We start from the raw sequence: 72,089 nt of genomic DNA on the forward strand, positions 1-72,089 counted from the left end.
CTTAAGAAAAAAAAAAAATACCTAACCCTAAACCCTATATGGGGCACAAGAGATACTTGCCAAATGAACATCTGTGGCGGATGAACAGAAGAACATTTGACGGTACTAAAGAATTTGACAGCGCGCCAAATGTACCATGCGGAGACGAGATCCTCCAACAGTTAGACGGAGTTGCGTTTGGGGATGAAAACGCGGGTAAGAAGAAGAAACAGAAGAAGCAGAAGAAGGGTGCAGGGAGTTCCAATGATGTTATGTGGAAGAAGAAAAGTATTTTTTTCAGATTGCCGTATTGGAAAGACAATTTGCTTCGGCACAATCTTGATGTTATGCACATAGAAAAAAATGTCATGGATAATATACTTGGCACTATTTTGGATATCAAAGAGAAAACAAAGGACAACCTGGCAGCTTGGCTGGACTTGCAGGAAATGGGGTTGAGACCTAAGTTGCATCCGTTCACAGCCGCAAATGGTAAGACGTATATTCCCGCTGCCTGTCACACAATGTCTAGGGAGGACAAAGAAAATTTTCTGAAGGTTCTTCGAAATGTGAGGGTCCCGGACGGATACGCCTCGAACATTTCACGGTGTGTTCGGCTCAAGGACCGTACAATTTCTGGGTTGAAGAGCCATGATAACCACATACTGATGCAACAACTTCTCCCAATTGCATTGCGTCAGTCATTGCCAGATAAAGTTGTTAGACCTCTTGTGGAGATTTCTGCATATTTTAGAGGCATATGCTCAACCAAGCTATCGCAAAAAGAGATGGACCAACTGCAGGGTGACGTCTGTATCACTTTGTGCAAGCTATAACAGGTATTTCCACCAGGGTTTTTTACCAGCATGGTCCACTTGGTCGTGCATCTTGTGCGCAAGTGTAGACTCGGCGGACCCATGCAGTATAGGTGGATGTACCCGGCAAAGAGGTAAAATTTCGCGTAATATATACATATATATTTTGATTTAATTGGTTCCCTAATTGACGACAATAAAAATGTCGTGTATGTGTGTACACCAGGAGTCTTGGAAATTTCAAGTCTAATGTGCGCAATAAAGCGGCTCCTGAGGGGTGCATTGCAGAGGGGTACATAGCGACCAAGCTGGTAACGTTCTGTTCAAGGTATCTGGATAACGCACCAACATTCTACAACAGACCTCAGAGAAATCCTAATGGATCCAAGGGGGCGGGCACACAAGTTACCCTGAACCGGTTGATAATGCACCAGATTCATCGTTATATTGTGTTCAACTCAGAAGAATTTCACAATTTGCAGATGTAAGTATTGTCTATATATTTAACAGAATTCGAATAAAATTATTAATAACAATTATTACATAATAGTATACGCTGAATGTAGGATGCACAAAGACGCGCTTAGATGATCATGCATTAGGGGTCGCATTACGAAGGCTCTTATTGAAGCACAACATCATGAGCAGTTCTGCGAATGGTACCGTGCATATGTAAGGAAATAGTGGTAATTTTGAAATTGGCAAAATTTATGCGTGTTCAGTGTAATTAACCAATGTGATATTTAATAATTGTAATTATTAAATAGGTCAATGGCCTAGACGATCAACGTAGGGAGGAATTGGGCCACAAATTGGTTTTGCGTTGTAGAGGCTAAAGGAGACAGCAGTCAAGTACAACAGGTATGTGGTAAATGGGAAATTGTTCCACACGCTTGCCCATGATGTGGGAAGGAGGACTCAGAACAGCGGCGTATGTGTTCCAACCGTTGAAGGCGAAACGTACTACGGGCAGTTAACCGATATAGTTGAGGTCGAGTACTATGACAGGACTACTTACGTCCTATTTAAGTGCAATTGGGTAGACTCCACGATGGACAGAGGATTCAGAATAGACGAGTATGGCCTAGTGTTTGTCAACTTTAATCACCTCGTCCACAAAGGAGAACTGATTAAGGACGAGCCGTACGTGCTTACATCTCAGGTAGATCAAGTATTCTACGTCGAAGATGGAAGGAACCCAAATTGGGTAGTGCAGTTAGGACCAAACCGCGCAATGTGTACGACGTTGGGCAGGGGGAAGGGAGTAATGAGGTAGATACAACCTATCATGAGTGCGTACCGCTCGTACTAGCCACTGATGACCTACCCGATACGAATGATGAATTCGAGTACGACAAGCCAAACATTGATCCAATTGAAGTTCCCGTGATACAATGATTGATATATTTATTGTTGGTACAATTTGCTTAAACCCAATACACTTTTTTTTTATTTGCATAAATTTCATTGTATAATTTGCATATTCATTAATAATATATAAAATACAAATTTTAATTAATTTGTCTACATTTGTTCGCAGGTATCAATGGACCATAGACCCCCTCCTTATGCATATCGGGCACCCCGCCCACCCGTGCCCCCCATGACCACGCCCACAGATTCGACGGCATTATATACTGCGGCGTGGCCACACCACCCAGATGCTGCTTATAGACCATTGTTGCCGAGTACGGTGGTCGTGCCCTCATCAGATCACGGGCAGACCAGCACAGCTGGATGTTCTAGTTCTCCATATTCGGAGCCGCCGACATTATCTCAGATAGGGTTCACCCCACCAGGTAACGTGGCTCGATGGTGGGTGCGAGAGGGGATGGGGCCACATGGTTATGCGTCGTACTATCCGTTCACATATATTGGACCTATGCCATGTGGATCTGATATTGAGACACAGGATGATAGGTTTCCTCTGCCACAGACCGGGGAGATGTAGATGTCGTTTGTTGGGTTGGGACAGATGCCAGCACAGGCAGCGATGCAGGGCCAGATTATGGGGTCGAGACAAATGCCAGCATCGACAGCGAGTCAGGGCCTGGGGCCTGGAAAGAGCCAGGTGCCTTTATCTGGGGAGAGCCAGGGGCCGATATCTGGAGAGAGCCAGGTACCACTTTCCGGTGAAAGTCAGATGCCAGATCTGGGGGGGAGCCAGATTCTCTATAAGGGGGACGTTGCGATGTTGGGTACCGATCAGTTGGCCCCCGATAGCCCCCAGGATATGCTTTCAGATGATGATCAGTAGCCTCCACCAGCGGGAGGGGTTGGCGAGGAGGTCACAGGCGACCCAGCGACCCAGCACATACAAATTGACCAGATTCGGTTGATGGGTAAGTACATATTTAGACATCCTTAAAACTCATAATATGTTACCAAAAATAAATATTAAGTTTGAAAGAAAAATAAATTGAATTTACAATTTGTTGATATAATTATGTTTTTTAGTGTTAACCAATTAAATGTTGTTTATTTTTTTTCATTAGGGTACAACCCAGACGGAACCATATATTATGAGGTGATTAGGGACCCAGAGAGAAATTGGGTGCTCCCAAGGGGGAAGAAGGTTGTGTTGCAGTACAATGCTGCTCTACAACCTGTAGGACGAGCCTGCAATCGTTTTAGGTGGGTTGAGGGCATGCTTATCAGGAGTGGGTCCTACATACATATCCGGGACGAATGGGCGAAGGTAGATAAGCAGATTAAGCAGGCTATGTGGGATGCGCTGATGGTATGTTTATGAATATAATTTATTTATTTATTTGAATTAAACTTAAGATTAAGTTTTTCTTGAAGTTTTTAAACCTATAATGCTTAAATTGAATGTGCAGGAGGAGTTCTATCTACCTGTATCAATAGACAAGCGCAAGGCACAACAGGAAGCGTGGAATGATATTGTCCGTAAGCACCGCTCGTGGAAGTCGAGGTTCAAAACCAAGCTAGATATTCGAGACGGTGACACGCCCGAGATTATACGTGCGAGAGTGCCGAACAATGTTTTTGCGAAGTATGATGCAGAAGATGTAGAGTTCCTGTTGAGCGATTGGTGCACTAAGCAAAAAAGGGTATGTAGGTCTTTTATTGTATGACAAAAAAATGTTGTGGTTTTTTAATAACAGTTCATTTAATTTTATTACTACTTTAAGTATGTCAATGCTTACATTTTTATCTTCATGTTCAATGTGTAGGCGACCTCTGAACGGATGAAGAGGCTGCGGGAGCAGAATGACCTTCCCCATTGTACGAGATCCAAAAGTTATGCCAGATTTAATCACGATGAGGTATGAACAAATATATGTTTATGTTTTTAATATTTGTTGCTAATTGTTTTTCTTTTTCTTTACACTATTTTCTCGCTCTCTATTTGTTATATATTTCAACTGGATGACGACAGACATGTACATCTGGCACGCCCCCCACTCGCGCCGCGTCGTTCGTGAAGACCCACACAAGGAAGGACGGCACTTACTTGAATGAACGTACATAAGTCCTATGCGTATGCTACTGAACTATTTTACTAATATTTCTAAATTATGTGTGTGATATGTCATTATTCAGTATATGAGTATTCCATGTTGACGACGTACAGGAGAGGATGACGCAGAGTTTATCCAATGATCCAGCCGCCACGCAGAGCGTCTTGCGTTGGGCACCGAACGACGCGTACGAACAGGCAGTTGGAAGGCATGAATACGCGGGGAGGGTTCGGCAGGTTGGGCCGAACGTTAAACCTGTTCGGGGGACATGTTTCTCATACAGGCCTCGCTCACAGGGGGGACCATCTGAGGGCACATCTTGGGATTGGGCCGAACACGCCCGGAAGATGGAAGAAATCCAAGCGGAGCTACAGGCTGAGCGAGAGAGGAATGACGCGTTGGAGAAGTGCATGCAACAGTTCGACGCCATGGAGCAGCGCATGCGACAGTTCAAGGTCTTCATGTTCTCAATGGGAGTATCACAACCATGTCTTGGTACTCGGTCTTCACCTGCAAACGTAGGTAGTACGTCGTCAGTTAGTAGTGCATCTGCAGGTATGATTTATATTGTGTATAGGACAAAATTAATTTCAATTTGTTTTCATTACCCCTTTAATTTTGCAAGTAATATTATATACTTTTAATTGTCTATATTACTTGCAGTTAATGCGACAACGATTAGTACGTTGTCGCCTATTGGACGACGGCTGAGCCAGCACTCCCCTGTCGCTACACCTTCGCCCGCTACACCATCCCTTGCGCAGCAATCGCCGGTTGGCGAGAATACGCCTGGGACGGTACCTCGTGCTTCGCAGGGACGCCCTTTGGATTTGTAGATATTTTTTGTTTGTAAAGATTTGCATAGTTAACAAATACGTTATTAATTATTGGTTTGTGTAATTTGATTTTGTGATATTTTTGGGTAAAATAAATATTGCGTTATTTGTGGTCGGAAATAAGAAAATTTTTTAAAAAAAAAAAAAAAAAAAAGAAGAAGAAGAAAATTAATTAACCCAAACAAATTTAAAAAAACAATAACAAAACTAAATTGAAAAAAAATTCCAAATTGTATTTTTTATTTTATTTAATTTTTTATTTAATTCTTTAATTGTATTTTTAATTTAATTTAAAAATACAATTAAAGAATTAAATTAAAAATTGAATTAAATAAAAAAAACAATTAAAATTTTTTTTTTAAAAAAACACAAAATAGACACGTGTCTAAGTAGACACGAGTATTGAAATACACGTGTCTGACTGTCAGACACGTGTATTTAATACACGTATCCAAATACGTGTCCAACTGTCAGACACGTGTATTTTAATACTCGTGTCTAATCTGATACATGTATTAAGATACACGTGTCAAAATGTGCAGTTAGTGAGTTCCAAATCTAACACGAGTCGCACGCGTGGCTATTTACATGTGGCAACCTGATCGATACGTATACAGTGTCCGTACACGTGCCAAAATGCACATGGCAAATTTCAGCAATTTTTGTAGTGCTATATAAGATATGAATAAATTAATCGAGCATCTCATAAACAAGTTGAGTTTTTTTAAAAAAATAAACGAAATGACTATGAACAAATTATCAACTAACTTGGTGATAAGTTCAAGCTCGACTCATGTATGAGATAAAATTAAACAAACTAATTTGTGCATTTAATACTCGGTTCGACCCAGTTTGAGTACTGCCTAAAGCCAAGTGAATATAGTCTACAAAGAACATCATTCATATTGGCTTTCCAAAACCACGACATGATTTAATAAAGCCAAATGGTCTCATACCCCCCTAACTTCGTCACTCTGATGTAACTATTGATGAAGAGTTCATTATCCTCTTAGCAGCCTATCAAGATCATCTTGGTAACACGCAAACATCTAGACCTATAAAAGCACCCCAATGGACTCTCTGCCATCGATGAAGTTGAAGATACGACAATAACAATTACAAAAGCAAGCATACTGGGGATGCATAACATCATCCTTGATGGAGACTTCAAGCTATCCAAAATCTGATCCGACCAACAAACTGAAAATTCGACCTATTATAATAGAAATTCAAAATATTCTATCTGATTTTAGCTTCTGCATTGTGAGATTTGTAAATACAGTAGGGCACAACCTTGCCCAATGGACTTCTACTCGAAATTTAAAAGTTCTTGCCGTCTTATCTTTCTTTCCCCCATTGTTCTATAAATAGCAGAGAAGATTCAACCTCACCCCAATCCCTTGATATGCTCAACTCACCACTTTGCTTAGAGAAAAAAAATAATAATATTGCATTGTATCAATAAATAACAGAAAAGATCCAGACCCATCCTAACCCAGTAACCCTTTGACATGTTCAATATTCCTTTCCTCAAAATAAAAAATAAAAAATCATTTTAGGTAAAAATTTTAAGGGCGGAATTTCATGTTTGCGTCTTAAAGTATGGATACAAGACTATATAGATCAACCATAACCTGACCCATTTAATTAAATGTGTCAAACTTCTTAATTTTAACCCTCTAATTTTTTATTGGGTTCGTGTCAGATTAGGTATAAAACTATATAAGTCAACCATAATCGAACTTATTTAATTAAATGGGTAAATTCTAATCCGACTTATAAGACTATATAGGTCAACCCTAACCCTTTAATTTCTTGTTAAGTACGTTTCGAATTCGTGAATCATGTAAAAAATTGTCCGCCCTAGTAAAAAGCAATATCGCCCTCATCTTCTTTTTTTTTTTTTTTTTTTTTTAGAACAAATAGCATGTGCTATTAAAACAACTGGATGCCCAAAGGCTACAACGAGAAATGAGGGACATACCCCCACACTCTTAAGTCAGAAGGATCTGACTTAAAATAAAATTTAATTTTAATTTTAGTAAAATTTGAGATTCGCCCTCATCTTCTTTTCTTAACGTTTTATTTGCATTTTAATTTCCTTCTGTATATTTATGCTTGAAAGCCCCAGCTTGATTCCGTGCCAACCATGGCTAGACATTTGGAATCAATTTAAGAATTCAGATATAATCATATAAGCAAGCTGCACCACACGATGCACATTCAACGTTTACTGGCCAAAATGGCAGAATAAACGAAACTTGGCACCACACCCAAATATTTTACTCGAACAGTCATTGTATTTCCTCCTAAAGTAATTTTATATATATACACAATAAACTGCAAATTTACACAATAAACTGTTCTTTTCACAAATTTGCGTGTGGTTGGTGGCAATTGCGCTGTGGAAGACACCTTGTTGCCTTTTTAGGTCGATTAATAATTTTGACGGGTCTTTCTTAGTAAAAAAACTTTTTTAAAAAGTGATGGTGATCACTTTAAATATTCATACTGCATGGGCCTTTCAAAAAAAAACAAAAATTATAATTAAGTTCTCCCAATTCCCATGCATAATAAGAAGCTAGAATGGACTTCGAGAGTTAAACACTAAAAGAAAACAGTAGACAGTAGACAGTAGACAGTAGAGAATCGTCCTTTTTGCACTTTGAAGTATGAATGTCCATCATCATAATGCAGGCAACTATGCTGATGTCAACAGTCACCACCAAAAGAATCAAGCTCAACAAACAAGTTGTCGTCTTTTTTCTCTACAGTCAGTGGCGGACTGGCGGTGGTTTAGTGACCTAGAAAAAATTTCTAAGTTATTTAACATGTACTAAGATAAGAGTTTCGACTTTTAAAATAAATTTTTTAATGTTATTCATATTAATCGCAAGTCTTATTGATGTCTTGATGGGACTTTATCAAGTTATGACTTAGTCAAATTTAAAGGAGCGTTTGTGATTTTCACCATTTAGGCCTCTCTTGTGTAGAAGTGTACAAGCAGTTACGTTTAGTGATTATTGAGTAAAGGTGACACGTGGGCAAAAGTGATTAGAAATTGTGTCTTAGTGTGATAATGTATTATATCTCTAAGCAGTTAGTAGTTGCAGAGCTCGCGCACAGTTATAGCCGTCCCGTTTGTACAGGCTTACTCTTGTGTGTCTCCCATCGGATATGTGTTACTATAATTATCAGGTTATGCCCTGCACATAATAGCTATAGTTAGTCTCTAATAAATAAATAAAAAGAAAAAGAAAAGAAAAAATGTTAATTTCTTCGCTTTGCTTTTTTCCTTTAAAAAAAAAAAAAAAGTTAAAACATCAATAAATAACTTTTTTCACAAAAAAAAAAAAAAAAAAAAAAAAAAAAAAAAAATCCTAAAAAGGTTATAACAGTACCACCAAAAGCTCTTCCAACTTCTTGCTTTTAATTTCTTTGACCTTTTCTATTTATTGAGGAGTTGCAGACGTTTCACATCTAGAGAAGTAAAGCATGATCGATTTCTAACAATTCTATCATTAATAGACACATTATGACCCATTTAAAAAAATGAATAAAGAGAAAAGGTGAAATTATTTTCGCCTCTTCATACGATCATTGATTCATTATAATTACCTTCAAACCCTTTCTCTTCCGAATGCCAGCTCCCATGCTTTACTAATTAAGTTGGATGGTATCTTTGTTAGCATATATATAAAATGCGAAAATTATCTCTTATTGCACAATAAAACGTTCATAAATAGTATGTATTTTAATAAATAAATATTACTTTGAATTTTTAAGATGGACTGCTCTTTTCATAAATAATATGTATTTATATTTCAAGTTTAATATAAATAGTAACTCAAAATATCAAATTAATGAATATTTTTATTTTTACAACCTTATATATATTTTGAGACAATCTATCTGAAAAGAAAAACTATTACGAGACAAGAGTGACGCAATGGAAAACTAACATAGGGTAACAAGAGTTATGCACAATAACTCCAAAGATAATTGAAATTGCTTAGGAAAATCATTAGAATCCACAAGGAAAATATAGAAACTCTCTTTAAAAGAATTTATTTAATCAACTATAATGAATCCAAGTCCATAGCATGTCTTATTATAAGCATTCCTAATCCTAAGATTACTACTAAAAATCTTAAAACAGGTTAAATATTAAGGATTCTTAATCCTTAAATGATAATAATTCCTAATTATTACAAATAAATAATTCTAATTCCTAATAAACAAGAATTCCTTAAAACACTCTAAACCAACGAAAACTCAAAATAAATCATAAATAAAGAAAAACCTAATTTTGCTTGCTGCCGCCGCGCGCCCACTTTCAAAATTTTCTTATCTGATCCATCCTTGTGAATCACTCATGAAAGAGGCTCCTGATGAACAGAACTACATCAGTTCCTCTGCTTGCTTCAGGAAGACTCATCCTGGAGTTTTGATTGAACTTTATCTTGAGATACCTTCTTAAATTTAGAGCGGAAACAATACATATGAAATAGAAAAATGTTTGCTTTCATTTGTTTATACATCTCTCATCCATCTCTATACAAAAGATGTGCAAATTCACCATTGAATCTATGAAACTTTATCTTGTGCCAAACTGGCCGGAATCTGGTCACTAGAATCCAAAGACGGTGGCCGGACGTCACTGGATTCTGGCGATTGGATACCAAAATTCGAGGACCTTCGGCGATAGATTCGGGCTACCAACAGACTCCAATGCCCAGCGGTGGCGGATTCTCATAAACGTGTCTGTAAGAATGAAAAGTTTAAATCCAGAAAAAGATTTATGGTTTTTAAAACCGTAAATCGTTTTCCAAAAATTAACGAGGCTTTTATGGCCAAACTAAAAATGACATCATTTTCGGTTGCACCAAACACCGAAAAATACATAAAATATTTTTCAGAAAATATTTTACGCCCAAACAAACGAAGCATTATGTTGTCCTGAAATAGTAATTGAATGATCTCAGAGCATGTGATAGTACGTAGGAACTTAAAGTCGAAGGTGTAAGGAAATTCAGTAGAAATGAGATAATCTCGAACAGGGAAGATCGAGGAAACGAATATGGAAATAATAAACTTAAAATAATGATTTTGAGGTGAAAATTATGAATTTTGGGGCCGAAAATGGCGCTCAGCGAGTGTAGTCAGGCTTGTCCACGTTGTGCGCGTTCAAAAACGCTTTTCGGATTTTGATTATATATGCGATTTTAATACTCGTAGGAAAAGTTATGTCTGATGTTGCCTCAATTAGGCATTTGATCAAATAGGAATAGAAATCTAAGTTTAAAACTTAAAAAAAAAAAATTAAAAAAAAAAAAAATTCAATCAAATCTAGAACACCCGTTCAAACGAGTGATGGTCCCGATTAAATGAATCAGGGTACCACATGTCAATTGGATGCACATGTGAGAAAATGAATAGGCAGGATCAAATCTTGGATAACAGTGTCCGAACGATGTAACGTGCAAATGAACGAAACAACATCTCCATGTGTCAACCATTGTGCAGGTTAGGTGAAGCACGGTGCGATTCAACGTATATTAAATGCGTTAGACATGTGTCATTCGAAAGTTTTAACATAATGTTGATCGTATAACATGTCGAACGGAACAACATATCCACATGTCAACCATTGTGAGCGTTAGGTTAAATACGATTCGATTCGACGGGTATTAAATGCATTTCAAGTGTGTTGTTCGGAAGGAAAAATATCTCCACTTGTCAACCATTGTGTGGGTTAGTGAGGCGTGGCATGATTCGATGCATATTAAATGTGTCTAACATGTGTCATTCGAACGAAGTTATATCCTATTTGAACACAAGTGTAAAGTGTTCGAAAAACTTGTTTATTTAAACGACCCAAATCGAAGCCAAATTTCACAAGTTTCCTTCCTTCCTTCATCCCTTAGGGAGTGATTTTGAGAGTGTTCTTGAGAGATTTTAAGAGAGAGAAAGTAAGGGATGTGAGAGAAGGGCTTGACGAAGGAGAAGGATCTTAAAGAGAAGCTCCAAGGTTAAGATTCTACACACACACACACACACACACACACACACACACACACACACACACACACACACACACACACACACACACACACACACACACACACACACACACACACACACACACACACACACACACACACACACACACACACACACACACACACACACACACACACACACACACACACACACACACACACACACACACACACACACACACATATATATATATATATATATATATATATATATATATATATATATATATATATATATATTCAAGGTTGATAATGTGTTTATTGATTTAGATACTAATTTTGTTGTTATTTGGAGGTTCTATGGGGTTATTGTCATTTTGAGAACGAGTTTGAGGTTTCAAAATTTAAGAATGAGAGAATAGGATTTGTTGAAGTGTTGTTGCATTGAAAATGTTAAGATTAGGAGTTGTCATGTTGGTTGAATGGAAGTGATGTAGATGTTGTTGTGTTGTATGTGATATGTTGGAGAAAATGAAAAAAGTGTGAAAGTTAGGGTGTTGGAAAAATGATAGATTTTTATATTGTTTAGTGAGTGTTGGGTGTTGCATGTGGAGTTATTTTGGTATGAAGAAATTATTTTTGGTGGATGGGATTCGAATTTTAATTAGTCTTAAATGGGGAATAATCAGAACTAGGGGAAATCTCGTTCGAACATAGTAGTATCTAAGAACTTCAATCACAGCTACAATCGAACCTTGTTCTAATGAGCTAATTCCAGAGAGTCACGTTCGCAACTACAATCACAATACGTTTGAACAGGACTATCCAAAACAGAAAAGTTTGGGGTTTTCACAAGGGATAAAAGGTTGCTTAAAGTCTAGTGGAGTTTTAAGGCTTCCATAAAAAGGTAATTCTAATTAGAAAACATAATATATTGCAAACGAACATGTGTCACTACCTAACGTATAAGCATGGAACGTAAGCAAAAGTTGTTAGTGAAGCTTCCACAAATATCACAACTTAATTTATTATGAACTGCTTTTACCATGTATATGTATAATTTTACTTGTGTTTATGAGCCTTGCATTTAAGTATTTTGCGTATACCATTATATGGTTACATTGTGCATGATTTGCATTATTCACAAAAAAAAAAATAAAAAATAAAAAAAATAAAAAAAATTAATTAATTAATTAATTAATTAATTAATTAATTAATTAATTAATTAAAAATTTAAAGAAATGTTTTGAAGGAAAGTATAAGCATTTGAAAAAAAAAAAAAAAACACTAATATTCAAATAATAAGTTTTATAAAAAAGAATGCTTTAAGTAAAAACGCAATTAATATTAAGTAGAGGAATACACTTAATGATCCAACATTAAGTGAGGGAGTATTTATAAAGACTTAATGTTAGGTGGGTGTGGACGCCTAACGACCAAATGTTAAGTGGGAGAGTACACTTAATGACTCAGTTTCAAGTGTGTGAGTACACTCGACAACTCAGTATTAAGTGGATTAAGCGACCCAGTTTTATGTGGAGGAATATTCTTAATGTACAAAATTATAAATTGAACAAGTAAAAGATCAAATTATGAATATGTGTTGAACCACGAGTATGCTTTAATTTGATTTTAATAAAGTTTCTCATTATTTTCTGCTAGCAAATGAATTGAAATGTATGTGCATATCATGATTTGATGAGATAATGGAAAAGAAAATGCTAAGGATTTCCAGATTTTAGAATCTACTATGAAAGGAAATGATCTCTCTCTCTCTCTCTCTCCTTTTGATTATTAAAAAATGAGTTTTACACTGACGTTTTGGCAAAGACTTGTAATTGTCGCAATAATTTTTTAAAAGTAGTGCATGTGTTATAAAAAGGTTTACCTTTATTTTGAGAACCAAGTTGTATTTCATATGAATTTGACAAAAAAAAAAAAAAAGAGAAAGAAATTTTTAAAGCAAAGACGAGCTCACGTTACAAACACAATATTGGTTGGATGGTTGTGCTATTGAGTCATAAACTCACGGTTTCACATGTAAAACATTGTTTTATGAAATTAATCATATTGAGGCAGAGGATGAGTGCCCAGGGGATCAATAGACTAAAGCCTCCAGGGTATTTGAATTTGGATTTTTTTTTTTGCATCCTAAGATTTGCACTCTGATATAACTAATGTTGAAGTTGATAGAATATAATGTAAATTAAAGTCGTAAGTTGAAAGACATATGCAACTACATGACTATGAATGTGTGTAGTATGCGTATGTCTAGTGCTCTCGTAATCATGGTCCCTGTGATGTTATAGATATAGAAAAATAATAATAATAATAATAATAATATAGCTATTTTCACTGCACGTTATATGACAACAAAAAGTTGTAATGTCGGCCACATGATAATTATTATATTGCATAAAATTACTTTAAGGCATTCCATAGTGGTATCGAAGTAAATCAGGTATGAGGATCCTTAGGAAGCGGTCTTATTAGGAAAATGATTTAGGATTGATATCTATACCAGAGCATATGCTATGATCATTTAGAAAAGGGATGGGTTCAATAGGAGAATTTAGCTATAAGATATTGGCCATGAGCGATACTCTAAGAAAGTTTCCTTAGTAAGAGACTAACGTCCGCTTTATGTCAAGGGGATATAAGACACCCAAAACAAGGCAACAAGGAAAGTAAGGATGGCGAAGGGCTTTTCCTGCCAAACAAGTTGACAAGAAACTTTTTGGATGCTACCTAGGCATTGGAGATAGTAGCGAATCAATTAGTGGGAGCGGTGACCAACATCCAAGGAGGAGGAACTCAGGGCGAGAAAAGGGGTTGCTCCTTCAAGGAATTCAACGAGCACCCTTACCCTACATACGACGGGAACCTGAGATCAATAGGAGTACAGAGTTGGCTTATGAACATCGAGGAGCTGCTCACGGTTACGGATTTCACAACAAAGCAAAAGGTCAAGTATGTCACTTGCGAATTGAGAGCAAATGTGAGACTTTGGTGATGCACCTAGAGGGACTCGTTGACTGTGGAGTTAGGAAGTGAGGAGTGCATTACTTGGGCCCATTTTGAGGAAAAGTTCTGCTTACAATATGCGATGAAATCGAGGGGGAGCTGTTACCCCAAGAAGCATAAACCGGGAGAGACTAAAAGTCCAAGAGGAAGCAAATAACTTGGTGCCATAAAGTGTGGCATGTTTCATTAAGGGCAATGCAGGCGAAGTATTTGCATACGTTATCGATGTGGCAAGGAGGGCCACTTCTCCCTGAACTGCAGTTACCTGATTAATGACACTGCAGATCAACGAAGGACAAGGCAGGTGCCATAGGTGTCACAAGACTCGCAACTAAAGAAAAATTAGGGACCCACCAAGAGATGACCCAACTTTTTTTATTTTTTATATCACATCAATAATTTTTTATTATTATTTAAATAAAAAAATTCACTACAATACAATTTTTTTTTTACTTTTTCATATAAATTCTTTCTACTTTATATCACATCAATCACTTTTAACTTTTACTCAACAAAATAAATTCTAGCTCCATAAGGGAAGGGGAGGGGGATTACTAAACGGGGCCAATTAACTTAACTTTGTAGATTGGAATGTGTAATTTGACTTTGCAGACTTTAAATGTACTCTACTTATGTAAATTATGATTTTCCTTTTTTATGAGCTTATGTAAATTATGGTTATTATACTGATATTATGACTTAGAGTTCCACTAATATTTTTGCATGCTTATGAAAAGGGGATTTTTCCTAACCCCTCAAAATCGTTCGGTGAATGCAAATGTAGGATAAAGAGTAATTTTCTATAGTTCTAATGCATCCAATGTACCTTAAAAGATTTAGAAAGCCAATACTTGGTGTGCCGGTGGTTGAGAAGTAACTAAGATAGGTTATGATCAAGTATGGTAAATCGGAAAGCTATGAACGACCCGTAGAACATCGAACACATGGATTAAAGAGAGTTTGGGAGTTTAAAGACGTAGCAGATTAGGAGCTCGATTTTCAGAAAGGATTCATTTCTTAGAAATGGGTGATAGAATTCCAATAACAAGTTGGTGGAGCTAACAAGGATAGGACGAAGTGCCTATGTGAGGTTTCAGCCTGAGGTAGGATACGAGGTTGTGGGCATACAATTTCTTTTCTCATACGCACATTGATTTGTTAGAAAATTTGTAACAAACCCATTTCACTAATATATATATATATATATATATATATATATATATATATATATATATATATATAAACTAAATCTAGGACCCAAAACTAATCAAAATAGTAAAACACACACACACACACACATATATAATGGAACCAACAAAACATATAAGAGAAATAGAAATTACACTGAAATTGAAGCAAGTAGGTTTGTAAGCATGTAAATGAACATAACTACTCTTGAACATATTCAGAATCGGCTCAAGCTCAATTCGATTATTAAACAGGATGTTCGTGAACATGAGATTAGGCTCAATTATTAAACTATATATAATCGCATGAACTCGGCTCGACTCAGTTAACGTTCGTGAACAAGCTCTTATCAAGCTCGACTCGTATATGTGTGTGTGTGTTTGCGCGTGTTATAGTGTTATATACTTATATGTTATAAGTTATAAGTATAGGCTATAATGCTATATTTTATAATTTGAGAGTATTTTAAAAATTGTATGTTATATGTTATATGTTATATGTTATATGTATATGCTATAATGCTATAAGTTATAATTCATAATAATATTCAATAATTTATGATATATGTTATATAATATTGTAATTGATGTAATAAGTATACTAATATTTATATAAGTATGTAAATAATTAAATATAATATATTACATATGAGAATATATATTATAATTATATGGATAATATTTCTCTTGACAGAGGAAGAAAAACAAAGAAGCTAGACTAAGTAAAAACATCGAAAACTGTTTCGGAAACATGCATGTATAAGTTGTTTTCAAATTTTTGTTTTTTGATATTTTTATTTTCCCTTGTTTTGATTTCTAAAATGGTTTGCCAAACACATATCAACCATACAGAAACGCGCCCTGGGTTTCCACATGCCAAAAGAACCATTTCAAAATCTAGGATGCGAAAATTTCTTCAACATGTTATGTTTGGAAACTGTCAGAAATTTACCCAAAGAATAATTGTAGAATCTCTTTTCTCCTTAGGCTGGACAATAAAAATGTGAAATAATAGAAGGATAATTTATAGCTAGTGGTTTTTTTCGCTAAAAACAAAAACAAAAATAAAAACTATTAACTAACAATTCAAAACATAAAATATTTAAAACTATTTTTCTCTTTATGTCACATCATAACTAAAAATAAATAGAAAAAAAAAAACCTTATAAAAATCATTAAGCAGTGGCAAACAAACCCTAAGCTCTAAGTCACAAATATAACCTAATATTTAGAGAGAGAGAGAGAGAAAGAATGAGCACTCAAGTAAAGCAAACCACAGACTAAAAAACATAGAGGCAAGACGGAATGTCCTATGCAAAGTGCAAGTTGAAGGCTGGAAGCTTAGAATAGGAGTTGTATCTCCTTTCTTTGCAAGGAGGATACAAGTAGTAGTATATTGACACAGGATCAGATTAAAAGAAGTGGAAGTTAGCAAAACGGAAAAATAATGTAGTAGCTAGGAGTGTGAGGGCTGAGTAGTGGGACTGTGACAGTGACTGTGACTGTGACTGTGACTGTGAGAGTGGTGGGTTCAGTGTCAGACACCCAGGTGGCTCTTTCTCTAGCACTGCGATTCTGGCTGGTGGTGGGGGCTGACACGGGGGGCCCTCCATTCTGAAGAGGGCGCGCGAAAACAGCGCGGGAGCTGTTTGCATTGCATCAAACATCTGTCCGGTACCCTACCCCCCACTCCCCATCAACTCTTCTCTCTTTCTTTCTCTAGTTTTCTCGGTGACATGACAGGAACAGCTCATTCACATGATGATGATGAGAAATGGTGATGTGATTGGGAAAAGGCAAACCCCAATAATAGACACATGAACTGTAGAGGAAACTGAGCTCAACCGCATGGTATTAGGATGAGAACTTGCCACGGTATATGATTAGGTGAGGAACAAATCACTTTTACATTACTGATTGACATGCATTTTCTTTGTTTTTCTTTTTCTTTTTTCTTTTCTTACATTTTCTTTCATTTAAAAAAGCAGGAAATGTTGGAAGAGTTCCGTGGTCAAGTGGCCATGCTCCATTGCTGGCAGGCAGAGGTGAAAGCCTTTTCCATTATGTAGTGCTCATAAAGAAGGGTAATGCTAATCAAATGCGATAAATAGCTGCTCCGCGCCCAATGATGCAGACATAATGACTAACGATGTTGAAATGTTCCTTAACAATAAATAGAAAAATGAATCCTAATTGATTGCTATTGCTTACACCTTTTCTATCTTTTCTTTTATTTAAAAAGTCCAAATTTTAATTAACAACTTTTCTCACAAAACATTCATCCTCTCCTTTCTCATTTCTCATTTCTCATTTTTATCTTAAAAAGTTGCGACATTAACAAACAATTATCTTACTTTTCAATCAAAAAAAAAACTCAAAGTAGTTTCTTCTTTAATTCTCATCAACACATTTTTTCCATCAAAACACAAAAAACCCTTTTTTATTTATCAAATCTTATTTTTATGTAACGTCAAAACATTTTTACAATTAAAACATTTCTTAAGAAATGTTATCAAACACGGTTATATATAAATATATATATCTCGTAAGATATGTTTTCTAACCCTTTTTTTTTCTAAAATAAATTTGGGTACCTTTAGATGTGTGATTTTTTGCATTGTTTTTTACAGTTAAATATTCACCGGTACCTGTGATAAAGCCCAAAATAAAAAAGTTGCATCGGTTTCAAACTGTTACAAGTAATATTTGTCATTAATGAAAAAATTCAGTTGGTATTTCTGTTTAGGTTCTGTTCATTTTTTTAATGGCCATCCACGTTATTCTCTTAAAATGGTAACAACTGTCTCAATTGCCCGATATTTCTACCAATTCAAATTATCATTTTACGTGGCCACGTATCACATGTAATACTTATGTATTTAATACCAAATAAAATAAGAAAAAAAAATACATTAATATTTTTTGAAAAAATAAAATAAAAATAAATAAAATATTAAGAGTGGCTGGCTACCCATTTTGACTCCCTTGTGGCAAGCGAAAGACTCATCTTGGTCCTGTTTAGTAATCTCCCTCCCCTCCCCTCTCCTTCCATTAGAGAAGAATTTTTTTTTTCGAGCGTGAGTAAAAAGTGATTGATGTGATATAAAGTAGAAAAAATTTGTATGGAAAAATAAAATTTTTTTGTTTTGAAGTGAATTTTTTTTATTTAAATAATAATAAAAAATTATTGATGTGATATAAAAAGTAAAAAATATTAAAAATGTTTTGAATTGATTTTTTTGAGAAAAATAAAAATAAGGTAAAGGAGGAGGAGAGGAAGTTAGTAAACGGAGCCCTCGCTTATCTCTACAGACTCTACGTCGTACATTAAAATATTTAATTTTTATGTGATATTAAAATATTTTATTAAACAAGAAAAAAAAAAAACTTTCTTGTATACAGACATGGCTTTGTATGGCTGTATTGTCTTTGAATGCAAATAGAAGCCAAAGACTGCATGGGGAAGAGGCGAAGAGCACTGACCGGTGACTGCAGTGAATGACAATTGAAGTGGGTGGGGGGCAGGGGTACCTGAGCAGTACCCACTCTGCGTGTGTGTAATGGAAACGTCCAATCCCTTCAGCAAAAGAAAAGAGAAAAAACAAAAACAAAAGCAGAGACGACCAGTGCAAGTAGCGCGGGAGTCTCGGGGGTTACCGCCAGTGGGTCTCTCTCTCTGGCCCTCTGGGAATGGTGGTCGTCGTCGCCGCCAGCTATACCTCGTTGCAGAGCCACGAGGCCACGCCACTGTGTCTTATATATGTACACACGTGGTTTTCCTGCGACTGGTCATCACAAACAGTACAACATGCTCACTCTGCCATCACATCCTTTTCACTGTTTACCGTTGAAATTTCGTACCACATTCATACATACGGACTTTTTCCTCCTAAATAACTTCCTAACTCACCACCACGTTACACAGTGATGTCATAACCTCGAGAGACCTGCCACGCTATCTTACAGGACCCCCAAAGGTACACTAGTATTTAATAGTACCCACAATTTTTCAATACAAAATTAACTATTTAAGATTAAATGTTTTAATTCGTTTAATTAAATCAATCATGATATAATTGATATATATAATTTTATATTTATGTTTCGATAAAATCTGAACCCAACACACAAACACAAATTATTATCCTTAGTATCAAATTAAATGAGACATTCTCATTTTTTTAATCTTATTTTTAGGGTAAATGTTATTTAATAGATTGTTATATAAGACATATCTATACAACTGGAATAATGTATTAATAATAATTAGTCATTTTTTTTAAAAAAAAAAATATATTTTAAAGCCTAATTTTTACTGCTACGTTATTAAATTGTAAAATAGTCTTTTGACAATCTATTGAATAATATAATAATAATTATTATTATTATTTTAGGACAAATCGGGATGCCAAACTAATTTTTTAATAGAGATTATTGAATTTATTCGAAGCTTTTACCTAGAAATACTTTTCTATTTTTCATAGTAAGAAAAAGAATACAGTACTCAATTATAATATTTGTAAGAACAAATAATCTAACAAACATATGAGAATAAGAAAGAGAGACATATAATTAAGGTAGTTCAGTCTATGACTTATATTCACATGTCAAAGCCTTTTTGTTGGCTATATCTTTCATGTTATTTATTTGATTGTATACAAGACACTATTTTATAGAAAAATAGTCTAAACATTACAAGTCTATTCTACTTCTATATCAACAACAATAAATCTAATTTATCATCTTATAATTCTTATAAATATTGTCTCTTGAGTGCTTGTAACTCTTATCTCCATACGTTCCCACAAACCCAACGATAAATCGCAGACGTTGAGGTTTGATCTTGAACATCAAAGGGTTAAAAAAAAAAAATGGCTACTATAGCCTGGATTGGAACATCGACTTCTATGACCGAAACTTGGACTGCGAAGAATTTGGCCAGCATCAGTTACTATTACTAGGACTTGGACATCAATGACTTGGCCGGCATCGGCTACTATAGCCGTAATTTGAACATCGACAACTTTGGCCAGAAGTCGCTATTATGGCTAGAGTTGGGCTAACTATGGGCACGAAACCTCTCTTTGGACAAATTTTTTTTTTTTTTTTTCAACAACAAAGAATTGTGTGGGTAGTATTTGCTGGTGGATGAAACAATGGCAGTTCGACATGTCATCTTAACAAAGAGAGACTCACGTAGATGTTGAAAGAGAAATAGCTCGAGCACAAGATAAAAAAAAATGTGGAAGGATGAGAAAATCTAAGGAAAAAAAATTGGCACATCATAGATATTTGTAGGCGCGCATTTTGATTTTGATTATGATTGAAGATGTAAAAAGATGAGTAAATAAAAAAATGGCACATGATTGAATATTGATGTTAGCTTATAGTTATGATTCCATGTATATAAACATAATCTAGCAAAGAGATGAAAATAAGAAAGAGAGATACACAATTAATGTGGTTTGGCCTATAACCTACATCCATAATACTTCAAAGCCTTTTTGTTGACTACATCTTTCATGTTATTTATTTGATTATATGCAAAACACTATTTATAGAGAAATAGTCTAAACGTTACAAGTTTCTTCTATTTCTATATTAACAACAATAAATCTAATTTATCATTTTGTAACTCTTGTAACTATTATCTTTTGAGAGTTTGTAACTCTTGTTTTAATATATAATATTATACATATTTTAAAAATTATTCTTAAGGATACTCTTTCTATAGAACATCAAAATAATTATTATTTTTAAAACAAATCAATCCATAAAAGCATATGCTTTTAAGTTCTTATTCTCTAAAAACAATTTTTTTAAAAATTATTTATAAGAACATGCCAACAAACTAAGTAATAGCCTTCTTTCTTTCTCTTTTTTTCTTTTTTTTTTTTTTTTTTTTAATTGTACCGTTGGTCCCTGTGGTATGTCATAATTATTTTTCATTCCCTATGGTTTAAAAAGTTCATGAGAGATCCCTGTGGTATGCAATAATTACGTTTTACTCCCTGGGTCGATTTTCCGTCCACCATTTTGACGAAATCTGCTAGCTCTACACGTTAGCGCCACATATCGCCAATAAGATGGCGACACGTGTCCGTCTTAATAAAAAAAATGAATTTATTAAAAAATAAATAAATAAACTTTTTTTTTAAAAAAAAAAAAATTCTTTTTTTTTTGTTTTTTTTTTTTAAAAAAATAAGTTTATTTATTTATTTTTTAATAAATTTATATATTTTTTTTAAGATGGATACGTGTCGTCATCTTATTGGTAACACGTGGAGCTGACGTGTAGGGCTAACAGATTCCGTTAAAATGGTGGGCGGAAAATCGACCCAGGGAGTAAAACGTAATTATTGTATACCACAAGGACCTCCCATGAACTTTTTAAACTATAAGAAGTGAAAAATAATTATGGCATACTACAGGGACCAACATTTTTTTTTTTTTTTTTTTTTTTTGTATTTTACTATTTTTGGCAATTATATGCTAGGGAACAGCACAGTCCAAATGAAAGACAGGAGTGACCTATTACTGCCTGCATTGCAGTAGGAGCCAAGTACAAACCAAACGTCGTTCCATCTATATACTGTTGAGTAGTACTGTCAAAAAAAAGAAAAAAACCGTTCAAAAGTAGAACATCTTGGGGATTGATTTGGTTGAGGTGTTATAACCAAAATAAAATAAGTATGTATGTTGTAGTTTTATTAATGATTTAGATTTAATTTCAATTTTTTTTTTTTTTTTTTTTTTTTTGTGAAAAAATATAGAAAGTAAAATTAAATCTACATCATTGAGTAAAATTACAGTATGTGTGTATTATAATTGTTTAACGGCACTTAAAGCAAATCTGAGTTTTAGATACAGTGCATGGTGTGTTTATATATATTTATAGAGAAATAATTTTTGTACAATTTTCATATAATTTTAACAATTTTTTTTTTTTATGATTAACTATTAGATCTGTTTTGTTACATGTGGGTTCTAAATATCAAATGATTAATCTTAAAAAAAGTTATTAGAGTTGTATAAAAGTTGTGCAAGAAACAGTACTCTTATATATTAGGTGATTTAGTTGGGGTTGAGGATAGCTGAATCATCCAAAATCATTTAAACCATTTTTTTCTACTATTGGAAAGAAAAAAATAAAACAAAATTGTATTGCACTAGTGTAATACCCTTGATCCAAATCCCATTTCTGAAGCTAATTAAACTAGATTATGGTACCGAATCAAAATTCCATTTTCAAATCTAGAGTGGTTGCACAAAAAAAAAAAAAAAGAGAGAAAAAAAAGAAGCAAATTCTGGACGGTTGAAATGCAGAAAAACCATTTGAAATCAATTCCAGACGGTTTAAAACCGTCCAGTAATAATGTTGCTAAATGAATTTTTGGACGGTTTGGGTAAAACCGTCTGGAATTCCAGATAGTTTGGCCCAAATCTTCCAGAAACAGTTCTAGATGGTTTGGAAAAAACCGTCCAGACTAATTTTTTTTTTCCTGTTTCAATTATTTTTTATATTAATTAGTTTTTTGATGGCCTAATACCTTTCAAAAAAAAAAAAAGAAGGTCTGAACAGTTCATATGCCGGCCGGTGACAGAGAGGGAGAGAGGAGGAGAGATCTAGACGGTGACGGAGAAAGAGAGAGAGGAAGAGAGAACGGGTCGGAATACATGGTATTCCGGCCGGATCTCTCTCTGTATTCGGCCAGAGAGAAAGATGCCGAGTGTGGGTTTCGGCCGGAAACCCAGATGACCTCGCCAGATTCGGCCGAAACTGCGTGGGCTTCATAGATCTAGCACTCTCTCCCATCGTCCTGATCCCGCCGTTCCGTCGAGATCCCGTCGCCCGTGTGAATCAACAAACCCAAAAAGAAAAGACCTTTTTGATCCAAAACAAATACAAAAGTTAATTAATAGCATTTTCCTTCACTGAAAACCCTTAGGGCTGTCATTCAGCCAGCCAGGGTTCATGAGAGGCTGGGGTTCACATTTGCAATGGGGGGCTTCAGAGGGACTGTACGCCTTCTTTGCTTGGGAAATATGCGATGTGGGGTTCAGATCCGCGTCATTTTGCTATGCTTATCAATCCGCGTCATTTTCTTTAGATGCGTTTAAGCCGTCGATAGTGTTCCAATCTATGGCTGAGGGTGTGAAGCTGCGTCATTTGACTACTTATGAATTTCCAGACGGTTTAAAACAAACCGTCCGGAAATGTAAATGGAACAAACCGTCTATAAATTTATAGACGGTTTGGGCAAAACCGTCTGAAAATTTACATTTCTGGACGGTTTTTTTCAAACCGTTCATAATTAATAATTTTTTTTTTTAATCCATGCAATTTTTGTCACTGTTTTTTTTTTAAAAAAAAAAAAAAAATCAATAATTCCAGACGGTTTGAAAAAAACTGTCAGGAAATGTAAATTTCCAACGGTCTGATCAAAACCATTTGGAAATTTACATTTCCGAATGGTTTTTTTAAAACCGTCTGTACATTTATGTAAACCGTCCATATTTATTTATTTAGAGACGGTTGTTTAAAAACCGTTTGTAAAATTTTAATTTTAGACAGTTTTAGAAACCATCTGAAAAAATACCGTCCATAATTGTCCTTATTTTTGTAGTAAATTGCTTGATTTTATTCTCTGAGTTCTACAAAATCCACTGCATTAGGGCAATTTTAAATGCTCCGTTCCCCAAAAATATAAATAAACAAATAAATAAAAGGATTAGTCAAACAGCACTAACAAGGTAGTTTTTTTTTTTTTTTTTTGGGTTAATTACAAAAAAAGCTCATCAAATTACTAATCGTTTTTAAAGTAGTCCCCTGAACTATTAAGTATAACACTCTGACCCTCAAATTACCAAAGAGTGCCAAAAAGACCTATTTTGTCAAAATATTAATATAATACCATTGCTACGTGTCATATATTCAATTAAAAAAAAACTAAAAAAAATAAAATGAAGGGGTGGCTCGAGCCATCCCTTTGGGCAAAATTTTGGCCAATGAGAGTGGTTGACTACCTCTATTTTGGCCAATGGAGGTGGCTGAGCCATCTCCAGACCGGCCGATCGGGGGGCCAAACTCATCCCCCAGCCAAACGGGGTGGCCAAGCCACCCTAAGGCTCATGTGAAACCCCCATTTTGCTCTTTTATGGGTGGCCGGCCACCCCTATTTGTCAAAATTTGGTCCCCTTCATTTTTTTTTTTTTAATATTTTAATATTTCTTTGATTTTTAAATTCATTTATTTTTTAATTGAATATATGACAAGTGGCAAGGGTATTATAGGAATATTTTAAGAAAATAGATCTTTTGGGCACTTTTGGATAATTTAGAGGTCATAGTGCTTCACTTAATAGTTCAAAGGACTACTTTAAAAATAGCGAGTAATTTTTATTTTTTGAGTGATAACAAGGCAGTTGGGAATAGGATCCTGGATCCAATTCCAGGCAGATGAGAGAAGGTAATTGTGCTTTTTAGAAAGGTATTACTATTTCCAAAGCTTACATTGGTAAAGAAGTTTTAAACATTTAAGTAATAAATATATAATCATATTGCATACTTACCTTCTAAAGCATCAACTCACTTTCGACAATCACATTATTTTCTTCTCAATTATAAGCATTATACTCCAATACTCAAGAGCTTACCCAAAATAATCTGTATACTTGCCTACAATAAGTACAATAAAACCAAGAAAAGTTTCAAATGATAAAAAAAAAATGTCCGGAGGCACATCAATAAACCCTGCAAAAAGAACTTTGTTAACATGTTTGTGTAATGGAGAACAAAGATATGAAAGATAGGACTATAGCAGAAAAATAATATTTATTCCTTAGTTACATTGTATGTATGTTGAGAGTTAATTAGCAATAATGGAAAACGTTTTGATCCATATTATGCTTAACATATGTTGGCATATTCCATAGATTAAAAAATAGGTCCGAATTAAATTTAGAGTGCACTACAAAAAAAACCTCAATTATTGACGGTTTTTGTTTAAACCGGCTCTAAAAATTTTTTTACAGACGATTTTTTGAAAACTGGCCCTAAAAACATAAATTGCGACGGTTTTAATAAAAACGTATGTAGACGGCTTCAATGAAACTGTCTGATTTTTTTTTTTTTTTTTTTTTTTTTTTTTTTTTTTTTTTTAAATAAAACGAAAGGCCTTGATCAATCTAGCTCTTGAAATTTTCATGTCTAGCTGGACGGTTTTAATCAAACCGTCTGGGAAAAATTTCAAACACAGACCTAATGTCGCCCAAATTATTAGGTGCCACGGATTGCTATCTGTGTCACTCTCCTCAAAACAATCATAGCCGTACATAACATCGCCCAATCGACACTCCAAATTCACTCTCCCAAATTATTTCTTTTCCCCCAAATTATTCAATATCGAAACAAACACAGCTAGACCTAACAGACGTAGATAACATCTCTCTCTCTCTCTGTCTTTGTCTCTCTTTCTGGCCGGTGACTGAAGATAGGCGACGGGATCTGGACGGTCGGCGGGATCGGGATGACGGTATCTCGTGACTGGAGAGAGTGGGTTTTTGGTCAGATTTGTCAAACCTTTGCCGGTGTGCGCGGGTTTGACAAATCCGGCAGGATCCGGCCGAAACCCAAGCTCACCAGATCTTTGGCCAGAATACAAAGAGAGATCCGGTCAGATCCTTTTTTTTTTTTTGTTGGATAAGTGAAATTCTTAGGTTTGATTTATATTTTGTGTTTGTTTTGGGTTTGGATTATGATAATTCACAGCTGAAAGAAGAGGTTGTGAAAATTTTTGGATTTGATTTATGAAGGATTTGTGAAAATTTTTGGGTTTGTGAGGTGGGTTTATAAAGGATTTGTGCAGAAGGCTCAGTGTGGGAATGCTATTTCCGTCCTATTCATCGTCGACCCGGCGACACTGTTGAAGAAAATGAATCGAGACAGAAAAGAAAATTTTTGGAAAAGAAATAAATAATTTTTTTTTTTTTAAAAAAGAAATATTAATTAATGATATATATATATATATATATATATAAAAGGAAATAAATCGAGACCAAAAAAAAAAAAAAATTCTAAATGGTTTGCCCAAACCGTCCATAACCTGAATTCCCGACCCATATATCTGGATGGTTTTAAACCGTCTGGACTTTGTTCCAGACGATTTTTTACCATTTCTGGACGGTTTGAAACCGTTCAGAAATCTTGAATTTTTTGTAGTTGTGTCGTGTTATGCGTTAATAAAGACACATTGCATGCACTTTAAAGACACCATCACAATTTGTAGACATCTCAATTATATACGACAGCAAGTGAATTATGTTAACACAGTGGCCGCACACTGCCTATTCAGGGTCGAGTTGCAAGAAAGAAGAAAGGTTAGAGAGTGGCTGGTGGTAGACCCGGCAGAACCTCTATGATGCTGAAGTTAGTGTTTGAAAGATAGGGAAAAATTGAGGCTGAGTAAGGAAGTTTTAAAAAAGGCATACCTGAGTGAGTGCCCTCTAGGTCTCTTTTATATGTTGAAGCTTAGGTTGATACCAGATGACCTCTTTGCCATCGAAAGGGTCAAGGACTTTCTTGAGTGGTCAATCTTAGTTTGAAAAATTCGCGAATCCTGATTTTTGTTTGTTTGTTTGTTTGTGTGTGGTGCATGTTCGTGGAGTGTATGGTGAGAAGATCAACAAATGGAGAAGTGGGATCAAGGGGTTATCGATGGTGAAAAACAATAGTTCAATACTTCTATTAATACTTAGAAGGAGGATTGAATAGATGTATATTCATATAATGTTGAATTTAAAATTAGCAACCACACAAAAGTTCACCAAATATAATGAAAGCAATAAATCAATCAACACAAGTAATTTGGTAACGAAGTGAAAACATTCTGAAAAACTTTTTAAATGTAAAACCATTTCGGAGCAGTCAAACCAAATAAATCAATCCGTTAAAAAAGAAGAAAGAGATTACAATTTTTTCACATTCACAAAACTCTTATAGTTGACACACATTTGTACTAGACAAGTGACCCAGTTGCACTCTACTACAATAGCTCATTTCCATTAACTCCGACAGACTTTAGTTGTTGATGAATGACTGTGTTTTACAAAAAGACTCTAAGAAATGAGCAATTGAAGGTACAAAACCTAAATTCTATCTTTTAACACATGACAAAAAAAGACTCGTTCTCTGGAAATATTGCCTCAAATCTCTTAAAAAATTGTGCTCTTAAATAGGCTTTGAAAAGTATATACCCCTAAAATCTGAAAGTCGGTTTATGAAATTATGCATATTTCCAGTGCTCATTCGGACGGGAATACAGCTTGTTCGTATGAGCCTAGGTTAACTTATAAAAACATGGATTCCCGATGCTACACGTCCGTATGAGGTTGTTGACGAGGCATTATGTGAAAACCTCATTCGTTGTTATTGCAAACGTGATTGTAGACGAGCTTTTCGGCTAGTATTCAAGAGCACCTTGCGATCTGTACCCATTGCATACGAGATTGCAAACGAGCCTTTCTATCCATATTTCTAGTCTTCTCTTCATAGCCCATTTTGATCCATTAAAAATTATAATGAAAACTTTTCATGAAATATAAAGTTGTAGAATTGTGAGTTAGCTTTCCAATGTTACCAAATTGTATTTAATTAGATCTCTAGGCCAAAGAATAATATTTGTTTATAGAAGGATAGAATGACACTGAAGCAAGTTTAATTTGAAATCTATGTTCTTAGAATCAAAAAAAAAAGATGAAGAAATCGTGTAATTTGCAAATGATCACCTGCGTCTTTTAAGATTAGTGATGGTTCAAATAGTTTAAGATGCTCTAGCATAATATACCCATCAATCAAAAGAAAGGCATATTCTAACTGTACAATTAACTCCGAGCATATGGTCCATTCCACAATTTCAAATCAATCGATTCTTATTTTTCTCTTAAAAAAAAAATTAAACTTCTTTCTTCCCACTACTAAATTTTCTTCACATTTCTATTACAAAAAAAAAAAAAATTCAAAACTCTTTTCACATTTATATTATAACAATCAATTCTTATCAGTGTTTCAAAAACATAAAATCAGAACGAATTGTTAAACACAACCGATTATGAATTAACACATCAGTTTATAATTGAATTATAATAAAAACTGTAGTTCCACAAACTTTTTTATTTCTGGTTTTTTGATGAACCACATATTTAGAAAGTTGTAATTGGAAACAAAAGGTACAAAATTCATTGGAATGCATGATTTGGTAAAACTTTTTATAAGGTTCTTTTTTAGTTTTGGCTGTGATATGATATAATGGTAAAAATAATTTTTTATTATTTTGTAAGTATTTTGTGTTTTAAATTGTTTATTAATATTTTTATTTTTTTGGTTAAAGAACAAAAATTGTTGTAAAAAGTGTTGCTAAACTAGCCATTAAGTTTTTCATTCTTCATGCCCCAAACACAACAACTACCATACAATCTAGGACTTATCATTTTTTGTATGACCCGCGAACCTGCACTGACACAAAGTGAAAGGATTAGGATTGAGGAGTATGACCCGTTTAATTAAATGGATTGGGTTAGGATTGACCTATATAGTCTTATACTTCTGCTTCAACACGACCCAGAGTCGATAAGAGACATAATATTAGATGATTTTTGATATGACCATTGAACTCGATACGAACCCAATACAAAATTAGAGGGTTATAGTTGAGAAATTTAACCTGTTTAATTAAATGGGTCAGATTACGGTTGACCTATATAATTTTATACCATACCTCGCCATGATTTGAACTCGACACGTGGATACAAATTGCCACCCTTACCATACACGTCACCACCATATCATATTACCCTTAATCATAGCAAAGACACCACCAAGCAGCGTTGAATCCCAAACAACAAATTGTAACACATCCAAGACTATTATTACTATACATCATTATGGTTGTAAGTGAGCAGATCTACCTGTGAACATGCTCGGGTTTGGCTTAGATTAGTTTGGCTTGGTATCGGTTCGTTTATTAAACGAACATAGCTTGAATCAAAAATTCAAGGTTGTATAAATTTAGGCTTAGCTCGTATAAATTCGGCTTGACTCGTATAGGCTTGTGTAAGTTCGTATAATTCCATTTTTATTATTTTTATAATATTATTTTTAAATTTGTAATGAGAACCTGTTAAGTATTTCAAAAAAAGAAAAGTTCTTCGGAATGTAATAAATATAAATTGAATTATTGTAATTATGATTATGAATATAGATATAAGTGCATTTGTGTGTATATGAGGGTGTATATGAATGTGTGTGTGTATGTGTCTATATATATATATTATAAAATAAACATATAAAAGTGAGATTAGATTATTTAAATAACTAGTATTAATTTTTTTAAAAAATTAAACAATCGCGACATTTACTTTATATATGGAGTGACTAAATTAATCGAGTAGCTTGTAAACAAGTTCAAGTTCATTAAAAAAATAAATGAACAGAATATCTGGTTCGGTGATCAATTTGAGTTCGGCTCATGTTAAAAATAAAAATTTAAACGAATTGAACTTGAACATTCAATACTCAATTCGGCTCGATTCCATTACGTCTAATCAACTATGTAACATCACTTTTGTTGACACACAAAAATAATAATAATAATAATAAAATAAATTATAAACCTCGGGAACTGTGTGTGCATGGTGCCCTCAGCGGCCTCCTTGCAATGGACTCTAATTTTGGATAATTGCCTTCATATATCTCGAGTATAAAACCTTGGATAGAGGCAGAGGGAATAAGGCACGTGTCATGGATCTTAAGGTTTCTGTTGCGTGTGGAGGAGAGCTCCGGCTCGATCTTGGAGCTCTACTTGTGGATCATGATTCATGGCCATGGTGTCTAGTGTTTCCATAAATCTCGTCCTTGTACTTGATTGAGGAGATGATTCGCTAATTAATAGCCATGTAAAAGTGAGCAATCAGCTTCTCTTTCTCCATCAGGACTGTGATATATTTTCCATCAACTACACCATGTCCTTTTTAGCAAAAAACTCCAAGCTATATATTCATTACAGCTCGGGTTCCACTCAAATAAACAGTTCGAATTCCACTAGAATAAACTTATCTTAGTTTGATTTGATTAGTATTGGTGCAAAGGTCTACACTGATTTTAAGATTGTTTTTAAAGGTAGAGCTCCGCAAGAGAAACTGAGAATGAAAGGATTAAAAGGATTTGTCGGTAGAATCCGGCCAGTAAGGTCACTTCGATGTCTAAGTCATTAAGTATATAAAGAAAGATATTTAAGTAAAGTTTTAATTAAGAATTAGATTTCATACCTGTGAGGCTCATATGGATTCTTTACATACGTAGGTCAACACCCTTCTAAAGTTTGAGAGACTCCTGCTAAGAGGTTTTTTTACCTAGCGTGGATATTTTCTCCTTCAATCTGTTAGGAGTGACAGTATAGCGTGAGTATTTAGTTAGCTGAACTGGTAGAGGGAGAATCTTCTATTTGAAGACATCTATTTGGTGAAGATGAACTCAGATTCTGATAGTTGGCTAGGCTTATTAGCTGTTGAACCCTCTGCGACTTACATTCTTTTGTATTGCTAAAAGTTGATTGGGCTTTTTGATAGACGGGGCTCTCTTAGGACCCGTCGGTATCCAGACCCTAGAATTATTTACTAAACTAATTAAGTTTGAAAAAAAAGTGTTTAAATTCATATAAACTCCTATAATTTTATTTTCATTATTTTTATAAAAATAAGTTTTTTAATTTTATAATGAAGATACTTAAATATTTTAAAATATGAAAAAAAAAACATCTTTTTAATATAATAGATAAAGCTTGAACTCTTGTAAACATGAATCTTGATGTATAAGTGTACATGCATATTTGTGTGCTTCTGTGTACGAATGCGTGTGCGTGAAATGTGTAATGTATCCATAAAAATGCTTTTTATGTGCCGGAGATTTGATAGTTTAAACTTTTAGACAAGGTAATAAATAATAATATTAATAATTTAATTTTTGATAAAAATTATGTATAATTGTTTATAAATAGAATATTGATTAATTTAATTTTTATAAGCTAATAAAAAAGTTAAGTTATCTAATTAACCCTAAAGAATTATTTTAGCATTAATTAAATAACTAATAATTATCATAAATTTACCTAAAAGGCATAATATTTCATTGATGACGACGAGTTTTACTTTTATACAAAGAAAAGTGCAATTCTATATATGATATTTTATCTTATAAGTACTACTCTATGATGCGAATGTGATAGTCTCAATAATAAAATTATTTTATTATTATTATTATTTTGTAACAATGAATTACTTAAGAGTTGGTTATGACATAGGATTGACGTATGAGTATTGTATAATAGTTGTAAGATAGAAATGTAATTTATAACATTATTCTAATCAACCAATTTTTGAATAAGTTTAAGTTTGTTTAAAAAATAAATAAATTAGCTTTAAACATAGAGATACTTAAAATAAAATAAGCCAAATTTAAATTTTTACCGCTCGACTATGTTCAACTCTATTACGGTTCTACCCCTTTATCGCCTCACTAGGAACGTAGGATGAGTCCACTTTTTGTATTTTGTATAAAAAAAAAAAATATATTAATAAATAACACAAAACATAAAATACTTATAAAATATTAAAAATTATTTTTACATTAACATCACATCAAAACACTTTTGAAAACAATATAATGAATTTAAAAAGTTTTACCCACAGACCCATATCTTTCCGTTCAAATTGGTTGCCAGTACCCACAAAACAAGTAAAAAAGTAGAGTATTATTAATGTCAATTAAAAGCTCTTTTTAGTCAGTACTATTAATTAAAAATTATCTAAAGCGCAGAAAAAAAAAATGAAGAAAATAAAAACGTACGTCCCGTGAAACAAAAGGGTAGTATATAATAATAACAAATGAAAAAAAGGAGGAAGGTAGCTAGCTAGGAAGGAAGAAAAATCTACAATCCCATAGTTGCCTAGCTTATCTCCTGGCCTAGCTTATTTGCTTTTTGTAATTTTCAAATATTTCTTTTTCTTTCATGAAAAGAAAGTCTTGTCAGTCACCCAAGTAACGGAGCCGCTGCCGGTTCCGGCATAGCAACCTCTCTTTCCTTCTTCCTCATATCGAGCCCTTCTGATTTGCTCTTTCTGCTTCCCTATCATGCCCAAATCCTGGTGCAACTTTACTTCAAGGCCTCCCTGAGCCAACTCTTGCAGCTAATTTTCTTCCTAATTCTCCACAGTCCCGACCCTTTTCTTTTGTGGGTAAACAACAAAACAATAGAAACTCAGTCGTGGTTGTAAGCTACCGGCTGTCTCCATCATCTAGGGCTTTTGGTTCTTCCTCTACCTAACTATTTCAATTCTTGCTTTTTAGGGTTTTAGAATTCTTTTCTTTCCTCGTAATTTTTTTTTTTAAAGTGGTTTCTGTCATCTGGGATTGTCGAGGAATGGAGGAATACAATAATCACCTTAACGAGAATTCAGCTCCGAGGGGGAATTTCCTGTACGCGTCACCGGTGCTTGCAGTGAATTCTTCTGGTTATGGGAGGACGAGCAGTGGGTCAAACGTGGGAAATCAGCAAACCCAGATGCCCATCAACTCCTTTCCTCTTCAATCCGGCGGAGAGTGTTTTCAATCGGAATCACACCCAATCGTGAAGACCGAAGCCACCACTTCGCAACATGTTCAGAAATTTCATTACCCTTTGATGAGAGTTCAGCAACAGCATCAACAACAACAAGGGAATGAGAACTCCGGTGATGTTGAAGATATCAAAGCCAAGATCATGGCTCATCCTCAGTATTCCAACCTCTTGGAAGCTTACATGGATTGCCAAAAGGTATATATATATATATATATATATGTCTATATATATATATTCACCGACCACACAGTCTACATTAGAACATTAAAGTTGGATGAATACACATAGAAGGGAACCAAAGGGGATCACTCGAGTACTTAGAATATTGGTCCTGATGTCTCTTGAGGTATCAGGTCCGACGCCCGACTTTATCCTATTAATATGGAGGGAGCGCTTTGAACGGTATATCGGGATCTAATAATCCCGAACTCTCGGTTATAAAAAAAAAAAAGAAAAAAGAAAATTATGTATATATATATATATACACATAGAAGGTTGATCAAGCCTCTTTATCTTTCTTTTGGTGTAACAAAAACAGGTGGGTGCTCCGGCTGAAGTGGTGGCTCGGCTCTCAGCCGCCCGCCAGGAGTATGAGGCGCGGCAACGATCGTCGGTGACTTCAAGAGAGACTTCGAAGGACCCAGAACTCGATCAGTTCATGGTGATTAATTCCGCCACTCTTCCCCATAACTTGATGATTTTAATTAAGCTGTCAATTTTGGAAAAAAAAACAAGCATCTTTATTATCTTAACGAAATTTGGGATGGCAAATCAGGAAGCCTATTATGACATGCTAGTGAAATATCGGGATGAACTAGCGAGGCCTATGCAAGAGGCAATGGATTTCATGCGTAGAATCGAAACTCAGCTCAATATGCTTAGCAATGGTCCCGTTCGAATCTTCTCCTCTGGTATTCCTCTTTCCATTTTTATATCTATCTACCTTACCTATATTAACATATGCCTATTTTTATTTTATTTATTTTTATTTTTATTTTTATTTAATTTCTCTTGGCAACTGAAGATACGTATTTTATTTCACTTCTTAACGTTTTCAATGAGTGAAACTTTGAACCCGATAACGCCTTCCACTAGTGAAGGAGAAATAGATCGTCTATCTGTGTCAGGAGTGGCTTAGCGAAACCCTAATGACGAGACCGGCCAATTTATATTGGATTTTTTTTTTATTATTATTATTTAAAAAATCCCATAAAGTGACGAAGACTAAGCGCACTTGTATGGTTGTAGAAACAACAATGATGAAACACACACGTTCGCTTCTGTAATGGGTTGGCTTTTACAGTTTTACACGGTCTGAGGATTCTGACAAATCATTCTTATTAGGGTTTCTTACCGAAAATCAAGGCTGTTATCTTTTTCTCATCGGCTAAGTAAATCACTGACTCTTATTCTATAGCTTTCCGTGATAAAATCTGACTCTGATTGTTGTCATTTCCCTGATTGTCTTAGACCAAAATTGGACCCTCTCTCTTTACTAGCTAAAAAAAAGTAAAAGTAAAAAATAAAAAAAAATAAAATATATATATAGGCATAGGATGCTGTTCAGCTCATTTGGTAGTGTACCCCTTGCATATAGCTTGCACGGTCTTGTCAGAAAATATAAATCTTTATTAATGTCCATGTTATTATATATATATATACGGGTTTTGTTTTCTTTTTCGCCCCATTCGTAAATCCAGAGTTGTATTTCTGGTCAACCATATTAAACATGAACAAGGAGAATTTTTTTTTTATTTTTTATTTTTTATTTTTATTCTTTTTGCTATTTTAATGCTGGTTCCATTTTCCTTTCTTTTTCTTTTTCTTTTTCTTTTCTTTTTTTTTAATTTTTATTTTAAAGCAAGATACCATAGAAAAAAAATTAAAAATAAACTGTGATAAAAAAATGGTAGAGACCCAACAAACACCCCAATATTTAGCAAAACAATGCAAGAAATGAAAACTAAAACTAAAACTCAATGGATCCAACAAGATCGGGTCCAATAATTCCTTGACCAAAGACTGAGAAGAGGGTGGCCATGGTGGCGGTATGATGTAATCCGATAGTAGTACAGCTGAAAATAAATGTGACTGAAGATGATTGCGTTGAGGTTGCTGCTGAAAATTTAATTATTATTATAGTGTGGTAGTGTGCTTGGTTGAACGTAGTTTGTGGGAAAACATCGATCTTACATAAATGTATTCTTGATTGTATTTTTTGCATGTACTTAAGCTAAATAAATAATTAAACTGTTTACGAATATATATATATATACACACATAACTCAATGTTTTGAGTTCAATTCATTTATTTATTGAACTCTAACCTAAATTTAGGCTCGTTTATTGAATGAATCAAACTCATATAAACTTGTTTTTGCATGTTTAGGTTTTATAAACCAATATAACTTAATTTTTCTTATTTTATTAAAAGAAACATGATTTCTTTCGTTAATTTGTACAAAATTGATAAGTGATCGACTCTGATGCGTTCTCTGTCTCTCATTTTTAATTTATGTTATTTGATGTTGAAAATGCAATGAGGGAGTTGTTGTTTGGCAAGATTTCCTGGTTGGTTGAAGCCAGTGAACTTTTGTTCTGGTCTCAAGATCATATACAGCTGTTGCCGAATTAGTTCTAAACATTTTACGTGGCTTGTTGGCTTGAATTTAATGGATTTTACGATTATGCGTTAGGTATATCGTGCTACTATTTTTTATTTTTGTTAGCTCAATCAGATATATATCATTGTTTAGCAAAGTAGAACATGGATGGCTTAATCATTTCTCATATCAAAAGAAAAGTGCTTCCTCACCCTATGGCTTCTTCCTCCTATCTGCTGTCTCCAATTTAGTCGAATTTTTGCAATATAGAAAATGATATATTTTATAATTCTTCATGAACTCATGCTAACGGAACTTCTTACTTGGAAAAATCAATATAGCAATGTTGGGCCTTAATTCGAGCCACAATTTCTGGCATGTTAGGTTGCATATATTGCACATTGTCTCAAATCAGTTATAAATGTGTGTATCTGTATTATTGGCCTCTATATATAGGTCTTTTCTGTACAATACTATGCATGATTTAATATACAATCTTATTTTTAACATGGTATCAGAGTAACTTTTATGTGGCCTTAACCAAATGACATTGGCGTTTTCCTAGTGTCTCCTTCTTGGCGTACTCGCTGAGCACCTCACAGTTTTTTCACATCCTTCATGCGCCTCCACGAGCCTCGGTATGTGCTGTCAGTGTCTTCTTAGCCTTCCTCGAACCAAATTTTGAAAATCTAAAACCAAATACAGGTTTGTAAGGTATAGATCTATCGATATGTGGAAGACTCATCTTCACTGACCTTTGCACACTAGGGGTGAAAAGGCGGACAGTTAATAATTGCATACTAACTGCCTAACTACTAACCGCCTACCCCAATATATATAGAACAAAATTGCTTCATATGGGGTTTTAAATGACACCATACATTTGGTAAAAAAAAAAAAAAAAAAAAAAAAAAAAAAAAAAAAAAAAAAATCTTAAATAAACCCAAAAAAGAGGTCCAATGAAGGCCTAACACCTAAAAATAAGTCTAAAATGCCAAAATATAATAGTAGTTATGTGGTGTAGTTATAGTTGGTAACCACCTAAGTTGTGGCGGTTACAGTTATAAAAATAGAATAAAGGCGATTACGGTTAGCAGTTAGCGGTTAGCAGTTAGAGGCAATAACTGCTAACCGTAATTGATTTTTCACCCATATTGCACGCACCTCCACATGGTATCGGCAGTAAGTAAATGAGCCTCACACGCCGCCACCATACCTATTTTCAGCAAAATAACCACCAAAAGTGATTTTTCAGCCCCAGATCGATGGATATGTGCAGTTTCAGCCATTCTCGCTATTGCACACACCCGAACGCGTCAACTAACTTTGTTGCTGGCTCTCCCATGCGCAACCACCTGTCTGTGACATACCTCACATGCTAACACGTGTTGGCGACCAGAGTACATGCACTAGAAGACACATTGGTCCGTCATCTTCATGCGCACCACGCGTGCTTCACTGATCCAGGTGACCTGGTCAACCTATGTCAGGTCCGTTTAGCCCAATCCATCTACCGGGTTCGATTCGGTCTGTTGGGATTCAAGCCAAACCAGCCCAACCATCAACCTAGTCTATCAGGTTGAGGTCCGTTCATCAGGGTTTAGCTCATATCGACCCGACCATCAACCTGGTCCACAGGGTTTAGGTCGTTTGGACCCACTATCAACCCAGTGCAACGCATTTTGGGCCAAATCGACCCGGCCACTCTCAGCAGGCTTCACTCATTTGTTGCTCTTTACGCCACTTCGCTTGAGTCTCCAAATTCTGTTCAATCTAGGTATCCTGCAAATACTCCACTACATGACTTTTGCTGATCCATCTGAGTAAGATTTCTCCCATCCCATCTTGAGGATTGTCATTGCTTTCATGCTTTAGCTGCTTTGCATGAACTTCACTTCTATCATGAGGCATCCGCTAACCCTTTTTAGTAAGCTGTTATGAAAGGGGAACTTGGTGCTATATACAAGAATCGTACTTGGGGATCTAGTTGACTTGCCTCCATAAAAGTTTGTTGTCGAGTGTAAATGGGTCTGCAAAATTAAGACTTGTTCAAATTGTGCTATTGCCAAGTACAATGGCCAAAGGTTTTACTTAGAAGTATAGTGTAGATTATGAATAGACCTTTGCTCCTGTTACTTGCCTCTCTTTTGTTTATGCTTTTCTAGCTGTTGTTGCCTCTCGCCATTGGTCTATTTTTAACATGGTTATAAAAAATGCATTCCTTAATGGTGATCTGAGCAAAGAAGTCTATATGCATCCACTTCTTAGACTTTCCCATCCTCCAAACAAGTTTTGTCATCTCCGTCGAGCTCTATATAGACATAAGCAAGCTCCTCGATCTTTGTTTGCTAAATTTAGTACCACTGTCTCTAGTCTTGGATACTTTATCATCTCCTATGATTCAACCTTGTTTCTTCATTGCATAGATTAAGGCACCATTCTTCTATTGTATGTTGAAGACATGATTATCAATAGAGACGACCTAGTTGGTATTCAGGTGCTAAAACAGTTTCTTAGTCTGCATTTTCAGATTAAGGATCTTGGCCCTTTCAACTATTTTCTTAGTCTTGAGATTTCCTCTTCTTCTAATGTTACTATTTGACACAGGTCAAATACATCTCTAATCTGCTATCATAGGCCAATCTTATAAATAGTTTGATCGCCGACACGGCGATTGAGCTTAATGCTCGTCTCAATCCTCATGATGGCGAACTTTTTTGTGATTATACTTTGTATCGGCATTTGGTTTGCAGTCTTGTTTGTCTTACTATCACTCGGCTTGATATCTCATGTGTTGTCTATTTGGTGAGTCAGTTCATGGATGCTTCACGCTCAACTCATTTTGCGGGCGTGCTTCATATCTTCGGTACCTCAAGGGGACATTATTTCATGGTCTCCATTTCTCCTCTCAGTCCATTCTTCAGTTGCGTGCTTATACTAATGCTGATTGGGCAGGTGATCCTACAGATCGCCTCCCTACTACTGGTTACTGGTTACTGTTTCCTATTTGGCACATATCTTATTTCTTGGCAATGTAAGAAATAGATTGTTGTTGCTCGATCTAGTACTGAGGCATAATATCATTCTCTAGCTAACACCACCTCGGAGCTTCTTTGGCTATAATGGCTATTACAGGATATGCGTTTCTCTCTCTCCTTTGCTACTCTTATATGTTGCGACAATAGGAATGCTATTTAAATTGTCCATAATGATGTTTTTCATGAACGGGCCAAAAATATTGAGATTGATTGTCATTTCGTCCGTCATCATCTTCTTCTGGGCTCACTGTAGCTTCATTCTATTACATCTCATGATCAGCTAGTGAATCTCCTCACAAGGTTACATCTTGTTTCGCGATCTTGTCTCCAAACTCAAGTTGGTCTCTTGCATTCAACCTTGAGTTCAAGGGGGGCTATTAAGTTAGATATATTGTATATAGTCCCACAATGGCTATTGGTGTATGTATGTATTATTGACCTCTATATATAGACCCCTCATGTACAATACTATGTGTGATTCAATATACAATCTTATTCTCAACATGGCAAAAATATAAAACTTGTCAATCATACACTACCAACTAGCTTGGTACATGTTAACATTAATTTTTTTGATTATTACCGTCTACTATTAGCGGCCACTTTTGTGTCGCCGCTAAAAAGTTGGACGCTAATGAAGCAAATTCTTGTAGTGGTTGCAATTCTAGTTTCTACCATTGGCCTCATCGTTACTAGAACTTGTCAATCATACGCTAATAGTCTCTAATAATAATTTTAAGGGTTGACTCTCTTGGTCAGATCTTCATCTCTCTTCTGGTTGTTGCTAAAATCTCATGTATAAAAGTTGTTGACATGATTACTTCTGCTGTTATTCTAGATGTAGAGAATGCTTTATAATATATACATTAACTTGTTCAATTCAACTAAGCTTTAGTTCCAATTAAATTGGGGTTGTTGTTAATCGGAGACAGCTACATGTATTTTGTTTCTACGACTCTGTGTCATATTTAAGGCAAAGTCTCTATCGCCTGGTTATTTAACATGTTGGTTTGGAATTCGTCAGTTTTATGTGCAGAAATAATCTGAAGTCTGAGGAATGTGATTTCATTTTTTGTCCCATTGAGGTTGAGGCTATATCGTCTTCTAAACGGATTTTGTTTTTCTTATATAGAGCATCATTAATGTAAATCATAGTTCTCTTAACCCAAATTAATTTTAATTTTAAGCAACATTTGTTAATTCATTTTCTCAAGTTCATGCGGTTTTTGCATAGTGGCTGGCCATCCTTTCTGTCATAGTTGGTCAGCCACATGAGGCAATATATCTAAAAATACAATTGTTGTTTAAGTATGGATGTTGACAGACATTATTGAGAAGGAAGAAAGGGAATTTAAAATTATTGCAAAGTGGGAAAATGGCGTTTAAAAGGAATGGTTTAATAGGATTTATGATCTGGATATATAAGCCAATATCCAATCAATGATTGAAATATGGACATACATTTCTTACAAATTAACTTTTAAAAGTGATATATGTCCTTATAATATTATGTTTAGCAGATGAAAGACTCAAAATGACTCTTTGTATTAGTGAGAGTTTAATGGGTTTGCTTTAGCTCAATGGAACTTCCACCACCCTTAAACAAGGGTTGGTGGGAGAGAGATCATGTGTTCTTATCCCAGTGGGTGCAAGAGTTAATTTATTGAATCAAAATGAAAAAAAAAAAAAAGAGAGCTAGAGCGTAAAAGATTCATGAGGTATAGCCCATAAAATTGAAAAGGGGTTTATCACGAAACAAAATCCACTCGGACTTTTTATCGTAACCTTTTTCCTTACAAAGATTTTCAATGTCGGATAGTTGTAGTTGTTTTGCATGGCAATATCATTAAGATTTTTCATCATTATTTGTCATGAACATACATTGTGTTGAATGTTTAATGTGATCACATTCAGTTAAGTTAGCTGAATGGTCCCTCTCAATCATGACGTAGAAAATTTAAATGTTGACTTTTTTATTTGAAATGTCATTTCATTTGTTTATAACATGTGGGATTTTGTAAGGTAAACCTCGTCAAGTTTAGAGAATGCGAAATGCTAGATAATATATTTCTATCCAACATTTATTAAATAAGGTTGACGCGGCAATCCCCAACTAACTATTGTATTAATCATTATTAAATAATAAAAAAATCCCATAGTTGATTTGAAGTGTTACCTTAACATTGTTAGATAATTGTAGGATATAAGTATAATATCTAGCATTATTCTTAAAAAATATGGAGATAAAATGCATGATAACCGTCCAGGAGTAACTGGTGTATACTATGCTGTAATATCATTTTTATCAAATTGGTCATAACCATCCAGTTTTTGCGTTCCCATTTGAGTAAATGAGCAGATCATGAGAAGTGTGAAGGTGTTGGTTCGTCTGAAGAGGATCAAGACAACAGCGCTGGGGAAACAGAATTGCCTGAGATTGATCCACGTGCTGAAGACCGTGAACTGAAAAACCACCTATTGAGGAAGTATAGTGGTTACCTAAGCAGCCTCAAGCAAGAGCTTTCCAAGAAGAAGAAGAAAGGCAAGCTGCCCAAAGATGCCAGACAAAAGCTACTTAGTTGGTGGGAATTGCACTACAAATGGCCTTATCCTTCGGTATGTGTAACCCACCCCCCCCCCCCCCTTCAAACTGAACTATAACGTCTTTCACAAATTGCCTATTAATTTGTGTTAAATACACAGGAGACCGAAAAGGTGGCATTAGCTGAATCAACAGGTTTAGACCAGAAACAAATAAATAATTGGTTCATCAACCAAAGAAAACGGCACTGGAAACCTTCTGAAGACATGCAGTTTATGGTGATGGATGGACTGCATCCACAGAATGCGACTATCTACATGGATGGCCATTACATGGGTGATGGTCATTACCGTTTGGGACCTTGAGCAACGATTCTCTTCCATCCATGGTTGTTATTTAAGTTGTAATGGTTTTATATAAATCAAATATAACGGAGAATTGTGTAGTAGTAAGGCCTCGTGAATTCAGTCATCGATCGGTATGATTTAGTGAAAGCTAGCTTTTTTTACAAGCAATGCCACCAGTATAAATTAGGTGAAAGCTAGTGATCCGTTGCTGGTGGTGATCATTCAAGATGGAGTACTACAGTAGTAATTGTGCCATTTACATCAATTTGGGATGCTTTTATTTGTTTCCAGTGTGGTAGAGGATCCGGAGCCCCAGTGTGTTACTTTGCTGTATGTGATTTGAATTATGTAAGGAGGTAATAGGGCAGAGACATTTTAATTTGGAGCATTTGTACTGTAAACCCTTATGCATATCTGTAAAGGCAACTGTTAGCCGGTAAGTGTATATAGTGAGAAGAAACTGAATATGAAGTTAATGAGGGTGCAATATTATTAGTCCATCTCTTTTGGGTCTTTTTTTGTTTTTCTTTAGCTTGTGCTTCAAATCTGCAGGCAGATTGTTAGAAATATAAGGTTTCTTGCCATATCAAGAGTGGTGACTTCCATGCTCATTTGTGGTTGGATTATTAGCCTGAGGATGTCCTTGCTCCCTGTCCAAGAAGGGGGCTAGACCATCATGTGAGAGTTTATAGAATATTTTTCATATTATAATGTATTTTTTTAGGTATTTATCTCAGCAATCTATAAGTAATCGATCAAATTTCCAATATTTGGTTATCTTTACTATTTCACATCACCTACAATATATTTTCTTTATATATAGACTCCTCTCTCTAAGACAATTGTATTCAAGCCATTCAATAACATTGGAGTCGTATCCGTGTCTTCCTCATGGTTGATGTGAAGAAACTCAAAGGAAGGTTGAAGACAAGTGTTTTGGAAGGATAATCCCTTTGGAGTAGAAATCTAGGAGGAAAACAAAGAGAATAGATTGTCAGAAAAAATGAATGAATTGAAATTCGTTCTTCAGAACCCCCTTAATTTATAGACCACAATGCAACTCTTAATGAAGAGTTGCATTGTTTTTCCTCTAACCTTCAAGGAGGTCTTCACCTCCCATGGAAACAAGGTGCAAGGATGACAACATTTGTTAGTGTGATTATGTGATACCCCGAACTTTTAGTAAGGGTTAAAAGTGCTTAAAATATAACTTAAGGATGCTAGGGTTGATTCTCAATTGGTAAAGTATTGTGAGATGTTAGAGTTTTTAAGAATTTCCTGTCTAGCTGAACGTTCGAATGGGATCTCAAATGCTCGATGCTAAACGTTCGAGTTGGATCTCGAACACTCTAGTGGGATTCCGAAAGTTCAACGTTTGACTTCGAACATTTGATGGGAGGCCTTTATAAGCATCCTTAAGTTCCTTCCACCCATTTTTGACGCCCCATTGCTTTAGAAACCCTAGAGAGAGAGAGAGTGGATTCTTGTAGTTTTACCTTCAAAGGAAGTAACCCCTTGCCTTAATCTTGTTTTTGTTATTGTTGTTGTTAGTCAATTAGCATATGATATCTTAATGGTTAAACAATTGTATGAGAGTTTAAATGTTTACCCTTGAATTGTTTTAGAAGATTTGTGGTAGATCTAGAGATGAGTTGAATATTTAATGCTTAGGACAAACTTAGATGTGCTTGAAGGCTATATTTCTGGATAGGACTGTTTGAGGAATAGTGTTGGAACCACTGATATTGTTAGATTAAGGTTTGGTTAGAGATTTGGAATTAGATGATTTTTTCGCCTGTGACCGAACGTTCGACAACTGCTGAACGATCGATGCCGATTGTTCGACGTAGATACCGAATGTTTGATACTATGACATAATGCTTATTTTAATCGGTTTAGGGTTTTTAGATGCATAATTAATGTTTCATTAGGGTTTTAGTATGTGGTTAGTTTCATATTAGAGTGTGACTTGCAAAATCATGAAGTTGAGCTTTAAGATGTCTGGACTTAGAGGATAGGCGTGATGGTAAGTAAACTGACTGTGGAATTATAAATAAACTTTCTTGCATGATGTTGCAAATGAGAATTGAAGATATTCTTACTACATGAAATGATATAATTTGTTGACATGTTGTGAGCCCATCGTATCAAATGCTAAATTATGTTTTACGTACCAAGCATGTTTTAACTATGAAAGATAATGAAACGATATGGTTATGAGATATGGAATGAGTTATGATTACTCTGAGAAGGGAGTCGGTATGCGGTATAGATTATTCAGTAAGGGATTCCGATCTGAGTACGGATACTTTGTAATAGGGTGTAAGTATGCATTACGATTACTTAATGACAGGTCTCCGATACGAGTTATGGTTACCTTGTAATAGGGTGCCGGTACGACGGCATAGCCAATATATTTACGGTCCCTTGTGGTAATGGAACCGATACGATACGGATTACCTATAAGGGATCTTGTACGTCGTATACCGGTATAAAAAGGGACGGAAATGCTTAATAAGGTGACCTCAACCGTATGAGGGTAAGATACATGTATGATGATGTTGAAGAAAGAAGAAATGATGTGATGAGATAAAGTTATAGTTTTAAAGTAAGTGAAATGTGCAAAGATGTTATGTTTTAAACTCTAATATATATATATATATATATATATATATATATATATATATATATATATATATATATATATATATATATATATATATATATATATATATATATATATATTAAATACTTTAAAGTGAAATTGTCATGAAACCACGCCTCGCTTTACGAATTTATTACATTATATTTTCAATCATATATTTTCTTAAACACATGTAAAAACCTTCTAAAAGTGTATGGTATTATGAAAAGTCATTTTGAGTCTATCAAGGGCTTATTTCATGGTTTGTTTTATGTGATGTTTACTTATTAAGTTGTAGACTTATGCAGTTCATGTTGTTTTCTACATATGAAACACTTCAGAGTTTTGCAGTTTAGCAGGTTCTAGATCGATTTGGAGCTTAGAGTCTTTCACCAGGGTTGGATATGGAGCGAGAACCGTAAGTGTTTGATTGTATTTCGGTATGTGTGGATCTCGGTATTGTATTTTGTAATAGTTAGCTGGTGTTATCTTTTATGGATTTTGGGTTGTAATTGTTAAGAGATGTTTTTGAGGTATTAATTGTAGTTCAAATAAATGTTTTATGCTTTACGCGATTTTATTCACATTGAGTGATATGATATAATTAATGATGGCTATCTCATAGCTTAAGTGACTTAGACTTCCGTTATTTGCCCTCTCCTGATGGTTCTAGTTATCATTTCGTCTTATAAAATACTTCATTTCTACTTTGAATTGTGTTTAGCATACTTTATGTATATAATAACAATATAGTATATAAAGAGAATAATAATAATAATAATCTTGTAACTACATTTTAGTTGGGCCCTTAAAATAAATTATTGGCTTTATCATGCAATATATGTATCACACTTTCATCCTAGCTTTACCAACCTAAATTATCATACTTCTAAAGCATCAGCAGGTAAGCAGTTTTTGGTGATGTTAGTTACCGGCTTTGATTTTAGTCTTTTACGTCTCGTTTGATTTGCAAAATGAGTATTCCATTGAGAAATGAAATAGTTATTACCAAGAATAAAAGAGAGTAGAGTTGAATGGTTATTTCTAATCTTTAGTTTGGTAACAACTCATATATTTTAATTGGAATCAAACCAAAATTACTAAAAAAAATCTCCCACATTATTATTATTTTTTTTTAAAAAAAAAACACAAATTTAAAAAAAAAAAAAACAAAAAAAAAAAAAACCAAACAAACAAAATTGAAAACTAGTGGGTGGCCGGCCACCCCCGATGAGAATTGGCGGTGGCCTGTGCTAGCTCCAAATGCTCTGGGGGTGGCCGCATATGGGTGGTCGGCCAGCCACTGTAAAGGGGGGTTGGGGTTTCGATTTTTTTTTTTAGAAAATGTAATATTTTTCTATTGGAATAGCTATTCCTCTATTTTTTTTTTTTTAGCGGATAATTATTCTAATAGGAATAACTATTCTAAGGAATAGACTCTTACCAAACAAACATTCGAGGGGTCTATTATGCGAATCAAATGAGACCTTATTTTCTTTTCTTTAAGTAAAATACATTAATAAACAACTAAAAACACAAAATACTCTTAAAAACGCTCTCACACACACACAAAAAGTTTTCACTTTTATTTCTTCCAAATAAAAAAGAAAAATCAAAAAAATTGGCGCATCATATATGTATAGCTTCTTTTCTTTATTTTTTTATTTTTGTGTGTAATTTAAAAAAGACCAAATTTGATTAGACATCAATTTATTTTATTTCGAGAGTTTGGGTTGAGTTGGTATCCAGTTCATTGGGATTGCAAAAATAATATTGGATTTGTGTAACTTGGAGATCGAGTAGCAGAAAGAATATTAGCTAGATAGTAAGTTTTTGTATTGGAGCCGGTAAGTTTTTGTGGTGGACAGGTTACTTTCAGTCATTTTCAAGTTAATGGACAAGTTTATCTACTTACCTCTTTACGAAGTCACTAATGATGTTACCAAAAAGAGTCATGAATAATCTTGTCATGCATGCCCTTCGTACAACAAAAAAACAAAGTTGGTTTGCGCTGGTGGAGCATATATATATATATGATCTGTCTCAGTTGTTTGTTTTTTTCTTTTCGATCACATTGGAATTTCTAACCTAGATTTCACCCGCACCTAACCTTCCGACCCACCAAGCATTATATATAATAGGTAGGAAATGGGTTAAACAAATAATTCGGTTATTTCAAGGGATTGCTTAAGGCGGTTATATAAGCAAAAATGGACACCGACGAGCCTATTTGAACCTTCCCTTGAAACCAACAACCATCACTATATATATATTTGTGACGCTATTGTGTGGGGAATTGTATCCCCTGCAAATTCTGCAATGGCAGTCTCTACGCATGCGTTCATGGCATAAGCCATGTCATGCCTCTCAAAGAAAATATATATTCTGCTGTGAGTTTTACCTAGTTAGCCCACCGGTGTAGTTTTTATTTTATTTTTTTGAATAAAGATAAAAGAGAAAGTGAATATTACATTAAAAAAAAAAAAAAAAAAAAAAAAAAGGTGGACAATCCAACAATAGCGAACGGTGGAAAAGAACAACTTAAAAATGATTGAAAATGTTGAAATAAATGGCACAACCCATTGTGACAAGTTAAAACTATTGGGAATGTTCAAATAAGTGGCACAACCCATTGGATTGGCTGCCAGAAATGGTGGTTTGAAGTGACAAAGCAATATCAAAATTGCTTACACTACACCAATTGTAGCAATCGTATAAAAATTAAACCACGTACAGTAAGAAAAACACTTTTGAAGGTTGGATCAAATCGATCGGTGGAAGAGAAGCATGCGTTATTATGTCAGGTGAAAGAGGTACGTACTCGGCTAAGAAAGATCATAGCCCACCAGTTAATTAATTACAATAAAATATGACCTAGAAAATTTAAATCCTAGGGATCGGAGAGTAAGGAAAGAGTCCAAGTGTCATTGTGCTCTTCATTATACAATATATATTAGGGTATGAACATTTGGATGTTTGTTTCGTTATCCTTTTTAATTTGTAATTGTGCTTTTTATGATACAATATTAATTAGAATATGAACATGATTTGGATAGTTTTTCCATATTCTTGCTTTTTGAATTATGTCACGGTATCATAAACCTATTTGTCAGACCCAAAAGAAAGAATAAAAAATCATCAACCCGTTTGAGTCAAAAGTCGAAATAATCACATGGAAATAACAACCAACATGCAACTAGACATCTTGGTGGCGATTCATCTGGCCTAGAAAATCAGATTTTCATGATATATATATATATATATATATATATGTTGTTAGTGTTGGCTAATCGACACAGTACGTAGCATGTCTGAAGCGTGGCTGTGATATTCTACAATATTTACGAGATCTTACGTGTATCGATCCTTTTCTTGTGTTAGCATTATTATTTGCTTTTGTTCAACTTTTTAGGGTAAATTAATGTGTATTAATATTCTAACGGGGAAAAGTTTCCTCATTCATGTAGTCATCAACCACACAAACCTCTAAATCCCCGACCTCTTTAATTTTGCACCTAATAATAAAACAAATTAAACCGATAAAAGAATTCTTAATTAATTGAACCTTTATGCATTGGGGCGGCCTAAATTCTGCCTACAACCTACAATTATAAACAATTGAAATGACAATGATCACAACTAATTAATGGTGAGATTTAATTGGTTAATATATATGATCACGACAGCAGTGACCATCGATGATATATATCTACGACCACATTTGGTGCGCCATCGATTAAGGACTTCCCCAGATAGTTCGCTTTAATTTGTGTGATTGAGCTGCTAAAAGCTACCTCACCATCTTTCACTTTATAGAGTGAATTTTATTAGGGCCGATAATTTTTGATATGATTTGAAAATTTAACATGAAATTAAAGAATTAGGGTCGATGAGTTTGACTCGTTTATTAAATGGGTTCAGTTAGAGTATGTTGACTTATATATATAGTCTTATACATTTGCTTCGACACGACTCAAACCCAACACGTGACATAATAACAAAAAGATTTTGACATGATCGGCGAACCCAATAACAAATTAGAAAGTGAGGGTTAAAAATATATGTTGATCTGTTTAATTAGATAGATCAAGTTAGAGGTTGACCCATATATATAATCTTACGTCTATACTTCAACACTACTCAAATCCAACATTCAAGCATGAACAGCGAGCCAAAATTTCACATCCCTCTTTATCTCTAGCATTACAAGTTGATTTCACTTTTGTTTCAATAAAAAAAAGCTTTTTAACGATCTACCTCTTTTTTTGTTTTTTGTTTTTTCCCTTCGTGAAGTCAAAGCTAAATTGGTATTGGAAATTAATTTTATTTATTTTCCAATTCTAAAAGATCAACTAGATGATCGCATGCCACCATTAAATTAATTGGTGAAAATATCTATCTGCATTTGCCATGCGCCCTCAACACCCTGCAGGTGTAATGGATTTTGTGATAGGCACCAACGCAACAGAGCTTACGAGTGATGGGATGAGTGCCAGGTAGCATGGTCCCTCTTTGATACATTTTTGGTTTTTTTTTTTTTTTTTTTTTTTTTTTTTTTTTTTTTTTAAAAAAAATAGAGTGAAAAAGGTGAAAAGGGGAATTACACAAAAATAAAATACAAAGGCGACAGGGCCTTCATAAGAATAGTCGGGAATCGACTTATATATATATATATTTGAAAATGAATAGAAAGGGACACTAGTGTTAGAGAATATATTCTCTATATAATTGTGATTGGATATGGTAGTAGAATATATGAGATTGTACGATTTGATATAATATTCTTTCATACCTTTTTGTATCCTAGCCTCCTTACATCCCTATAAATATGAATCATTTGTATTGTAAATTCATCAAGCAATAAGAGCATAATATAACTCTTTATATATATTTTATCATGTGGACGCACGTCATAGACCGAATTACGTAAAATCTCTTGCCTCTAACAACTAGTTGGAGATGAGAATATGACCCACCACATCTCTGAAAGGATACACTCATAATTGACTCTGTTTTTTTTCGTTTTTTCTTTTTTCCAATTACCAAAAAAGCAAGACAATTTTATAGATTATCAAATGGATTTTTTTTTATTTTTTTATTTTTTTTTTATTTTTTAAGTATTGTTTGTAAGATCATGACGGGCATCCTTCTGTATCTAGGTCTTTGGAGGAATTTCCCAGAAATCTCCAATGAGTTTTATCACAGCTGATGTACAGGTTTCTTCATCAGCAAAACTACTTCGATCACAAGAAACTTCCACATTTAGTTTGTTTCTTTTAAGATTCATGCTTAACTGCCAAAATTTTACCTATCAACAAAACTGGTTTAGTCGCTGATCTAACCCCACCTTATTTGTGTTAGAAAAAATACTCACCCTCTCCCTCGTAAAAGCTATCTGTTTTGAGTGAACTATGAACTCCTAAAAATACAGAAGACTGTGTTTGACTTAATAATATTCAATATACTTTATTCATCAACAAACTTGAATAGGTCACTATATCTACTACGTACTTTTGCGAGTCCTACTGTAATACTATCATTATACTCTTATCAAATAGATAAGAGTCTTATTCCAATCCTACTGCTACTACCTTATCTAGATAGTATCCCTAAATAATATGAATACATCATTCCATTGCCCTAACAACTTTCTTGTCCTCAAGAAAGAATTATGAAAACTAAAATACTGACAATAAAAACCAATTAACACTTCTAAAACTATCACTTAACAACTGTTAAAATAACAAATATTAAAAATGACTAACATCAAGGCGCTCCACTATTGCCCCACTGTACGTTACACATGTCAGACAATCAAATGACCACTTACCTTTCAATCACATGACCTTTTTCTTTTTGATTTCTTTTTTCTCTTGCCTTCTTCTAAGAAGCACATCTTATGCTTTTTCTTTTTTCTTCTTATTAGTTTGACTTGTTGACCAAAACTTTCTTTCCTTTTTCGTTTTTTGCACCAAACAAAGGAAATGTATCTCTTTTTCTTCTTTCTCATGAGCCACATATCCAATGAACTAATGTGCGGAGATGACCCAAATGGCACGACTTTGCAAGGGGTTTGTGAGACCAGTGAGATCGGCAGCGTTGGGAGGTGGCGGTGCAGTGATATGCAACTAAAAGGAGTAGCGGCACGGTGGCTTGTGGCACGTTTGAAATATTTGATGATGCAGCGGGGACGTTGGTGGTTAACGATGTGTTTGGGTTGTTGGGTGGTCAAATGGGTTGTTTGGGGATTGACATTAACACTGGGTTTGGGTGAGGTTAAGGGAAAGAGTGGTGCTAGTGGGGTAAGTGGTAAAAGGTTAACATTTGTCGGTTGTGTGTTGGTGCACGGTGGTGGGAGGCTGGGTTGGGGTTTTAGGGCAACTTGATGGCACAAGTCACTGATATGCTCCATGATAGAGCGTACCTCGTGCAGAATCTCAAGAAGTTTGTCATCACGTTGTTGTTGTTGTGTAGTCATGGATTGATGATTGCTGTAAAAAAAACAATTAATCCGGCTTTGATACAAATTGATGTGAACCAACTAACACAAAACACAGTAAAAGATAGATTGGTTGTTTCGAGTGAGCCTGAAACTCACAAAAAATAATACTGTATTTGACTTAATAATATTCAACATACTTTATTCATCAACAAACGTCTTTAAATAATACAACTGATATGAAAAAGTGAAAAGTAAACAGAGGTCTGAGAACAACTAGATAACATTATATCACTTGAATAGATTACTATATCTACTACATACTCTTGAGAGTCTTACTGTAATACTACCATTATACTCTTCTCATGTAGATTAGAGTCTTATTTCAATCCTACTGCAACTACCTTATCTAAATAGTATCCCTTAATAATAGGAAATACATCATCTTCCCTCTTCTCCCCACTAGAACTCTCATGTTTTCCTCTTCACTGGCCATCTCCTCTTTGTTAGTTCCCTTTTTTCTTCTCCTTTAGCTTTTCTAGTCATTTGTTTGGGTTATTAGAGGTTATATCTACTGAGAAACCACAATCTTCACCACCCGCATGTGCCTCATCCTCAATCACCGATCTTCGCTCAACCATCCACCAACCACATCCCTCGCATGTGGGTTACAGGTTTCGCCGCTCTTTTTGACCTCCTCCATCACAACATCTCTAACTGTCTTTTGTAGAGCCTTTTTGGTCCACCAAAAATTCAAGACGGATCTCCAAAATATCCTATTTTAGTGGTTATTTTCCCCATCGCTTTAAATGGTATTTTCTCTACAACTGTACATCTACCTCTTAGTTTCCCCAACTCCCTTATAAGCTCGTCAGGAGCTAAGTAAAAATGTGTTTTTTTTGTTGATACCCACAATGTCTACCATGGGCCGCTACAACAAGCTTCGCTAACAGCATTCTCAATTGCCTTCTTCGCCTTCGAGGATCCTCTCTGGAGCTATGACTAAATTGCTGTCAAGATTGAATTTTTACTTTTTGTCTTTGTATTTTGATTCTGTGATTTTATGTTTTTGTAATAGTGAAATTTGTTTGTACATGTTCTTAGGGTATGGAGGAAACCACACAATCTATTTGTTAGGAACCCTAGATTTTTATTTCCCTAATAGGCTATTTCCTTAATAGGCTAAAACCTAGATTTTATTACCTAAATAAGTTTTACATTATTCTATAGATTTAGTGTATATGTTGTATGGTAATTCAGTGAAAAATAAACATAATTTTGGCTAAGACAATTGGAGGTTGATCCCTTCAAAGTTATCAATTGGAGGTTCGATTCCCTCTAAGCAATCGATTTATCCATTTTTCCTTTTAATGATTTTATTTTATTTTATTTTGAATCAATAGAAACCCTTATGTTCCTATCATTTGGTATCAGAGCTATTCGGTTTTCCTATGTTCCTTTTATTATTCTTACTTTTCATTAAACCCCAAAAAACATAATTATCAACCGAAGTTGATCCTGTATGAACATCACTAGGCTTGTTGTGTGGAAATTGAGTGGATGGTGTTGTTTGCAGTTCTGGTAGGTGGTTGACGGTGCATCTGCACCTGGAGTGGAGCATTTGGGGTCCATCCACTAAGGTGGTAATGGTAGAAGAGTGGTGGTGCCATGGTGGAAAGAGTTCTGACCAATTGTTTGAGGTGTCAAAAGGAGTGGCAACAGTAGCTACCTTGGGTTGAGAATAGAGGTGGGTTGTCACAGTGTCTGTACTACAAATGTCACCCTTATTCTGACAAAAGCTACCTTGTCTCTTGTGTCCTAAACCAACATCGGGCCCAACAACTGTTACTCCTCAACGTTGTGCCACTACAATAGCAATTGACATTTATGTTCGTAGAGCACCTCGTAAGGCGACATTCTGTTGGTTGCCGAGTAGTTTTTGTGTTAGGTAAACTAGATCAACGGTAGGTATTGTATCCAATTCCCCATGAATCCAAATTAAAACACATCCTCGCAACATATCATCAAGTTTGTCATTAATAGTTCTGACTAATTGGTCATCAGCCTGTTACTTGAATGCAAAACTAAACTTCAATTGTGTCCCCATCTCCTGCAGCAAACTTTGCCAAAATCTCGAGGTAAATCAAGGGTCATGATCTGACACAATAGTAGTTGGCACTCCCTGTAGTCGCAGTATGTACTAAACATAAAATCTTGCCAACTTATCTATGTAGTCCTTAACCTTCATTAGGATAAAGTGGGCGGTCTTCGTTAGCCTGTCAACCACTATCCAAATAGCATCTTCTCCGAGTGGTGCCCTCGGTAATCCCACCACAAAGTCGATGACTATCTCATCCCACTTCCATTTGGGCACGAGTAACAGCCAAAGCATTCATATCTGTCTTTGATGTTCTGCTTTCACTTACTGACACGTTGGGCACTGCTCGACATATCTTGCAATTTCCTTCTTTATATTGTTCCACTAATATGTCCTTTTCACATTTTTGTACATCTTAGTGCTTCCAAGACGTATGGTGTATTGGGATTGGTGGGCCTCTTCCATGATATCTTTCCTCAGAACTCCACCCTCTCGAACACATATATGATTATAGTGTTAGAGAATAAAGAGCCATTACAGCATATCAAAAATATCTCATTGATTTCCTCTCCAATTTCTTTCCTTATTTTCCTACCTGATTTCCTCAATATTTTCCACTTTAATATTTCCTGATTGTGTGGGATGTGCTCCCCTATATTAGCCTATATATTCATATCTTTTGTAATCAAAAGCACTCAATGAAATAAGAAGCAATGTAGTCATTTTCTCTCATTCGTGTTCTCTCCTTCCCTTCTATCTCTTCTATTTTATTTAACATGGTATCATAGCTCTTTGGCTAACACCTCACGATCTTGGTTTCTTCTTCGCTGCAGCACACTCTTTCAGCCATTTTATCAAACACGTCTCACCCATCACATGGTTCTGTCTAAAAATAGAGCTTCATAATTGCCACTCCCAACATCTCAACTCCATCCACACAGAAACTCTCATAGTTTCTAATCTATCTCAGTTTTCATCTCCATCTCCCAAAATTTTCTCTCTTTCACTCAAAAAATAAAAATAAAAATGCATATCATAGTCCCTTGCCACAAAGTTTGTGTGCTCCATTGCAGCACCACCTCAGGCGTCTTTTCCAGCATTCTTCCCCGACTTCTCCACCGGCCAAGTCTCCCACCTCTAGCACTGTATCCGGCCGCGAATCCTCCAATTTCCGTGCCTTCTCCATCCACTGTGAACTCTCCTCCTAAGGTTGTCCACAAGTTGCAGTTTCTTTTTCTTTTTGGTTTTGGTTTTATTGTCTATCGACCTTTTTTTTTAGTCTATTTTTCTTTTATTTGTTTTGTCTTGTGCTGTACTATGAAGAAGATGTTGCCAAAAAAAAAAAGAGAAAAAAAGAAAGAAAGAAGGAAAATCTCTCTTTGGCCCATAGTTGGCCCTTCTTTTCTTTGGCCCATTGTTGGCCTAATTTCAAGCTTGAGGCAAATGTTCAAAGGCCCAAGCTCATTTAAGCCCATTGTTGGCCCAATCTCTTGTTTGTGGTAATGTTTCAAAACCCAAGCCTGTCTTTAATTTCTTTTGGCCCATAGTTGGCTTTATTTTTAGCCTTTGAGGTATAGTTTGCAAACCCGTGCCAACACACACACAAAAAAAGAAAAAAAGAAAAAAAAAAGAAAAGAAAAAAAAAAGAGGGTTTCATGATGATGATCCGACGCAGAAGACAAAGTAAAGGAAGTTCCTCCCATCAGTTTGCGGGGGAGTGTTAGAGAATAAAGAGCCATTACAGCATATCAAAAATATCTCATTGATTTCCTCTCCAATATCTTTTCTTATTTTTCTACCTGATTTCCTCAATATTTTTCACTTTAATATTTCCTGATTGTGTGTGATGTGCTCTCCTATATTAGCCTATATATTCATTGTAATACCCGGTAAAATCACATGTGTGTGTATATATATATATATATCATTTAAGTACTTGGATTAAAGAAAGAAATAAAAGCATGAGGTTAGTCAATAGGCACTTGAGCATTAAGTCTGCAGTGTAGTACAATATACATGTGAGCAACAAAAGACGGTAAAAATAAAAATATCTTTTAACTCAGTTTCTAGAAACAATTCCAAAAGATCAAAAACTGATTCAATTACCCTCGTTAGCACGGTTCGGTTTATGGGTAACTTAGTTCATTGAAGATAAGATGATAATTATTAGATAAGATATATTATTCCTTCATTCATTATTTGAAGACAGCTGCTCTAAATCCAGCCCTTGAGTAATTCCTTACTGCTTTGATCCTATCCCTTCAAAGCTATTATATAAGGATGCATGGGTTTGGTTGCTACGCCAATGGGAAGACAGAATTTTGTTGGTGGAAACGCTGCTGGAGAAATTTTCGTTGTTCTTGGTTTTTAGAACTGCTGAATCTTTTATTTCAAGTTCTGATTAATCCCTTCTATTTCCTTCATATAAAGCATTAAGAGTGAAGCCATAAACCTCTCCCAAACACTTGTAAACCAGTAGAGAAACCAGCCAAAGCAACCTCTATTTTTGAACAAAAAACAGAGTATTCTGGACAGCAGCTCTTTTTCTTGGAGTGGATCGTTTTTGGAGCGATTTTAAGAGACTTTTAGTTCGTAGAGCAGTAAACCAGTAAGTTATACACTTAGTTTATATTTATGTTTAAAGAATGAATCATTAGAATAACTTCTATGTATGAAATGGATGCTTATGTGTATGTGTGTGTGTGTGTGTGTATATATATATATATGTAACCTGTTGATGGTGATTGTAACGTGCTGGTTTTGTGGGTTAAAAGAAGAAAGATGAAGGTTTGATAAAAGAAGAAGAAGGTAGTGTAAATGGGTATGAAACTGTGAGTGATGAATAAGAGGAAGAATTTTTATAAAAATCTGGATATGTTTTAATGTGACAGCAAGTGTTTTGGAAGAAAATGATGAAATAATGTATATGGGTCTTAAACGTTGGAAGGGCAGTATGTGAGTGAGCTTTTGAGCATAAATATATATATATATATATATATATATATATATATATATATATATATATATATATATATATATATATATATATATATATATATAAGCAAGAAGAGGAGAGGAGCACGTGGGTGTGTGGAGAATTTTTATGAAAATGAAAGTGGGTGTGTGTTATGTGTTTTGACCGAAAGAGAGTGAAAGTGATAGGTGAGATTGTGGTAGGGTCAACAATAAGTTGGAGAGGAGGAGTTGCACGCGTAAGGGTGAATTGAAAGAAATAGGAATATTTCTAAAAATAAAAAAGAAAAAAAAAAGAAAAATAAAAAGGGGTGTTTTGAATAAATGCTTATTTAGGTGTATGTTGTATATATATATAATGATGTTTAAAAGGGAAAGAGAATTTACTGTTCAAAATGTTTTAAAATAATGTCTAGTATTTAATTAACTAATGTTGTTATTCCGCTTGTTAAAAGAGACAAAATAACAATATTTTTAAATGCTATGTTCATTTGCGGAAAAAATGAGTATTTTATAAATATAAGATAGGTTTATATTTATAACCGTTGCGATAGCCGAATAAAATATAAGTAAGTTTGTTTAACCTCATTTACTAATTAATTAATATATAAATGTAATTATGCAGTTATAGAGGATTATCTCTCAAGTGAGAACTGTAAGTATCTTTATAGTTACTGAGAACGACGCTGGTGGACTTTTCCTTAATATTATGCTTATTGTTTTATTTATTTGTTTGTGCATGTGATTTTGCATATTTTCTATTTTAATTAAACTGCTTAATAACGAGCTGGTGAGACCTAGTTTTGGCCTACCAGTGGAACCTAGTTTTGGCTTCCATAACATTAATAAATAATAGGTATTGGACCCTAGTTTTGGTGTTCAGTAGCCATTAAACGAATAAGCTTTAAGTGAGTGGAACCTAGTTTTGGCTTCCAGTGGAACCTAGTTTTGGTTTTCTCCCACGCGTTAACCGGACCTAGTTTTGGTTGAGATCTAGTTTTGATCGCATAACGAGAGGAGTGCAAAAGAAGAATAATTAATACATTGCATATAAAACTGTCATATTACTGCTTTATCTTTATGTTTATATTCCTATCATGCTTGCAGAACATGAATGGTATATACATATATCTATGAAGCTAAATACATTATGTTACATTTTATAAGTAAATCAATAGCCATCATATTATTGGAAACAGTTGACTCACTTAGGTACTTTCTTTGTATTATTCATTTCCCCATATTAAATATTAAAACAGGTTATGAGGACGAGGAATACCAAGATTTCCCTGAAGGTTAATCGGATCCTGATAGTAGGCTTTGAGACTGTACAGTCTCCATTTTTGTAGGCTACTATGTAGTAGTCTATTGTGATATTATTCGGATATATACGTTATATCTATATTTCAGTTGGATTGTAATGATAATACTTTGGCTATTTTGGGTTGTATTATATTCATGCCCTATGTGGTATAAGTATTGTCTTATGTGTAATAACTTGATTACACATACTTTTATAATATGAGGTATTTTTATTAGAAGCTTTGAAGTGTTGACAATGTTCTAATATAGTAGAAATATATATATATATATATATATATATATATATATATATATTCCGCTGCCAATTTATACTCTGTTGACATCGTTAGTGGTGTCATAACGGCACGTGTAAAAAAAATAAAATTACTTACGCTTTTTTGTAAAAGACGGGTCGTTACATTCATATCTTTTGTAATCAAAAGCACTCAATGAAATAAGAAGCAATGTAGTCATTTTCTCTCCTTCGTGTTCTCTCCTTCCCTTCTATCTCTTATGTTTTATTTAACATATGGTACACAAGCATTCCATCCTCTAAGAGAATAGAAATGGAATCCTCCCCTATCCCTAATTATTATCTAACATTTTAACATTTCGGGTCTGTAACACCTCGAAAAATTAATTAACTCGTAATAAACTTTTCAATATGCTTCCCCGTTTAATTCTCCCAAGGAATAAGACCAAGGGATGTATACTTATCAAAACATAAGATTTTCTACTAACATTATTAATTACAACTAGAGCATTTACTAAGAATCATTTCATTAACTGAAATCCTTACCATATACATCTGATCCCTATAAAAAAATTGTTTTAAAACTAAACCTTTATACTCAAATACACTAGGTCACTAGCATCATCTGAAAAGTACTACTTACCACAAGCGATCTCCGAGATACTGCAATGGGTCCTTAATCGTTATCAGTAACACTACTCCACACGGTTGCGTGTACCTTGCGGTCCTTCTTACTTAAAAACCTAATTGGCATCTCTATTATCAATGTGGATGTGTTACACGTTGAGAAAGTAAGCGTAAGTTCACCACTTAGTAAGCAAGTAAGCTGATACTAGTGTGTGACTGTGAACAATTCATATGCAGATAAGAATATTAGCTCTTAAAATCATTTCTCTTAAAACATTTACTGTGATAATTTTTTTCATAATCGTATCAATTTCATACATATTAGCTTTATGTAAACATTTGTCATTGTCTTTACTTTGTTTGTCACTATTTCTGCCATCTACAAAGTAATGACAGTATTTGCTTTGCTTGCAAATACTTGTGCCATCTATAAAACAAGGTCATGCAGTTCTTGCTTTTCTTGCAACTACTTTTTCCATCTACAAGGCATGATCAGGCTACCATATAAACATCTCTAGCTCTGCCTAGCCCCTAGGGTAAGGCAATGATTGGTTTGTTGTACCCCTATCTTCGGAACCCTATCAACATAACTCACTTTACTTAGGGCTAATGGTTGGTGAGGCCACACCCCAACCAAGGGTGTGTTACAGTGCCTTACAGTTATTAAATTACACACTCGCACGTAAACATTGGTGTCACCATTCATTATTCCATTTTACATATAATCAGATAAGCATTTCATTTTGTTTATGCATAATAAAGCAGCCTTTAAAATATTTCATGCATCATTTGAGGCAACATTTATACAAGTAATTCATGTAACACATTCCATTCATAAGATATTTTCATACTCTTCAGAATCTTAAAAAGGTAATCCCAAGTTTTTCTGTAAAGACATTGGACATAAAATGCACCCAGTCAATATTTATGAAACTATTAGCACAAATGTAACTTGCTTACATCGATCGCTTAATTCCTCTTAGAAACTGTCTCTGAATTTTCAAATACCGAATCTCATTTGAAGAATAAGCCACAAGAGAGCATCTTCTCTCTCTCTCTCTCTCTAAGGTTCTTTGAACTGAAGGGGGCAAAAAATGGAGGTTATGGGGCGTAGGATTCTATTTAAGGACGTTCAAGATCACACATGGCCTGAGGTGCATGTCCAATTTTTTTTAAAAAAAAATATTCAGACAGACATCGAACGTTCGACGGAAACTTCAAATGTTCCTCACTGATCGCTCAATGGAAACTTTGAACATTCCTCACCGATTGCTTGATGGAAACTTCTAACATTTTACACTGACTGTTTGAATCTAACTTCGAATGTTTGGCCAGACATGAAATTCTTTAAAAGTAGAAGATCTCATACTTTAGCAACTGAGAACCAACCCTAGCATTTTTCAGTTTAGCATTAGAACGTACTTAACCCTAATTAATGTTTGGGGTATTACAGATTCTTTCTCTTGAGCAGCCTTGATTTTTTTATTTGTTCTGGCTGAAGTACTAGACTAACTAAAATTGTAGGCCTTCCCTTTGTTACAACCTCCAAACTGAACTTCTTGAGGTCCGTGATTAGCTACAACTGGGTAATCCACAAAGATGCTACTCCTCCTGTCTACTTCCTCCTTAATGCATTTGCTACCACATTAGCCTTGCATGGGTGATAGTTAATGTCGCAATCATAATTCTTGATGAACTCTAGATACCAAGTAGTATCTCCGAATCTTGACAAAAATATATATATCAACTACTAGCTCTAGGTCATACACTGGGTAATTCTGTTTGTAGCTTTTTAGCTTCTCGTTCTGCATAAGAACTCACCCAAAGCCTTTCTTCAAGGCATCACTATATGCTACGAAACTTCCCAACTCCATAGTGAGGGTCAACACTAGTGTAGTCACTAGTCGCTTCTGTAGTTCCTGGAAGAATTCATCGCAAGTATTGCTCTACCAGAAACAAGTATTCTTCCTTGTGATGGCGGTCAAAGGGCCTGAGAGCTTATAAAAACCCTTTATGAATCATCTATAATAACCTGCAAGCCTCAAAAAGCTTTTGATCTTATCTACATTGTTCAACCTTTCCCTAGAAAACACTATTGCTTTCAAAGAGCCTGACAACTTAGAATTATTTTACTGCTGCATATTTTGTTCATAATTTGTTGATAATTGGGTATCTTGCATTGGAGTCAAACTTGTGTTTTTCAAATTCTCTTGAGAAAAATATTCTATAAGTATCTTATCATTATCCTTGATCCTTGACTAGAGACTTGGTTTGTTGGTGTAGTAGGTTATCAATATCCTCCAAGAGTTTAGAAGCCTCTGTAGCTCCAAACAAACAAACTAATGCTCCGTTTGTTTCAGCGTAAAATGTTTTTCGTTGTCAAATATTTTTAGGAAAATCATTTTTCAAGAATATGTTTTTAGTAAAAAAAAAAATTTCGGCGTTTGGCGCGTACGAAAAATCACATATATATATATATATATATATATATATATATATATATATATATATATATATTTATATTTTCATTAAATCATATTAATCTATAAAAATCAATTTTTATTCACAATGTAAAAATATTAATAAAGTAATTGCTTGGTGGTGGTCTAGGGGTGTCTTGGTAGTGGTTTGGTAGTCGTTCAGAGGTGGCTATGTGGTAGTCCCGAGGTGGTTTTGGGGGGCTTGGCGGTGGTCCGGGGGTGGCTTAGTAGTGGTCCAAGGATGGGTCGGCTGTGGTCTAGGATTGGCTCGATAATGGTCCGGGGGTGGCTCGGCGATGGTCTGGGGGTGGCTTAGTGGTAGTCAAGGGGTGGATCGGTGATGGTTCGGCGGTGGCACGGTATTGGTCTAGGGTGGATCGATGGTGGTCCAGCTTTAGCCCGAGGGCACCTCAGTGATGGTCCATGGTGGTTTGGTGGTAAGCTAGCAGTGGCCCGGATCTGTCTTGGTGGGGTGGTACGGTCTAACGATGGTTCAGTGATTTGAGAATTAAAAATTCAAATTCGAAAAATGATTTACAAAATTTAAAAAGTAAATTATTTTCTGAAACTGAATAAGCTTTTTTGGTCAAACTAAAATATTTTCGGTTTAACTGTTATTTTTTATCGTACTAAACGCCTAAAATTACAAAAATTATTTTTTAAAAAATATATTTACACCAAAACAAATTGAGCATAATATAATATAGAGTAGGAAGGTAAGATACTTCTCCCATTTAGTCGATCTTCTTTGTTCGTTAATTTGACAGGTGTCTAATTACCATATTAATAATTGGCATGGCCTTGTCCACAATTGATAACAAATAATAAATAAATGAATCGCAATCATGACAGTGAGTGATCATATTTTTCAAGCAATCAACTACAACAAAAACGTAACTAAGAATCCCTTCATCAACTACATATATGGTTTTCTATAATAACAAATAGAAAGAGAGACTTCCTACAAACTTAATTAACTAATTCTTATATCACAGAAATAGTCTTTACAAATTAATTAAGCTAATTCTTCCTATATGACACAGAAGCCCTGAACAAAAATATCGGTGTTCGGGACTTTTACGTTGCCTAGCAAGCTGCCGATGGATGGTTGAAGGGATTATAGAAGTGAGGTTTGGGCGCCACAATTGAGAAAGGAGTCGTAGAAGAGCCATCCCCAGCATTACAAATCCTTTCGCAAGAGGGGCACATCGTGAGGGTGGCTGCGGAAAGCTGCATATAAAAAGGCGCAGCTAGTTTCAGCGACTTCAACTCTTGGAGCTCTTTCTCTAGCCTCTTGTTCTCCTCTGTTAGTGTCTCACAGCATTTCTTCAACAATTCACAATCTACTTCTGTCTGCTTCAGCTTAGTCCTATACATAGAGTGGAGGAAAACAAATGAAAACTCATTCATTCAAACATTAAAAAACTTTGGAGAAAATTATCCAAAAGTTGGCTCGAATGGTAAGTCACTTGATGCGTTATGAAGCATCAAGTTGAAGGTTCGGCGAAAGTTCGAGCTTTACTCGACCTATGTGATGGAAGTTGTTTTCAAGGTGTCCCGGGATCTAGTCGAGCCGAAGTCCTAGATACCCGCCCGGTTAAAAAAAAAAGAAAAAAAAAAACTTTGGAGAAGATTATCTTTCAAGGCCCAAATCAAGGTTAGTTAGAAGAACCTTGCTCTCCTGTTCTGGAACCACACTTCTACTTGTCGCGGCCGTAGACTCAGCTGCCGTGATAAATCTTGCTTTTGCTTCTAATAATTCCAAAAAAAAAAAAAAAAAAAAAAAAAAAAAAACAGAAAGAAACTATCAGTCACAGAAAAGAAATGCATCACTTCCATAATAATGGAAGCTGCTACAATAGATCGAGGGGGGATATGAAGATAAAGAAAGATGGTATACAGGATTGAGAGTGGCGTGTTCTTTAAAGCTATCTTCTAAAATAGCCGACTGTTCTTTGGTAAGCCTAAGTTTTTTCCTTGGACTAGCCTCTTCATCTTCATTGCTTATCCTTGAGGAGACTTTCTCCACCTCAACCTCTTCACCCTCAGATGAGTTAGAAAATGAAGACGCTGCACTAAGAGAAGAGGCCTGTTTATGCAAATGCACAGATTCACCGGATACTTTTCCTGCGTCGACCATCTGATCTGTAGCCAATTGGTGTGTGTAAGTTTCATCTGATGGGCCCAACGTCAGAGAAGGGAACAGGTGGTCATACTTTAAGGAGAATTTCTCCTTCTCCATCTCCTTCTCCTTCTCCTTCTTCCTCTTCTTCTTCTTCTCTTGATGATCAGGATGCGAGAGATGATTTTCTGATGGCTTGTACTCGTGATGGGAGACTAGAGCAAGAGCGAGGCCTGTGTTACAAACTTCAGAGAGACCCATTATTCTTGTTGAAGTAGAACACGCAATAACAAAACTATATATGGAGGCGAGGTCGATCTTCTGGATCCAAAGAAATGGAGGAATGTGTGAAAAGGTCTTCTTGTGAGAAGCTTGTGGGGCTGAGTATTAATCTAAGGAAGGAAATGAGTAGAGAAAGGAATCCGGTTCGTGGAATTATGAAATTCCCATCTCTCTTTGTCCTCATAGGTTGACCATAACAAAGAAATCTCTCTCTCTCTCTCTCTCTCTCTTAAGTGTCCAATGTATGGAATTAAGGCATGCGTGGAGCAACAAGGAAAGTTGATGCACATAAGAACGCACAATAAAAAGAATATGTATTTAGGTGCTTTAATTGTATCTTTTTCTTCTCAAATTCGCTTTCCAATATGTAATAATAAATTTATTCTATAACTGGTGTCAATCCCGTGCATAGCACACGATAAAGTACTGCATGTTTTCAGATTACTCTTAATAATGAGAGGAGGCTAGGCAGGGATATGGTGTCACTACCCTCTTAAGGACATGCCTCACTAAAGGAGGCCAACTGAACGCCACGTAAAATAGGGTCTTGACCAACAAACCGTGCAACATGTGGCTTAAGCTATGCACGGGAGAAGCCATTCGTGCATGTAAGGAAGGGACAACCGTTTTTAGGTATGAACCTTTTATAAGTACCCTTCGTTAACTTAAACATCAAAGATATCTTCCGTCTAAAGGGGAAGAGCTTTTGGAGTGTGAGCATTCCTCAAAATAGTTCTTGAAATTGGAGAAAGTTATTGAAGATGCGTGGCCTAGCTAGAGACTTCATTAAGTTTGAAGTAGGCACGGGGAGTCAGATTCATATGTGGATTGATAATTGGCACCCATTTGGAGGCTTGGTTGATAGATTTGGCTATAGAGTTGTGTATGATTCTCATAGTCGGTTAGACGTTAAACTGGATTCTGTTTTAAAAAATGGAGTATGGTGCTAGAAGCCTGCACGATCTGAGATGTTAGTTGATATACAGAGTAGGTTACCTGAAGTGCCTATTGGTGAGATTGATAAGCCTGTGTGGTTCATATCTCGTTCTGGTTCCTATGATTGCTCTGATACTTGGAATTATCTTCGACAGAAAAAGGCCATTGTCAACTGGTGTCCGCTGGTTTGGCATCAGCATGCTATTCCAAAACAAGCATTTATCCTTTGGTTAGCAGTCAATAATAGGCTCACCACTGGCGATCGATTGCTGGCTTGGGGTTATGAGGGGGATACAAATTGTGTCTTCTGCAGAAATGGAACTGAAAGTCGTGACCACTTATTCTTTTCATGTGGGTTTAGTTCCCGAATTTGGAAAACCTGTTTACAACGTTGTGATGTCTTAAATCCTCCTACTAGTTGGGATGGTTTGATAGAAGAAGGGTGTAGAACTTGGAAGACTAAGTCCTTGATGGGGTCAATATGTAAACTGATATTGAGCTCTGCTGTATACGGTCTTTGGAGAACAAGAAATGAGATAAAGTTTGGAAGTCAACCTAGAAATGAAGAGCAGATATTGAAGTTAATTTTCTGGGAGGTAAGGTTCCGGGTTTCTGGGAAAGGGAAGTTCAAGAAGACTCTGGAAAACATCAACTTGTGTCACAAATGGAATATTGATGTTAACATACTGAGTTAGTGTTAGTTTGTAATGTGTTTTGGTGTTTTGTTGGTTTCTCTGTACAGTTGATTCATTTGTTAATAATAGTTCTACTTATTCATCAAAAAAAAAAAAAAAGATATCTTCCGTCGGCACACCATCAAGCTTTGGTGCTTGTTGAATTCCTACATTATTTTGCTGGTTCTCTCGACATGGGTTTCGTTGTGTGATCTATTGTATCATCGATCATTTGTGTCCTTAATTTAATATACAACTTGTGTCCATCCCGTGCAGAACACAAGATCAATTGTGTTTTAATTAATAATATTCTTTAATATATGTAAGTGCTTTAGTAATTAATTACAGTCACAAGCGCATAACTAAAAGTTAATAATATAAAGTACTATTGAAATGTGCCAGAGAAATACTAAAAGAGTGTATCCATAATCAAGTAACACACTAGCTGGAGTATATTAATTGGTTGGAAGTAAACATTTTCCACAATCATGATGAGAAAGAGATCGAGAGAGTTGAGGTATATATATACTAATGCACTACTTTACAGTATTGTATGTATATATATATATGTAGGTGTTGATTTGATCATTTAGTTCTAGCGTGACTACCTGTCGTTGGAATAAGGTGGTGATTAAATAAAGGAATTACAAATAGTAAATAAGTTTAGTGGAAAATCCAATGGCGACAACGTCTCGCCTAAGGGTCATATGTTAACACATCAGATGCATGTGTGCCACAACATGTACACCCAGGTAGCTAGTTGCAGACCAACCAAATTAATGTCCCCCAGTACAACATGCCCTAATCACTTCACTCGCAAGATGTAGACTCTAGCTAGTATAATCGTGAACTTACTTTTCACATCATCTTTGATTTAATTTATAATCGTTGTAGTTTATTTTGATTTGATTTGATTTCTAACGGGGAGATAAGATGGCCGTTACCTAATTAAACTACCTCACTAATAATTACTTAAAACTTATCAAAGGGTTATTTCACGGATTTGAGACACAAAAGCAGTAGGAAAAGAAAAGAAAAAGAAACAATCACATCACCACACCAGCTGCTACGTATGTGTACGAAATCAATTTTTTTTTTTTTTTTTGGAATTAAAATTAATATTGTTAATTGGGCTGTTGACAGGGGTGAAACATGCAATAAAACTGACGGATTTTAACAATTTTGCATCTTATTTAAGCATAGATGAAGTTCAAGACCTGGGGAAAACTGTGCAAGGATGGACCTTCCCGTAATCTCTGCTAGCTTCTGCATGCAAGTTGCGCCACTAAACAAAGTTATGCATGCGTCACGGGCCAATCATATTCTCTCTCTCTCTCTGTCTCTCTCTAAATTAGAGAAAGAACTAGATGCTAATAATAATGCTTAAAGTGTAACGTAGGTAACAATCAAAATCCAATGTAGTAGAAAGAAAGAAAGCAGACAAAGGTGATGGCTTCTCCATATGGACGGTTGGTGTGAGAGAAAAAGTGGCGTGGAAAAGCCAAACAAAGAGCATTATCCCACACTCCCACTGGTCGGCTGGCCGTATAGCCCGGGACACATCTGAAACCTTATCTCCAACACCACCCTCTTCGCTCCATCATTGCCAACCTCTACGCTCCATAATCATCATCATCATACAAATCATCATCATCATCCTTTAGAATCGAATTCCCCATCATGCCAAATCATTTGTGGGGTCCTTCAGCAAATCAGTTGCCGCCTTGACGTTGCCTGTACACACGTCAACAGATTTTTAAAAAGCACATATTTTTTTAATAGTATGTACTTTTTACAAATTAAAAAATATGCATGTATTTCCTTTTTATTCAAAAATACATGTCATAAATTAGTAAAAAATCATTGGTAGGGTCCTTAATTCAGCCTATCCGATCCGTTGTCGCCTCCACCCTCGAAGCTGCATGTATGTACACACGTCGGTAACTCTGTAAGAAAACAAGTTTTTTAATAACATATACTTCTTACAAATATGTCACAAATTAGTAAAGAAATCATTAGTGGGGTCTTTTCGCCTATCCCTTGCCGCCTCGAAACTACTTGTACACACGTTGGCAGCTCTGTTGGAGATGTGGACAGCCCCTTAAGAAAGGAATCGGCGGTGTTTCATTTATATATATATCAAGGAACTATGTGGAAATGAGATAATACATGGGTTGGTGAAAGCACTGAAAGGAGAACCAATATTAGTGCTGTTGGGAATCCTTTATTTTTAAGATTGGCATTTACCTTTAATTTGTCGTTTAGGGGCTAGTGTTTGATTTTTATAAAAGATTAGTCGGTTCTAAATCCTTTTTTTTTTTTTTTTTTTTTTTTTTTCTGAATTATGTTATTACTTTGTTCGCTGTGTCAAAGTCAATGTCTATCCATCATCCATATATATGTGCACCCTAGAAACTTGTCAATGAAGGCTCCTGCAATCCTATCTTAGACTCTTTAGTGCCCGTTAATAGGATCTTCATCAATGTTGTGTATTTCAGTTTATATATATAATTTTCTATTTTACTTACTTTTCCAGTAGATTTTTTATTTTATTCTCTATTTTCTTTAAATATTATTTCTCAATATTTTTTTAAAAAATTTCTTAAACCATCGAGAGAAAGGAGAGAGAATTGATTGTAGCAAAGAGAAAAAAAGATAGAGAAATGATTAAAAAAAGAGTACCATATGTAATTGCCAACCCTTTCTCTCTTTCTTTTTTTCCTTTCTACCCAAAAAATTTGAAATATTAACAAACAACTTTCCTCACAAAAAACTAAAAATTATATTCATTAGATCTTTATGTAACATCAAAACACTTTTTGAACTAAAATACAAAAAGAAAAAGAAAAAATAAAACCTTTTAAAAAAGATCATCAAACACCACCTCACATAAATTATACTACTTGCCTAAAAGTAGCTAATTAATTTTTTTTTTTTTTAAAAAGACAAGATGTAATTTTTACCTTATATTAAATAAATATTCACAATATGAAAATTTTAGAACATCCGGAGATGCTATAAGAAAACTTTTCAAGAACTAACATTAATCTTAATTTGATTTTTTTTTTTTTTTTAGTTTTCTTTATGGTCATGTCATTAGAACTATTTTCTTAAAACAAAACACTGTTAAGCAAATGAATTAAAGGTAAAAAAGTTCATTCCCCCGACAGTTAGATGTCTCATCGACGCGAAATTCTTAATTATGACTCACACAATGGATGCATCTCTAGATTCGCCGGTGGATCAACCGTACCTTGTGGCAATCATTTCCCATCACTTAATTTCAAAAGAAGAGGATGCCTTACCTTACAAGTTTACAAATGTCTGTACCCAAATTACAGCACTAAAATTCGGTTAACTTAGCTAGTATAAAGAATATATACAATGAGCTAGCGAACCAAGCATGCCGGCCAGTATAATTCAGTTTCAGAAAATTACATCTAAAATTGAACCAAATCCTAGCCTGTGTGGAATCCAACTAATTCAAATCAAAATTTTCAGTGTGGAATCGAACCAATTTCCCACGAGATTGATTGTAGTACTTCTATTGGTGGGGTAATAAATAGTGTAACTTGTCCGTTGAACTATTACAATAAAATATTTTACTATATACTTTTTCATTCCCACGTAACACTCATTATTAAATTATGGAATGATTATTATTAAATTTTAAATTTAATGGTGATTTTCATTGTAACGTCAAGTCATCAAGAATGTGAAAGTGGGAGTGTGTAAGATTTATCATTTACAATTACTCAAAAAAAAATTCAAAAAGGAAAAAAAAAAAAAAAGAAGAAAAGAAGCAAAAAGAAGGTTATTTTGCAACTATACTTATGAGAATTTCCAAGACCCTTAGGTGGTACAGCAATTAATTAGTAGTATTGGTGAGGGTAATAATAATAACAATAATAATGAAAATAATAATAATAATATACATCTATTTCATAAATTTACAGTGATATTGAGGGATGGAATAAGTTTCAAGTGGGACAACACAGTCTAGTCAGACTAACATAATCCTCTTTGATTTTGAATGAAATGAGAGCATCAGCTATCCACCGACCCTTTCCAAAAGCAACGCTTAGCTACCCCACTGATGTTGCTTTTCAATCTTCCTACTATTTGTGAAGGGACTAAGCCTTCGGATGAGAGCATCTTGCTTGCTTGCCCTCTACAATGGAGAGAGAGAGAGAGAGAGAGAGAGGCCCCCACCTCACCATCCGCGAAGGTGGCTGCTGGTGCCCTATCGATTTATCATGTACAAAAATCAACAAGGTGTAGAGAGGTCCACATGACATGACATGATTTTAATCTGAATGAGATAGATATAAGGATGCATTTTCAATACTATTCTAAAGTTTAACCCAAAAAATACCATTCGATAGCTCATCAATAAAATCTGAAAAATAACATATCAAATTATTCTTAATGCAGACCCAACCATGACGGATTTTCCCCTTCAAAGATGTCTGCATGCATCTTCCACCTTGTTTCGGAATCCGGATGAAAGGGGGAGACTAGAGCTTGCATGCTTAACAAACCGTTGGATGGCCTCAAATAAGCATCACAACAATGGTATGTCAAACTCTTTTCCACTTTCATCATTGCAGGATACAAACCAATCTAAGCGCTGTTCAATCCCACAAGGGTTGCATGATCATCATAGTTATTGTGTATAGAGAAGATATAATGTTGGTAGGAGAAATGATTTGTGGCAAATTCAAGAGCTCAAGAAATACTTGGGGAAATGCTTCAAGCTCAAGAACATTGGTGTGCTGAAGTACTTCCTAGGAATCGAAGTTGCTCGTTCAACCAAAGTTATTTTTCTATCCCAAAGAAAGTATGCTATGCACTAGAACTACTAGCTTGAAGATACAATCTTCCTTGTTTCAAGCTATCTCATGGGGCATAATATGGCACTTAGTGAGCATAATGGAGAACTCTTAGTAGATAATTCTTCATATGAGTGACTAGTCGAGACGTTAATCTATCTAACTATTACGAGACCGGACTTGACATATGCAGTGCACTTGTTAAGTCAATTCATGGATAAACCGTGACAACCTTAGTTGGATACAACATAGTGTACTACCTTATCTTAAAAAAAAAAAAAAAATCATTTTGTGAATTTTTAATTAGTAACTAGTAATATCAAATTACATGATTTCTGTGATGCAGACTATAGACTAGGCACACTATAGGGACACCCGATGCTTAGTCACTAGGTACGACACTACATTCTACTTGGTAATTCACCCATTTCTTGAAAAATTAAGAAACAAATGATAATCTCATTTCTATAGCTTCCACTTGTTTTTCAATTATCTCACTGAACAATTATTAACAAGCCTCCATATATCATATATATTCACAATGAGCAAAATTGTACCAAGACAACAAAACAGTCATTCACATTGTTTTGAATCCCATGTTCGATGAACGAACAAAGCATATCGGCATCGACTACCATATTTGTCGTGAAAAGTTACAAGCAGTACAATCTTAACTTTCAACATGCCTGCCAGTTAACAATCTCCTAATCTATTTACTAAAGCATTAGGTTTGACACAGTCTCACAACCACCTTGAAATTTTGGGTGTACGTGATGAATATCTACTTCAACTTGAGAGGGAGTGTTAAGGAAGCCGATCAAACCAAGATGTCAATCACAAGGATACATTGCACCAAGTGTAACATGCAAGAAAGTAATAACACATAAAATATTATTTGAACAATATTATTGAACATGAATAAACCTTAAAAATACTTTAATATGAAAATCGAGACTACCCGAGAAAGATAGGACGAAACATAAATGAAAAAACAGGGCTGAAACAACCACGCTAAGACTCTAGCAATAAGGCCTGATCGACCGAACCATGACGACATGTGGCAGGTTGAGACTTTAAGACACCTAGTAGCATAGGAATTTAGGCAAGAAAAATTGGGAGCTCAATCGACTGAGACATATGCCGAATCAACCAAGACTACACATGATGGTTGTGTCAAGGAGTTGACTTTGATGTAATTTGAGTTTGACTCAAGCATGGGATTGTTCAAACCGCATTTAATGCGACACATGGCACGATTTCGGCGACTGAGCTCAAGGTCGTTCAACCAAGGCATATGGCACGATTTCAGCGTCCGAGCTCAAGGCCGTTCAGCCAAGACACATGGCACGATTTCAGCGAACTTAATTAAAAGGCCTGATTGATGGAGACTATACCCCAATCGATCAAGCATTGCTGCATTGTAGAGCCGACTTAAAACTCTATAAATAGAGCCTTAACTCAACGTGTTTTCTTGGAAACATTGAGGGACATGGTTGGTGTTGTGAGGGGAGGTTTTAGAGCGACGAAATCCTGCTAAAGTGAAAACTTAACGCACAGTATAATACGGCACTTGCGTAACATTGTTTTGAGAGGTATAACTCGCATACTCTTTTTGTCCATTCGTTATAGCTTGTATTAAGTCATTATAATGCTCAAGTAACATCATATTTATGTGCAAAATTAAAATATATTGTTAATATTGTATGCGATAACCATGAATATGGTTATACTATTATCCCGAGTTGTGATAGGATAAATGTTTTTGAAATATTTTAATAAAAATTACATGAGGATGGTTTAATTGCATATACTTTCCCCCTTATCTACTCCCTCCCATTTTTGCATGCATTTACAATGATCACTTAGTCGATTTTTATGACTCCTGCAAATATGTGTAGTGTGTATCTACAATGATCGTTCAGTAAATGTCTTCTTTTGAAAAAATAATAATAATAATAATAATTACAAAGTTGATTCTAATTAATATGTAGATTCTAAAACAACAATCGTTCAGTAAGTGTCAAAGAATGGCAGTTTTTCAAGTTCTAGAAATTTCAACAATGAATGGTAGTATTTTGGTATCTTTAAAGATAAGCCTTTCTATTCTTTAAGAAATGTGCTCTTCCCTTTAAAAATTTCAACAATGACAATTTGATTGAGATATCTATGGATTAAGGTTTAATTTGTTTGATTCCATTTCAATCCAGGAATGATAAAAACAATGAAGAAAATATATAATGCTTAATTTTCCTTAAATTGATATTTCTTTGTAAAAAGCAAAAACATATATATATTTTTGATATTCTGCATTTAATTTACTTTCCAAAATTTCATTAAAAAAATGGGAAAGTTATACAAGAGATCGAATTCCCATATTATATTTACAGCTCATTATAAATTTTATAAGATGAGTGAAAATGTATTTTAAATCTGCAAGCAAATAAAATTGGTCATACTCATACATTGTTCAATGTGCAAAACACAAACGACAAAAACATAAAATATTATAATATAATAAGAAAAATTATAAAAGGAATATTTTTGAAAATTATAAAATATGATAATGTTAAATTGTTTATTTATTCTGTCAGTTTAATACTATTAACAATTTTTTTCAACTTTTATCTTTAATCTTACCCTTGTGAACAAAACCCTAGCTCCGCTGTTGGAATAAACCATATCCATATATATATATATATATATATATATATATGCTTTTTTTGGTATAGAGCTGAGCTTTAGCCCAACAATTAAGGCCTAACCTAGCCCATAAAGGCAGTTTTAGCCCAACAGCTTAGGTCGAACCTAGCCCAATAATGTAGGTTGATCTGGATTGGCCCAATTCAATCTTGAAAAATAATGTTAGAAATTAAAAATACTAAAAGAGACAAAAAAAAA

General features: G+C 34.9%; 3 protein-coding genes across 3 annotated transcripts; 2 read left to right on the plus strand and 1 right to left on the minus strand.

The window, feature by feature from the left end:
* Nucleotides 1-32,297: 32,297 nt before the first annotated feature.
* Nucleotides 32,298-42,029, plus strand: LOC133866697 (homeobox protein knotted-1-like 2). Its single transcript, XM_062303314.1, has 5 exons — nt 32,298-33,194; nt 33,538-33,660; nt 33,775-33,910; nt 41,000-41,256; nt 41,344-42,029. The coding sequence occupies exons 1-5, from the start codon at nt 32,802-32,804 to the stop codon at nt 41,545-41,547; spliced, it is 1,113 nt and encodes a 370-aa protein (XP_062159298.1). The 5' UTR covers nt 32,298-32,801; the 3' UTR covers nt 41,548-42,029.
* A 19,210-nt stretch (nt 42,030-61,239) lies between these two features.
* Nucleotides 61,240-62,977, minus strand: LOC133866750 (homeobox-leucine zipper protein HAT22-like). Its single transcript, XM_062303380.1, has 3 exons — nt 62,246-62,977; nt 62,018-62,097; nt 61,240-61,714 (listed from the first exon to the last, which is right to left on the minus strand). The coding sequence occupies exons 1-3, from the start codon at nt 62,726-62,728 to the stop codon at nt 61,432-61,434; spliced, it is 846 nt and encodes a 281-aa protein (XP_062159364.1). The 5' UTR covers nt 62,729-62,977; the 3' UTR covers nt 61,240-61,431.
* A 740-nt stretch (nt 62,978-63,717) lies between these two features.
* LOC133866134 (uncharacterized) lies at nt 63,718-64,380 on the plus strand. The gene has a single exon (XM_062302686.1). The coding sequence runs from the start codon at nt 63,718-63,720 to the stop codon at nt 64,378-64,380; it is 663 nt and encodes a 220-aa protein (XP_062158670.1).
* The last annotated feature ends 7,709 nt before the right edge of the window (nt 64,381-72,089 follow it).

This window comes from Alnus glutinosa, chromosome 4, assembly GCF_958979055.1.
Source record: "Alnus glutinosa chromosome 4, dhAlnGlut1.1, whole genome shotgun sequence".
Classification (NCBI taxonomy): Eukaryota; Viridiplantae; Streptophyta; class Magnoliopsida; order Fagales; family Betulaceae; genus Alnus; species Alnus glutinosa.

What these genes read in the sequence shown, in the direction of transcription:
- LOC133866697 (XM_062303314.1), top strand. Translation starts at nt 32,802, where the DNA reads ATGGAGGAATACAATAATCACCTTAACGAGAATTCAGCTCCGAGGGGG. An exon ending in CAGAACTCGATCAGTTCATG is followed by an intron (nt 33,661 to 33,774) that starts GTGATTAATTCC and finishes ATGGCAAATCAG; the next exon opens with GAAGCCTATTATGACATGCT. An exon ending in CGTTCGAATCTTCTCCTCTG is followed by an intron (nt 33,911 to 40,999) that starts GTATTCCTCTTT and finishes GTAAATGAGCAG; the next exon opens with ATCATGAGAAGTGTGAAGGT.
- LOC133866750 (XM_062303380.1), bottom strand. Translation starts at nt 62,728, where the DNA reads ATGGGTCTCTCTGAAGTTTGTAACACAGGCCTCGCTCTTGCTCTAGTC. An exon ending in AACACGCCACTCTCAATCCT is followed by an intron (nt 62,098 to 62,245) that starts GTATACCATCTT and finishes TGGAATTATTAG; the next exon opens with AAGCAAAAGCAAGATTTATC. An exon ending in TTCCAGAACAGGAGAGCAAG is followed by an intron (nt 61,715 to 62,017) that starts GTTCTTCTAACT and finishes CTCTATGTATAG; the next exon opens with GACTAAGCTGAAGCAGACAG.
- LOC133866134 (XM_062302686.1), top strand. Translation starts at nt 63,718, where the DNA reads ATGTTAGTTGATATACAGAGTAGGTTACCTGAAGTGCCTATTGGTGAG.